Below are 72,089 nucleotides of genomic sequence, written 5' to 3' on the forward strand. Positions count from 1 at the left end.
TATAACTCGTCATATTGTGAGTACTCACTAGTGTAAAGTACACTTATTGACTCGTCATATTGTGAGTACTCACTAGTGTAAAGTACACTTATAACTCGTCATATTGTGAGTACTCACTAGTGTAAAGTACACTTATAACTTGTCATACTGTGAGTACTCACTAGTGTAAAGTACACTTATAACTTGTCATATTGTGAGTACTCACTAGTGTAAAGTACACTTATAACTTGTCATATTGTGAGTACTCACTAGTGTAAAGTACACTTATAACTCGTCATATTGTGAGTACTGACTAGTGTTCCATATCTGACTTATTGTGTAGAAATATGGGAAATAATGCCTCGTCAGCACAATGTCAGCAAATGAAATGTTAGTTGTGTCATTTGTGTTCTGCTGAGCTTGCATGTTTCAATCAATGCATCTTATTTTAGTTTTGTAACATTTCAAAGTGCTAACAATCCCTGCAACTATAAATGATGTTGTTGCCATGTGTGTGTTGTTGTCCTTACATTGTCAAAAAACAACGATCAGCATCTTTTCATATTTTTTAACAGTCAAAAGTGCTAACAATAAATTGCACCTTTGTCATTTGTGTTTTGTGGTCCTTCTGTCCATCAGTTAGCATGTTGTTAGCGTCTGAGCAGCCACACAAGACACTTTTGACTTATGGAGTGTACTGCACGTGCAATCTAGCAGTACATTTAGTGGTCAAGTGTAGGGAATATGGAGTGTACTGCACGTGCAATCTAGCAGTACATTTAGTGGTCAAGTGTAGGGAATATGGAGTGTACTGCACGTGCAATCTAGCAGTACATTTAGTGGTCAATATGGAGTGTACTGCACGTGCAATCTAGCAGTACATTTAGTGGTCAAGTGTAGGGAATATGGAGTGTACTGCACGTGCAATCTAGCAGTACATTTAGTGGTCAATATGTAGTGTACTGCACGTACAATCTAGCAGTACATTTAGTGGTCAATATGTAGTGTACTGCACGTACAATCTAGCAGTACATTTAGTGGTCAATATGGAGTGTACTGCACGTGCAATCTAGCAGTACATTTAGTGGTCAATATGTAGTGTACTGCACGTGCAATCTAGCAGTACATTTAGTGGTCAATATGTAGTGTACTGCACGTGCAATCTAGCAGTACATTTAGTGGTCAATATGTAGTGTACTGCACGTGCAATCTAGCAGTACATTTAGTGGTCAATATGTAGTGTACTAAACGTACAATCTAGCAGTACATTTAGTGGTCAATATGTAGTGTACTGCACGTGCAATCTAGCAGTACATTTAGTGGTCAATATGTAGTGTACTGCACGTGCAATCTAGCAGTACATTTAGTGGTCAATATGTAGTGTACTGCACGTACAATCTAGCAGTACATTTAGTGGTCAATATGTAGTGTACTGCACGTACAATCTAGCAGTACATTTAGTGGTCAATATGTAGTGTACTACACGTGCAATCTAGCAGTAAATTTAGTGGTCAATATGTAGTGTACTGCACGTACAATCTAGCAGTACATTTAGTGGTCAATATGTAGTGTACTGCACGTGCAATCTAGCAGTACATTTAGTGGTCAATATGTAGTGTACTGCATGTGCAATCTAGCAGTACATTTAGTGGTCAATATGTAGTGTACTGCACGTGCAATCTAGCAGTAAATTTAGTGGTCAATATGTAGTGTACTGCACGTACAATCTAGCAGTACATTTAGTGGTCAATATGTAGTGTACTGCACGTGCAATCTAGCAGTACATTTAGTGGTCAATATGTAGTGTACTGCATGTGCAATCTAGCAGTACATTTAGTGGTCAATATGTAGTGTACTGCACGTGCAATCTAGCAGTACATTTAGTGGTCAATATGTAGTGTACTGCACGTGCAATCTAGCAGTACATTTAGTGGTCAATATGTAGTGTACTGCACGTGCAATCTAGCAGTACATTTAGTGGTCAATATGTAGTGTACTGCACGTGCAATCTAGAAGTACATTTAGTGGTCAATATGTAGTGTACTGCACGTACAATCTAGCAGTACATTTAGTGGTCAATATGTAGTGTACTGCACGTGCAATCTAGCAGTACATTTAGTGGTCAATATGTAGTGTACTGCACGTGCAATCTAGCAGTACATTTAGTGGTCAATATGTAGTGTACTGCACGTGCAATCTAGCAGTACATTTAGTGGTCAATATGTAGTGTACTGCACGTGCAATCTAGCAGTACATTTAGTGGTCAATATGGAGTGTACTGCATGTACAATCTAGCAGTACATTTAGTGGTCAATATGTAGTGTACTGCACGTGCAATCTAGCAGTACATTTAGTGGTCAATATGTAGTGTACTGCACGTGCAATCTAGCAGTACATTTAGTGGTCAATATGTAGTGTACTGCACGTGCAATCTAGCAGTACATTTAGTGGTCAATATGTAGTGTACTGCACGTGCAATCTAGCAGTACATTTAGTGGTCAATATGTAGTGTACTGCATGTGCAATCTAGCAGTACATGTAGTGGTCAATATGTAGTGTACTGCACGTGCAATCTAGCAGTACATGTAGTGGTCAATATGTAGTGTACTGCACGTGCAATCTAGCAGTACATTTAGTGGTCAATATGTAGTGTACTGCATGTGCAATCTAGCAGTACATTTAGTGGTCAATATGTAGTGTACTGCACGTGCAATCTAGCAGTACATTTAGTGGTCAATATGTAGTGTACTGCACGTGCAATTTAGCAGTACATTTAGTGGTCAATATGTAGTGTACTGCACGTGCAATCTAGCAGTACATTTTGTGGTCAATATGTAGTGTACTGCACGTGCAATCTAGCAGTACATTTAGTGGTCAATATGTAGTGTACTGCACGTGCAATCTAGCAGTACATTTTGTGGTCAATATGTAGTGTACTGCACGTGCAATCTAGCAGTACATTTAGTGGTCAATATGTAGTGTACTGCACATACAATCTAGCAGTACATTTAGTGGTCAATATGTAGTGTACTGCACGTGCAATTTAGCAGTACATTTAGTGGTCAATATGTAGTGTACTGCACGTGCAATTTAGCAGTACATTTAGTGGTCAATATGTAGTGTACTACACGTGCAATCTAGCAGTACATTTAGTGGTCAATATGTAGTGTACTGCACGTGCAATTTAGCAGTACATTTAGTGGTCAATATGTAGTGTACTGCACGTGCAATCTAGCAGTACATTTAGTGGTCAATATGTAGTGTACTGCACGTGCAATCTAGCAGTACATTTAGTGGTCAATATGTAGTGTACTGCACGTGCAATTTAGCAGTACATTTAGTGGTCAATATGTAGTGTACTGCACGTGCAATTTAGCAGTACATTTAGTGGTCAATATGTAGTGTACTGCACGTGCAATCTAGCAGTACATTTAGTGGTCAATATGTAGTGTACTGCACGTGCAATTTAGCAGTACAAGTTTCAATCAATCGATCCAAAAAACAATCGTATTCGATCAAATCCGAATCTGCTTTTGACTTGCAAATAAAAATCAGAGCAACATTTTAGTTTGAAATCTTTTTCAGCTGCAACTGAAGTTTTTGTCAGCCATGTTCTTTTTGTTTGCCCATTTTCTGGCCCAATGTGAAGAAAATAGAATCTTGATGAAGTTGATTATTTGTGTTTGTAGGAGCAGCAGCTGAAAGAAAAAGAAGTTTGCTTAAGTTGGTCAATATTGAGTTTGTCCTGCAGATGAGCTGCAGCTCATTTCCCTGCAAATAGTTTTGCGCACGCATGAGAAAAGACTCCACCCCCTACTGTGGTGCTCTTGTTGGGCTCCTCCCACTTTCACTTTCACATTCATGTCTGCTTATTCTGCAGGTATTTCCCAACCTTTGACTTCTTTCTCTTTTTTTCCAGCTGTCTTCCAGGACTCTGACGTCACACGCGCTAAAGTGCAAAGGTGAGGTTTCACGCTGTAGTCCGGCTCGGCTCGTATGCAGGTCTACAGGGAGTCCAGGGCGCCGTAACCATGACAACGCTTATCCCGGCTCTGATTGGCTCTCCCGGCGAAGGAATTAAGGCGCGCCTCAGCCAATGAGCGCGCGTGTCAGTGATGGCGAGGTGCAGGCGCGTCCACACCTTCGCCAGCAGCCGCCACAGTGACGTGAAGGTGCAGCAGCTCGGGACACGCGTGGAACACCCCGACCCCCCCCTTAAAAATAACAACAATAACAACAACAAGAAAACATGATGAGAATTTGTGGATATTGCTGGCGTCTTCTTGACACGTCCGGGCCGCGCACGCGTGGACTGCGCAGCCTGCACTAAAAAAAAAAACAACACCACCTTTTTCCACTTGCTGGATTTGTGAGTAGCGAACCCGAGTGAGGACCGGCGGGACCCCCCCACCCTCCACCCTCCACCCTCCACCCTCCAGACAAGACGTGGTTCCGCGCAGGAAGGTCGGCCCCTCGGCTCCACGATGATGGTCCACTGTGCCGGCTGCGAGAGGCCCATCCTGGACCGCTTCTTGCTCAACGTGCTGGACCGGGCCTGGCACGCCAAGTGCGTCCAGTGCTGCGAGTGCAAGTGCGCGCTGGCGGACAAATGTTTCTCCAGGGACGGCAAGCTCTTCTGCAAGATGGACTTCTTCAGGTACAACAACAACAACAAATAGGCAGCAGCATTTCTTCTTTTATCTCCTTTTTTTCAGGTACAACAACAACAACAGCAAATAGGCAGCAGCATTTCTTCTTTTATCCTCTTTTCTTCAGGTACAACAACAACAACAGCAAATAGGCAGCAGCACTTCTTCTTTTATCTTCTTTTCTTCAGGTACAACAACAACAACTGCAAATAGGCAGCAGCATTTCTTCTTTTATCTCCTTTTTTCAGGTACAACAACAACAACAACAAATAGGCAGCAGCACTTCTTCTTTTATCTTCTTTTCTTCAGGTACAACAACAACAACAAATAGGCAGTAGCATTTCTTCTTTTATCTCCTTTTTTTCAGGTACAACAACAATAACAGCAAATAGGCAGCAGCATTTCTTCTTTTATCTTCTTTTCTTCAGGTACAACAACAACAACAACAAATAGGCAGCAGCATTTCTTCTTTTATCTCCTTTTTTTCAGGTACAACAACAATAACAGCAAATAGGCAGCAGCATTTCTTCTTTTATCTTCTTTTCTTCAGGTACAACAACAACAACAACAAATAGGCAGCAGCATTTCTTCTTTTATCTTCTTTTCTTCAGGTACAACAACAACAACAAATAGGCAGCAGCACTTCTTCTTTTATCTTCTTTTCTTCAGGTACAACAACAACAAATAGGGAGCAGCATTTTTTTTATCTTCTTTTCTTCAGGTACAACAACAACAACAAATAGGCAGCATCACTTATTTTTATCTTCTTTTCTTCAGGTACAACAACAACAAATAGGGAGCAGCATTTTTTTTTATCTTCTTTTCTTCAGGTACAAAAACAACAACAACAACAAATAGGCAGCAGCATTTTTTATCTTCTTTTCTTCAGGTACAACAACAACAAATAGGGAGCAGCACTTCTTTTATCTTCTTTTCTTCAGGTACAACAACAACAACAACAAATAGGCAGCATCACTTATTTTTAATCTTCTTTTCTTCATGTACAACAACAACAACAACAAATAGGCAGCAGCATTTCTTCTTTTGACGCGCACGCGGCGGCCCATCAGGCTGACCTTGTGCACGCGCGCGGACTTTCAGGAGGCCGCACGTGCGCGTCAAAGGGCCGACTGTGGAGCGCATGCACGTCGCCGCGTTATAATAATAGGGCGCGCACGCACGCGCAACAATTCAGGTGCAACTTTTTGCATTTGATTGAAATCAAGTGAAGACAATTGGCGCCAAATCCTCCCACGAACACGTCTCTTAATCCCGCTCACTGTGGATTAAGAGAAGATTTCCGCGCTAAAATGCTTCCACTGGCTTTAATCCTGTCATAGATTCACGCATGCACAATGTGCTGATTGTCACTAATGACACTCCGACTAAATCATGCATTCCTGTGTCATTGCTATTGTCTGCATTCTAATTATAAAACATGCATTATTGTTATAATCATGTCACATATCCACACATATGAAAATATTGTACATATTATTATTGTATACATTCTAATTATAAAACATGCATTATTCTTATAATCACGTCACATATCCACACATATGAAAATATTGTACATATTATTATTGTATACATTCTAATTATAAAACATGCATTATTCTTATAATCATGTCACATATCCACACATATGAAAATATTGTACATATTATTATTGTATACATTCTAATTATAAAACATGCATTATTCTTATAATCATGTCACATATCCACACATATGAAAATATTGTACATATTATTATTGTATACATTCTAATTATAAAACATGCATTATTCTTATAATCATGTCACATATCCACACATATGAAAACATTGTAAATATTATTATTGTATACATTCTAATTATAAAACATGCATTATTGTTATAATCATGTGTCATATCCACACATATGAAAATATTGTACATATTATTACTGTATACATTCTTATTATAAAACATGTAATATTGTTATAACCCAGGCATATATCCACACATATGTAAATTTGTAAATATTTTTTTTTGTATGCATTCTTATTATAAAACATGCATTATTGTTAAAATCCTGTCACATATCCACATATATTCAAATTTATAATTATTTTTTTGTATGCATTCTTATTATAAAATATGTATTATTGTTATAATCCGGGCATGTATCCACACATATGCAAATATTGTAAAGATTCCTATTGTATGCATTCTTAATATAACACATGTAATATTGTTTTAATCCTGTCACATAACCACACATATGAAAATAATGTACATGTTATTATTGTATACATTCTTATTATAAAGCATGTAATATTGTTACAACCCAAGCATATTTCCACACATATGAAAATATTGTACATATTATTATTGTATACATTCTTATTATAAAGCATGTAATATTGTTACAACCCAAGTATATTTCCACACATATGAAAATATTGTACATATTATTATTGTATACATTCTTATTATAACACATGTAATATTGTTATAATCATGTCACATAACCACACATTTGAAAATATTATACACGATAGGTTGATTGGCAACACTAAATGGTCCCTAGTGTGTGAATGTTGTCTGTCTATCTGTGTTGGCCCTGCCATGAGGTGGCGACTTGTCCAGGGTGTACCCCGCCTTCCGCCCGATTGTAGCTGAGATAGGCGCCAGCGCCCCCCGCGACCCCGAAAGGGAATAAGCGGTAGAAAATGGATGGATGGATTATTATTGTATACATTCTTATTATAAAACATGTAATATTGTTATAACCCAGGCATATATCCACACATATGAAAATATTGTAATTTTTTTTGTATGCATTCTTATTGTTAAAAATGTCATATTGTTATAATCCGGGCATATATCCACACATATGCAAATATTGTAAATATTCCTATTGTATGCATTCTTATTATAAAACATTTAATATTGTTATAATCCTGTCACATAACCACACATATGAAAATATTGTACATATTATTATTTTATGCATTCTTATTATAAAACATGTAATATTTTTATAATCTGGGCATATATCCACACTTATGCAAATAATGTAAATATTTGTATTGTATACTTTCTTATTATAAAACATGTAATGTTGTTATAATCCTGGCATATATCGACATATGCAAATATTATAAATATTTTTATTGTATGCATTTTTATTATAAAACATAATATTGTTACAATCCTGTCATATATCCACACATATGAAAATATTGTACATATTATTATTTTATGCATTCTTATTATAAAACATGTAATATTTTATAATCTGGGCATATATCCACACATATGCAAATAATGTAAATATTTGTATTGTATACTTTCTTATTATAAAACATGTAATATTGTTATAATCCTGGCATATATCGACATATGCAAATATTATACATAGTATTATTGTATGCATTCTTATTAGAAAACGTGTAATATTGTTATAATCCTGTCATATAGCCACACATGCAAATATTGTAAATATTCTTATTATAAAACATGCATCATTGTTATAATCCTGGGATATATCTAGAAATATGCAAATATTATAAATATTATTGTTGTATGCATTCTCATAATAAAACATGTAATATTCTTATAATCCGGGTTTGTATTCACACATATGCAAATATTTTAAATATTCTTATTGTATGCATTCTTATTTTAAAACTATTATTCTGTAATATTGTTATAAAACGCATTCTCTAAACATATACATTTACTTGTTGGGCAAAACGGAATACAAGTAATAATTATAATTGTAGCACCACTTTGCCAAAAAAGGTTTTATTGTATTTAAAAAATGTAATTTTTGTGCAACAACAATTAATATATTGAGCACTTTATAGCATCACCAGAATAGTTCCTAATACACTAAAACGACACATTCATCAACAAATCAGCACCATTAAAATACATCGAAATTAAAAAAATGATGTTCCCCCGATTAAGATGATTTTTGCACAATGTTAAGAAAATGTTAATAAATATTGCAAACACATTTCCAATATTACTGTTAGGTCAATGTTAATAAACAGCGCTATATTGCTATTCTATTTATTCCTCATGAATATTATGTCCGCACAATATATGGCAATGATTTCAAGAAAGAAGTCCAGATCTGCTTGGAAATTCTCTGCTTTCTACCTTGATCTGCGTCCTAAGCGGTCTACTAAATGTTCACCTTGATCTGCGTCCTAAGTGGTCTACTAAATGTTCTGCAAATTAATTTCACCTTTTTGGAACTCACTCATCTGCACGCCGACAACACGACGGCGATGCAAAAAGAAGAATAAACTGAGCGTGTGTGTGTGTGTGTGTGTGTGTGTGTGTGTGCGTGTGCGTGCGCGTGTGTGTGTGTGCGTGTGCGTGCGTGCGTGCGTGTGTGTGTGTGTGTGTGTGTGTGTGTGTGTGTGTGTGTGTGTGTGTGCGTGCGTGTGTGTGTGTGTGTGTGTGCGTGTGTGTGTGTGTGCGTGTGTGGGTGTGTGTGTGTGTGTGTGTGTGTGTGTGTGTGTGTGTGTGTGTGTGCGTGCGTGCAGGCGTTTCGGCACCAAGTGCGCGGGCTGCCTGCAGGGCATCTCCCCCAGCGACTTGGTCCGCAAGGCTCGCAACAAAGTGTTCCACCTGAACTGCTTCACCTGCATGGTTTGCCACAAGCAGCTGTCCACGGGCGAGGAGCTCTACGTCATCGACGAGAACAAGTTCGTGTGCAAGGAGGACTACCTGAGCTCCGGGACCATCAAGGAGGTCAGCCTCAACTCAGGTGAGCGCACTTGGCGAGAAAAAGATGGACGTCTTTGTTTTGAAGTGAGACGAAAAAAGGGATTTGATGAGAGAAAGAATCCAGTCGACAATTAAGATGGATTTAGAATTGTCCTCCGTCAGATCTTTTCTTATTTGGGTTGTCCTCCATTTAAAGATCTCTTTTTTTTTCAATTCCATCCATCCATTTCTACCGCTTCTTTCATTTGAATTGCTAAATAATTGCTTTGATCTGTAGGTTTGTACGGCTTGTGCGGTGACGTGTTGTTGTGTTGTGGGCAGTGTCGTCGTGCACGGACCGCAGCTTGTCTCCGGACCTGCAGGACGCGGCCCTGCTGGCGGAGGATCTGAAGGAGGCCGACAACTGCACGTCGTCCGACAAGGAGAGCAACAACATCGAGAACGAGGAGCAGAACTCCGGCACCAAGCGGCGGGGGCCGCGCACCACCATCAAGGCCAAGCAGCTGGAGACGCTGAAGGCCGCCTTCGTGGCCACGCCCAAACCCACGCGTCACATCCGGGAGCAGCTGGCCCAGGAGACCGGCCTCAACATGCGCGTCATCCAGGTGAGAGCCGACCCTGCTTCTTCTTCTCAGCAAAGCTGCGGGATTCTCTTTCATGCGAGGGGACAAGCGGTAGAAAATGGATGGATGGCACGTTTTATACTGGAAGGGGAAAATACATTTGTTCAACATTTGCTTCTCCGCAAAATAACAAATGTAAGATCCTTCAATCAAACACCTCATAATACTGTCTTTTATTATCGGTGTGCAGCAGGAGGGGGCTGGGAAATATACGCCATCAGACGCCGATCACGTGGTGAGCACCCACGCGGGAGGGATGGCCGCTTTCGAACTTTCCAACCTTTTGGGGAAAATCCATCTTGTTGTAGTTCTTCTTGGGGCCACTTTGGTCCGACTTTCACAATAATAAATCAGATGTGATATCAACGTCGCTTTTTTATGACGACACACACACCGAGCACCTCGTAAGGGACAAGCGGTAGTAAATGGATGGCCGGACACACACACTGAACACCCCGAAAGAGACAAGCGGTAGTAAACGGATGGCCGGACACACACACTGAACACCCCGAAAGAGACAAGCGGTAGTAAATGGATGGCCGGACACACACACTGAACACCCCGAAAGAGACAAGCGGTAGTAAATGGATGGCCGGACGCACACACCGAGCACCTCGTAAGGGACAAGCGGTAGTAAATGGATGGCCGGACACACACACTGAACACCCCGAAAGAGACAAGCGGTAGTAAACGGATGGCCGGACACACACACTGAACACCCCGAAAGAGACAAGCGGTAGTAAATGGATGGCCGGACGCACACACCGAGCACCTCGTAAGGGACAAGCGGTAGTAAATGGATGGCCGGACACACACACTGAACACCCCGAAAGAGACAAGCGGTAGTAAATGGATGGCCGGACGCACACACCGAGCACCTCGTAAGGGACAAGCGGTAGTAAATGGATGGCCGGACACACACACTGAACACCCCGAAAGAGACAAGCGGTAGTAAATGGATGGCCGGACACACACACCGAGCACCTCGTAAGGGACAAGCGGTAGTAAATGGATGGCCGGACACACACACCGAGCACCCACTGGCAGAAATGTAGATCTCTGATGAAGCCCCCCCTTGCCCCCCCGCCGTTCAACAAGCAACATGTCAATAAAGCCGCTCTGCACCTTTTCTTCCAGTCAAACAATTAATACTCCGTTTAATGAGATGCATATTTTGTACTGAGAGGATAATTACATGTTGAAAGATATTAATTCAGACTGCAAAAGAAGTAACATCCATTTTCAAAGCTGCTGACACAATCACAGGCCATACAAATAATAATAATAATAATAATAGTAATAATAATAATAATAATAATAATAATAATAATAATAATAATTGCCACTCATTCTTTATCAGCAATGGAGCAGGAAGGGGCTGGGAAATATACATTTTGTAAGAAGTTAATTACTATTTCACATGCTAATTAAGCACACTCTACACTTTCAATGTCTATAAAACCACTCTGTAAAAACCACACTTGAATTAAATTTGATGCATATTTTGTACTGAAATGAGAAATACATTTTTCAATATTTATTTATTTTTTAGAACGAAATAAAAAATGTTAACCAATTTTTCCAACTTCCTGACACACTTCTGACCAGGAATTAATTTGCCATTATTTTGCCTATCAGTGATGGAGCAGGAAGGGGCTAGGAAATATATGTCTGGGTAAAGTTTGGTATGAAGTCATTCATGAATTCATATTTGACACTTTAGTAAAACGCCCCCACACACACTTTTTAATGTCTGTTTTTTGGAATCAAACTTCAATTAAATTTGTTATGTACTAAAAAGAGAAATACATTTTTGAATTATATATATATATATATATATATATATATATATATATATATATATATATATATATATATATATGCATATATATATATATATACATATATATATATATACATATATATATATATATACATATGTACACATATATATACATATATGTACACATATATATATACATATATACACACATATATATATATACACACACATATATATATATATATATATACATACATATATATATATATTGCAAAATAAGAAATGTATCACTTTTGCAGAGTACCTGAGAATCCAATTCAGGACCGCAGCCTTAAAGTTTCTCTATGATCATCTCATCAGTCACAGAGCAGGAAAGGGCAGGTAAATTAAACACATTATTCAACATTTGACATGGAGTAAAGCATGGGGACCCCCACAGTCCACAGTCCACAGTCCACAGTCCACAGCCCACAGTCCACAGTCCACAGTCCACAGCCCACAGTCCACAGTCCACAGCCCACAGCCCACAGTCCACAGTCCACAGTCCACAGTCCACAGCCCACAGTCCACAGTCCACAGTCCACAGCCCACAGTCCACAGTCCACAGTCCACAGCCCACAGTCCACAGTCCACAGCCCACAGCCCACAGCCCACAGTCCACAGTCCACACTCCACAGTCCACAGTCCACAGTCCACAGTCCACAGTCCACAGCCCACAGTCCACAGTCCACAGTCCACAGCCCACAGTCCACAGTCCACAGCCCACAGTCCACAGTCCACAGCCCACAGCCCACAGCCCACAGTCCACAGTCCACACTCCACAGTCCACAGTCCACAGTCCACAGCCCACAGTCCACAGTCCACAGTCCACACTCCACAGCCCACAGCCCACAGCCCACAGTCCACAGTCCACAGCCCACAGTCCACAGTCCACAGTCCACAGCCCACAGTCCACAGTCCACAGTCCACAGCCCACAGTCCACAGTCCACAGTCCACAGCCCACAGTCCACAGCCCACAGCCCACAGTCCACAGTCCCCAGTCCACAGTCCACAGTCCACAGCCCACAGTCCACAGTCCACAGCCCACAGTCCACAGTCCACAGTCCACAGCCCACAGTCCACAGTCCACAGTCCACAGTCCACAGTCCACAGTCCACAGTCCACAGCCCACAGTCCACAGTCCACAGTCCACAGCCCACAGTCCACAGTCCACAGTCCACAGCCCACAGTCCACAGTCCACAGCCCACAGCCCACAGTCCACAGTCCACAGTCCACAGTCCACAGTCCACAGCCCACAGTCCACAGTCCACAGTCCACAGCCCACAGTCCACAGTCCACAGTCCACAGTCCACAGCCCACAGTCCACAGTCCACAGTCCACAGCCCACAGTCCACAGTCCACAGTCCACAGCCCACAGTCCACAGCCCACAGCCCACAGTCCACAGTCCCCAGTCCACAGTCCACAGTCCACAGCCCACAGTCCACAGTCCACAGCCCACAGTCCACAGTCCACAGTCCACAGCCCACAGTCCACAGCCCACAGTCCACAGTCCACAGCCCACAGCCCACAGTCCACAGTCCACAGTCCACAGCCCACAGTCCACAGCCCACAGCCCACAGTCCACAGTCCCCAGTCCACAGTCCACAGTCCACAGCCCACAGTCCACAGTCCACAGCCCACAGTCCACAGTCCACAGTCCACAGCCCACAGTCCACAGTCCACAGTCCACAGCCCACAGTCCACAGTCCACAGTCCCCGGCCACGTCAGTTGGGATTTAAGCCTCAGAAATAGAATGGACTTGTTATGATAGAAATGATCTGATCCAAATGAAAGTTCCAATGACAAAATGCAAACAAAAACACACAACACAAATATGGAGTTGTTGTTTTTTAGTAACATTTCATTTGCATGATTGTCTAATGATAAAATATATCTATCCATCCATTTTCTACCGTTTGTCCATTTTGGGATCGCAGGATATGACTCAGCTAAAAACATCTTTAATTCATTTCATGTCTCAAAGAATAAAAGAAAATGCTTATTTAAAATCCACACCACCTGAACGAGGTAAACTACTCCTTTCTTATTAATTCTCACACCAACTGCCGTGGAAACAAGAGGGCGATGCTGTATTTTCAAAATAAAAGCATTATTAGTTTAAAAATGTGCAAGAAGAAGAAAAATTGTGTTTTTTCTCTGTCTGCCTTTTTCATCTCCAATGTGTGAAGACACTTGCTTGCTTTACAAATAATTCAACTCCAGCAACGACACTTGCACGCGCACACGCACGCGCACACACACCGACGTGCGCTTCTGTTCACGCAGGCAGCAGTTTGTCGGAGTCACGCAGCCGTGAAATGAGTCCAAGGTGGTGGTCTTGTTTTAGCTGAGGGGGCTACGGGGATGTCACGTATATGCACCCCCCCCCCCCCCCCCCCCGGCCCCTCCTCCTGTGCGCTGCGAGGATGATTAGCAGCATCTCTGCCAACTGTGATGTGGCTTTTTGTGCGTCATTATCGCTGATTTCACACATTTACATACGCCCCCCCCCCCCCCCCCACACACACACACACACATGCATCCATCAGGGGGTCCACACCGCTGTCCTCGACCTCCTTGTCTGCAGGGCCGGGAGCCAAAATGGAGGCTGTGTTGGGTCCTGTTGTGTTAAATAGCGTGCGTGCGTGTGTGCGTGTGTGTATGCGTGTGTGTGTGTGTGTGTGTGTGTGTAATCCCTGAGCGAGGCTCTCTCGAGAGGGGAGCGGCAGAATTTCCATAAAAATGTAGCCTACACGTCGTCGATTGTTCTCGATAAGCAGGTGTTGCAGCTGCAGCCCGACGTCTGTCTGTGTGTGTGTGTGTGTGTGTGTGTGTGTGTGTTTTTGTTAATGTGCAGCACAGTGGGTCGGTGGCTGGCTGCTGAGAACACGCATCATTGTGCATCATTGTGCATCATTGTGCATCATTGTGCATCATTGTGCATCATTGTGTATCAATGTGTATCATTGTGCATCATTGTGCATCATTGTGCATCATTGTGCATCATTGTGTATCATTGTGCATCATCGTGTATCATTGTGCATCATTGTGCATCTTTGTACATCATTGTGCATCTTTGTACATCATTGTGCATCATTGTGTATCATTGTGTATCATTGTGTATCATTGTGTATCATTGTGTATCATTGTGCATCATTGTGCATCATTGTGCATCATTGTGCATCATTGTGTATCATTGTGCATCATCGTGTATCATTGTGCATCATTGTGCATCATTGTGCATCATTGTGCATCTTTGTACATCATTGTGCATCATTGTGTATCATTGTGTATCATTGTGCATCATTGTGTATCATTGTGTATCATTGTGCATCATTGTGCATCATTGTGTATCATTGTGCATCATTGTGTATCATTGTGTATCATTGTGTATCATTGTGCATCATCGTGTATCATTGTGCATCTTTGTGCATCTTTGTGCATCTTTGTGCATCTTTGTACATCATTGTGTATCATTGTGCATCATCGTGTATCATTGTGCATCTTTGTACATCATTGTGTATCTTTGTGCATCATTGTGTATCATTGTGCATCATTGTGTATCATTGTGCATCATCGTGTATCATTGTGCATCATTGTGCATCATTGTGTATCTTTGTGCATCATTGTGTATCATTGTGCATCATTGTGTATCATTGTGCATCATCGTGTATCATTGTGCATCATTGTGCATCATTGTGTATCTTTGTGCATCATTGTGTATCATTGTGCATCATCGTGTATCATTGTGCATCTTTGTGCATCTTTGTGCATCTTTGTGCATCTTTGTACATCATTGTGTATCATTGTGCATCATCGTGTATCATTGTGCATCTTTGTACATCATTGTGTATCTTTGTGCATCATTGTGTATCATTGTGCATCATTGTGTATCATTGTGCATCATCGTGTATCATTGTGCATCATTGTGCATCATTGTGTATCTTTGTGCATCATTGTGTATCATTGTGCATCATTGTGTATCATTGTGCATCATCGTGTATCATTGTGCATCATTGTGCATCATCGTGTATCATTGTGCATCTTTGTACATCATTGTGTATCTTTGTGCATCATTGTGTATCATTGTGCATCATTGTGTATCATTGTGCATCATCGTGTATCATTGTGCATCATTGTGCATCATTGTGTATCTTTGTGCATCATTGTGTATCATTGTGCATCATTGTGTATCATTGTGCATCATCGTGTATCATTGTGCATCATTGTGCATCATCGTGTATCATTGTGCATCTTTGTACATCATTGTGTATCTTTGTGCATCATTGTGTATCATTGTGCATCATTGTGTATCATTGTGCATCATCGTGTATCATTGTGCATCATTGTGCATCTTTGTACATCATTGTGTATCATTGTGCATCATTGTGCATCTTTGTACATCATTGTGTATCATTGTGCATCATTGTGCATCTTTGTGCATCATTGTGCATCTTTGTACATCATTGTGCATCTTTGTGCATCATTGTGTATCATTGTGCATCTTTGTGCATAATTGTGTATCATTATGTATCATTGTGCATCATTGTGCATTTTTGTGCATCATTGTGCATCTTTGTACATCATTGTGCATCTTTGTACATCATTGTGCATCATTGTGTATCATTGTGCATCATCGTGTATCATTGTGCATCATTGTGCATCTTTGTACATCATTGTGTATCATTGTGCATCATCGTGTATCATTGTGCATCATTGTGCATCTTTGTACATCATTGTGCATCTTTGTGCATCATTGTGCATATTTGTGCATAATTGTGTATCATTGTGTATCATTGTGCATCATTGTGCATCTTTGTGCATCATTGTGCATCTTTGTGCATAATTGTGTATCATTGTGTATCATTGTGCATCATTGTGCATCTTTGTGCATCATCGTGTATCACTGTGCATCATTGTGCATCTTTGTACATCATTGTGCATCATTGTGCATCTTTGTGCATCATTGTGCAACATTGTGCCTCTTTGTACTTCATTGTGCATCTTTTTGCAATATTGTGCATCTTTGTGCAACATTGTGCATCTTTGTGCGCTCTCTGTGCATCTTTGTGCATCTTTGTGCGCTCTTTGTGCATCATTGTGCATCATTGTGCGTCTATGTGCAATATTGTGCATCATTGTGTATCATTGTGCCTCTTTGTGCATCATTGTGCATCATTGTGCATCTATGTGCAATATTGTGCATCATTGTGTATCATTGTGCCTCTTTGTGCCTCTTTGTGCCTCATTGTGCATCTTTGTGCATCATTGTGTATCATTGTGCATCTATGTGCAATATTGTGCATCATTGTGTATCATTGTGCAATATTGTGTATCATTGTGCCTCTTTGTGCATCATTGTGTATCATTGTGCCTCTTTGTGCATCATTGTGCGGCGGGCGGCAAACAGCACGTGACACACAGACACAAAGCATGTATTTCCCAGCCCCTTGAATAATCCGTTCCAGCGTCAACAAGTCAAACCTTCATGAAACACGCAGGCGTGGTTTTTAAAGTCGACCATGAATTGATGAAGGTGGACCCCGACTTAAACAAGTTGAAAAACTTATTGGGGTGTTACCATTTAGTGGTCAATTGTACGGAATATGTACTGTACTGTGCAATCTACTAATAAAAGTATCAATCAATCAATCAAAAAAAACAAAACGCTGAGCTGTCATACGAGATGCCATACGAGAGTTAAAAAGAAGTAAAACGGTGCTCGGGGCATAACAATGTAATTTTTATTAATTTTTTTACATTCTTTAATTAGGTTGGTTTGTTTCTTTCTTTTTTTGACACTGAATTGATGAATTCAAGAAGGAAGTTACATTTTGTGAAATGATTTTTTCTTTGTTTACATCAAAAAAGGCTGACAATTTGATAGAAAAATATATCGATTCATCCATCCATCTTCTTCCGCTTATCCGAGGTCGGGTCGCGGGGGCAACAGCCTAAGCAGGGAAGCCCAGACTTCCCTCTCCCCAGCCACTACGTCTAGTTCTTCCCGGGGGATCCCGAGGCATTCCCAGACCAGATGGGAGACATAGTCTTCCCAACGTGTCCTGGGTCCTCCCCATGGCCTCCTACAGGTTGGACGTGCCCTAAACACCTCCCTCGGGAGGCGTTCGGGTGGCATCCTGACCAGATGCCCGAACCACCTCATCTGGCTCCTCTCCATGTGGAGGAGCAGCGGCTTTACTTTGAGTTCCTCCCGGATGGCAGAGCTTCTCACCCTATCTCTAAGGGAGAGACCCGCCTACTGGTGCAGGAAACTCATTTGGGCCGCTTGTACCCGTGATCTTGTCCTTTCGCTCATGACCCAAAGCTCATGACCATAGTTGAGGATAGGAACGTAGATCTTGTACCCGTGATCTTGTCCTTTCGGTCATGATCCAAAGCTCATGACCATAGTTGAGGATGGGAACGTAGATCTTGTACCCGTGATCTTGTCCTTTCGCTCATGACCCAAAGCTCATGACCATAGTTGAGGATAGGAACGTAGATCTTGTACCCGTGATCTTGTCCTTTCGCTCATGACCCAAAGCTCATGACCATAGTTGAGGATGGGAACGTAGATCTTGTACCCGTGATCTTGTCCTTTCGCTCATGACCCAAAGCTCATGACCATAGGTGAGGATGGGAACGTAGATCTTGTACCCGTGATCTTGTCCTTTCGCTCATGACCCAAAGCTCATGACCATAGTTGAGGATGGGAACGTAGATCTTGTACCCGTGATCTTGTCCTTTCGCTCATGACCCAAAGCTCATGACCATAGTTGAGGATAGGAACGTAGATCTTGTACCCGTGATCTTGTCCTTTCGGTCATGATCCAAAGCTCATGACCATAGTTGAGGATAGGAACGTAGATCTTGTACCCGTGATCTTGTCCTTTCGGTCATGATCCAAAGCTCATGACCATAGTTGAGGATGGGAACGTAGATCTTGTACCCGTGATCTTGTCCTTTCGGTCATGATCCAAAGCTCATGACCATAGTTGAGGATAGGAACGTAGATCTTGTACCCGTGATCTTGTCCTTTCGGTCATGACCCAAAGCTCATGACCATAGTTGAGGATAGGAACGTAGATCTTGTACCCGTGATCTTGTCCTTTCGCTCATGACCCAAAGCTCATGACCATAGTTGAGGATGGGAACGTAGATCTTGTACCCGTGATCTTGTCCTTTCGGTCATGATCCAAAGCTCATGACCATAGTTGAGGATAGGAACGTAGATCTTGTACCCGTGATCTTGTCCTTTCGGTCATGACCCAAAGCTCATGACCATAGTTGAGGATGGGAACGTAGATCTTGTACCCGTGATCTTGTCCTTTCGCTCATGACCCAAAGCTCATGACCATAGTTGAGGATGGGAACGTAGATCTTGTACCCGTGATCTTGTCCTTTCGGTCATGATCCAAAGCTCATGACCATAGTTGAGGATGGGAACGTAGATCTTGTACCCGTGATCTTGTCCTTTCGCTCATGACCCAAAGCTCATGACCATAGTTGAGGATAGGAACGTAGATCTTGTACCCGTGATCTTGTCCTTTCGGTCATGATCCAAAGCTCATGACCATAGTTGAGGATAGGAACGTAGATCTTGTACCCGTGATCTTGTCCTTTCGGTCATGATCCAAAGCTCATGACCATAGTTGAGGATGGGAACGTAGATCTTGTACCCGTGATCTTGTCCTTTCGCTCATGACCCAAAGCTCATGACCATAGTTGAGGATGGGAACGTAGATCTTGTACCCGTGATCTTGTCCTTTCGGTCATGATCCAAAGCTCATGACCATAGTTGAGGATGGGAACGTAGATCTTGTACCCGTGATCTTGTCCTTTCGCTCATGACCCAAAGCTCATGACCATAGTTGAGGATAGGAACGTAGATCTTGTACCCGTGATCTTGTCCTTTCGCTCATGACCCAAAGCTCATGACCATAGTTGAGGATGGGAACGTAGATCTTGTACCCGTGATCTTGTCCTTTCGGTCATGATCCAAAGCTCATGACCATAGTTGAGGATGGGAACGTAGATCTTGTACCCGTGATCTTGTCCTTTCGCTCATGACCCAAAGCTCATGACCATAGTTGAGGATAGGAACGTAGATCTTGTACCCGTGATCTTGTCCTTTCGGTCATGATCCAAAGCTCATGACCATAGTTGAGGATAGGAACGTAGATCTTGTACCCGTGATCTTGTCCTTTCGGTCATGATCCAAAGCTCATGACCATAGTTGAGGATGGGAACGTAGATCTTGTACCCGTGATCTTGTCCTTTCGCTCATGACCCAAAGCTCATGACCATAGTTGAGGATGGGAACGTAGATCTTGTACCCGTGATCTTGTCCTTTCGGTCATGATCCAAAGCTCATGACCATAGTTGAGGATGGGAACGTAGATCTTGTACCCGTGATCTTGTCCTTTCGCTCATGACCCAAAGCTCATGACCATAGTTGAGGATAGGAACGTAGATCTTGTACCCGTGATCTTGTCCTTTCGGTCATGATCCAAAGCTCATGACCATAGTTGAGGATGGGAACGTAGATCTTGTACCCGTGATCTTGTCCTTTCGCTCATGATCCAAAGCTCATGACCATAGTTGAGGATGGGAACGTAGATCTTGTACCCGTGATCTTGTCCTTTCGCTCATGACCCAAAGCTCATGACCATAGTTGAGGATGGGAACGTAGATCTTGTACCCGTGATCTTGTCCTTTCGGTCATGATCCAAAGCTCATGACCATAGTTGAGGATGGGAACGTAGATCTTGTACCCGTGATCTTGTCCTTTCGCTCATGACCCAAAGCTCATGACCATAGTTGAGGATGGGAACGTAGATCTTGTACCCGTGATCTTGTCCTTTCGGTCATGATCCAAAGCTCATGACCATAGTTGAGGATGGGAACGTAGATCTTGTACCCGTGATCTTGTCCTTTCGGTCATGATCCAAAGCTCATGACCATAGTTGAGGATAGGAACGTAGATCTTGTACCCGTGATCTTGTCCTTTCGGTCATGATCCAAAGCTCATGACCATAGTTGAGGATGGGAACGTAGATCGACCGGTAAATTTTACAACGCAAAATTTTAAAACATTGAATTTTTAACCACTGAATATTAAACCATTCAATTTTAAAGGACTGCATTTCTAAACACTGAATTTTAAAACACAACAATTTAAACATTACATTTTTAAAAAGTGAATTTTAAACTACTATGCATTTTTAAACACATGCATTTTACATTTGACTTTTTTCAGTCAAATTGTCAGCATAATTTGATGTCATTGACAGTTTATATCAAGGAAAAAAACACCAGTTTCATCAATTCAGTGTCAAGAAAAAGCTTTGGCAATAAACACACAAATAAACCTGCGTATTCTTCATTGTTATGCAAGTGTAAAAAGAAGCTATGCACATCACGTACCGCATTATGTTCATTTATCACAAAATGCACATGTTTTTCTGCGAGCCAACTGAACTTTAAAGCAATGCCCGTCAATTCTTCTCTGTTTTAAATAGTATCATTGTTGTAAGTACACCTCTGCATAACTTTGCTTTATTACCATGAAATAAAACAACACTTTAGTGCCTCATATTTTAGTACGGCAGCAAAAAAAAAGCCTGTTCTTGCTGGTGAGTATTTGTTGAATCGCATCACTTTCCTTTCTTCCTCCTCCCTTTCACACACTGGAAAACTGACCTTCAGGCCCCCTTTGCCATATAAGGGCAGGAGGAAGTAGCATTCAAACATGTCTGCTTATAACCAAACAAATATGGTGTCTCTTTTGCCATATAAGGGCAGGAGGAAGTAGCATTCAAACATGTCTGCTTATAACCAAACAAATATGGTGTCTCTTTTGCCATATAAGGGCAGGAGGAAGTAGCATTCAAACATGTCTGCTTATAACCAAACAAACATGGTGTCTCTTTTGCCATATAAGGGCAGGAGGAAGTAGCATTCAAACATGTCTGCTTATAACCAAACAAATATGGTGTCTCTTTTGCCATATAAGGGCAGGAGGAAGTAGCATTCAAACATGTCTGCTTATAACCAAACAAATATGGTGTCTCTTTTGCCATATAAGGGCAGGAGGAAGTAGCATTCAAACATGTCTGCTTATAACCAAACAAACATGGCGTCTCTTTTGCCATATAAGGGCAGGAGGAAGTAGCATTCAAACATGTCTGCTTATAACCAAACAAATATGGTGTCTCTTTTGCCATATAAGGGCAGGAGGAAGTAGCATTCAAACATGTCTGCTTATAACCAAACAAACATGGCGTCTCTTTGTTCTGTTTTGAAGATGCTCACAGTTCAAGGTGCTCGAAAAGGAGCACGACGCCGCCAAGCTTTTTGAATATCTCAGCAATAACGGATATCGTTTTTGGCCATATGTGGTGAGGGCGACTGGAAGTAAATAACGCAGAAAAATAAATGCAATTCATTAATAGATACACTTCATTATTTAGTTAATACAGAGATCGTAATTATAGAAATACATACAAAATATAATCGCACAAATACTACAATTGTCAAAATGAACAAGTTAATTAAGTAAAAAAATGGCATTAATCATGTACACACCTAGATGCATCATGTACACACCTGGATGAATCATGTACACACCTAGATGAATCATGTACACACCTAGATGCATCATGTACACACCTAGATGAATCATGTACACACCTAGATGCATCATGTACACACCTAGATGCATCATGTACACACCTAGATGCATCATGTACACACCTAGATGCATCATGTACACACCTAGATGAATCATGTACACACCTAGATGAATCATGTACACACCTAGATGCATCATGTACACACCTAGATGAATCATGTACACACCTAGATGCATCATGTACACACCTAGATGAATCATCTACACACCTAAATGCATCATGTACACACCTAGATGAATCATGTACACACCTAGATTAAAATCATGTACACACCTAGATGCATAATGTACACACCTAGATGAATCATGCACACACCTAGATGAATCATCTACACACCTAGATGCATCATGTACACACCTAGATGCATCATGTACACACCTAGATGAATCATGTACACACCCAGATTAAAATCATGTACACACCTAGATGAATCATGCACACACCTAGATGAATCATGTACACACCTAGATGAATCATGTACACACCTAGATTAAAATCATGTACACACCTAGATGAATCATGTACACACCTAGATTAAAATCATGTACACACCTAGATGAATCATGTACACACCTAGATTAAAATCATGTACACACCTAGATGAATCATGCACACACCTAGATGAATCATGTACACACCTAAATGCATAATGTTTACACCAAGATGCATCATGTACACACCTAGATGCATCATGTACACACCTAAATGAATCATGTACACACCTAGATGCATCATGTACACACCTAAATGAATCATGTACACACCTAGATGAATCATGTACACACCTAGATGAATCATGCACACACCTAGATGAATCATCTACACACCTAGATGCATCATGTACACACCTAGATGAATCATGTACACACCTAGATGCATCATGTACACACCTAGATGCATCATGTACACACCTAGATGAATCATGTACACACCCAGATTAAAATCATGTACACACCTAGATGAATCATGCACACACCTAGATGAATCATGTACACACCTAGATGAATCATGTACACACCTAGATTAAAATCATGTACACACCTAGATGAATCATGTACACACCTAGATTAAAATCATGTACACACCTAGATGAATCATGTACACACCTAGATGAATCATGTACACACCTAGATTAAAATCATGTACACACCTAGATGAATCATGCACACACCTAGATGAATCATGTACACACCTAAATGCATAATGTTTACACCAAGATGCATCATGTACACACCTAGATGCATCATGTACACACCTAAATGAATCATGTACACACCTAGATGCATCATGTACACACCTAAATGAATCATGTACACACCTAGATGAATCATGTACACACCTAGATGAATCATGTACACACCTAGATTAAAATCATGTACACACCTAGATGAATCATGTACACACCTAGATTAAAATCATGTACACACCTAGATGAATCATGCACACACCTAGATGAATCATGCACACACCTAGATGAATCATGTACACACCTAGATGAATCATATACACACCTAAATGCATCATGTACACACCTAAATGCATAATGTTTACACCAAGATGCATCATGTACACACCTAGATGCATCATGTACACACCTAAATGAATCATGTACACACCTAGATGCATCATGTACACACCTAAATGAATCATGTACACACCTAGATGAATCATGTACACACCTAAATGCATCATGTACACACCTAAATGCATCATGTATACACCAAGATGCATCATGTACACACCTAGATGCATCATGTACACACCTAGATGAATCAATCAATCAATGTTTACTTATATAGCACTAAATTACTAGTGTCTCAAAGGGCTGCACAAACCATATGATGAATCATGTACACACCTAGATGCATCATGTACACACTTGGATGAATCATGTACACACCTAGATGAATCATGTACACACCTAGATGCATCATGTACACACCTAGATGCATCATGTACACACCTAGATGAATCATGTACACACCTAGATGAATCATGTACACACCTAGATGCATCATGTACACACCTAGATGAATCATGTACACACCTAGATGAATCATGTACACACCTAGATGCATCATGTACACACTTGGATGAATCATCTACACACCTAGATGAATCATGTACACACCTAGATGCATCATGTACACACCTAGATGCATCATGTACACACCTAGATGAATCATGTACACACCTAGATGAATCATGTACACACCTAGTTGAATCATGTACGCATCTAGATGAATCATTTACACATCTAGATGAATCATGTACACACTTAGAAGAATGATCTTTTAGCCACACAGTCAGTATGAGATGGAGGTCTTCACAAAATGAGTGAGAATTGTGTAAAAAACTTCCTGAAAGAAGTTGAGCTCCAACTGTAAATGACATTCCTTCAACAACTGACATTCCTTCAATAAATGACATTCCTTCAATAACTGACATTCCTTCAACAACTGACATTCCTTCAATAAATGACATTCCTTCAATAAATGACATTCCTTCAATAAATGACATTCCTTCAATAACTGACATTCCTTCAATAAATGATATTCCTTCAATAAATGACATTCCTTCAATAAATGACATTCCTTCAATAATTGACATTACTTCAATAAATGACATTCCTTCAATAAAGGACATTCCTTCAATAACTGACATTCCTTCAATAAATGACATTCCTTCAATAACTGACATTCCTTCAATAAATTGCATTCCTTCAATAACTGACATTCCTTCAATAAATGACATTCCTTCAATAACTAGCATTCCTTCAATAACTGACATTCCTTCAATAAATGACATTCCTTCAATAACTGACATTACTTCAATAAATGACATTCCTTCAATAAATGACATTCCTTCAATAACTGACATTCCTTCAATAACTGACATTCCTTCAATAAATGACATTCCTTCAATAAATGACATTCCTTCAATAAATGACATTACTTCAATAAATGACATTCCTTCAATAAAGGACATTCCTTCAATAACTGACATTCCTTCAATAAATGACATTCCTTCAATAACTGACATTCCTTCAATAAATGACATTCCTTCAATAAATGACATTCCTTCAATAACTGACATTCCTTCAATAAATTGCATTCCTTCAATAACTGACATTCCTTCAATAAATGACATTCCTTCAATAACTAACATTCCTTCAATAACTGACATTCCTTCAATAAATGACATTCCTTCAATAACTGACATTCCTTCAATAACTGACATTCCTTCAATAACTGACATTCCTTCAGGTTCCAGCATGACATTCTGCCAATACAAGATTGGGGTCTTTCCTTAAGCTGAAAGTAATAATGCAAGCAATTAATCACTGATTAATCATGATTAATCCAAATTCCAAAATGTGAATAATCTGATAAAAAATGGACAGCAATGACAAATAGCTCACATCATAAATAATATATGGGCTCTACCGAGGATGTCGTAGTGGTTTGTGTTGTGGTTTGTGCAGCCCTTTGAGACACTGGTGATTTAGGGCTATATAAATAAACATTGATTGATTGATTGATTGATTGATATACTGTATGTAGGAGTATGACAAATACATCACATAATAAATGATGTACTGTATGTATATCATTGAAGAAAATAAATGAAAAAGCTGATTTTGAAAAGGAAGTGGAATAGTGGGGGAATGTTCCTTGTCGGCAGTGTACTGTGTGCAAAGCACAGTTCCTTGTTGGCGGTGTACTGTGTGCAAAAAACAGTTCCTTGTTGGCAGTGTACTGTGTGCAAAGAAACAGTTCCTTGTTGGCGGTGTACTGTGTGCAAAGAAACAGTTCCTTGTTGGCGGTGTACTGTGTGCAAAGAAACAGCTCCTTGTTGGCGGTGTACTGTGTGCAAAGAAACAGTTCCTTGTTGGCAGTGTACTGTGTGCAAAGAAACAGCTCCTTGTTGGCGGTGTACTGTGTGCAAAGAAACAGTTCCTTGTTGGCGGTGTACTGTGTGCAAAGCACAGTTCCTTGTTGGCGGTGTACTGTGTGCAAAAAACAGTTCCTTGTTGGCAGTGTACTGTGTGCAAAGAAACAGTTCCTTGTTGGCGGTGTACTGTGTGCAAAGAAACAGTTCCTTGTTGGCGGTGTACTGTGTGCAAAGAAACAGCTCCTTGTTGGCGGTGTACTGTGTGCAAAGAAACAGTTCCTTGTTGGCGGTGTACTGTGTGCAAAGAAACAGTTCCTTGTTGGCGGTGTACTGTGTCCAAAGCACAGTTCCTTGTTGGCGGTGTACTGTGTGCAAAGAAACAGTTCCTTGTTGGCGGTGTACTGTGTGCAAAGAAACAGCTCCTTGTTGGCGGTGTACTGTGTGCAAAGAAACAGTTCCTTGTTGGCAGTGTACTGTGTGCAAAGAAACAGCTCCTTGTTGGCAGTGTACTGTATGCAAAGAAACAGTTTCTTGTTGGCGGTGTACTGTGTGCAAAGCACAGTTCCTTGTTGGCGGTGTACTGTGTGCAAAAAACAGTTCCTTGTTGGCAGTGTACTGTGTGCAAAGAAACAGTTCCTTGTTGGCGGTGTACTGTGTCCAAAGCACAGTTCCTTGTTGGCGGTGTACTGTGTGCAAAGAAACAGCTCCTTGTTGGCGGTGTACTGTATGCAAAGAAACAGTTCCTTGTTGGCGGTGTACTGTGTGCAAAGAAACAGTTCCTTGTTGGCAGTGTACTGTGTCCAAAGCACAGTTCCTTGTTGGCGGTGTACTGTGTGCAAAGAAACAGTTCCTTGTTGGCGGTGTACTGTGTGCAAAGAAACAGCTCCTTGTTGGCGGTGTACTGTGTGCAAAGAAACAGTTCCTTGTTGGCGGTGTACTGTGTGCAAAGAAACAGTTCCTTGTTGGCGGTGTACTGTGTCCAAAGCACAGTTCCTTGTTGGCGGTGTACTGTGTGCAAAGAAACAGTTCCTTGTTGGCGGTGTACTGTGTGCAAAGAAACAGCTCCTTGTTGGCGGTGTACTGTGTGCAAAGAAACAGTTCCTTGTTGGCAGTGTACTGTGTGCAAAGAAACAGCTCCTTGTTGGCGGTGTACTGTATGCAAAGAAACAGTTCCTTGTTGGCGGTGTACTGTGTGCAAAGCACAGTTCCTTGTTGGCGGTGTACTGTGTGCAAAAAACAGTTCCTTGTTGGCAGTGTACTGTGTGCAAAGAAACAGTTCTTTGTTGGCGGTGTACTGTGTCCAAAGCACAGTTCCTTGTTGGCGGTGTACTGTGTGCAAAGAAACAGTTCCTTGTTGGCAGTGTACTGTGTGCAAAGAAACAGCTCCTTGTTGGCGGTGTACTGTATGCAAAGAAACAATTCCTTGTTGGCGGTGTACTGTGTGCAAAGAAACAGTTCCTTGTTGGCGGTGTACTGTATGCAAAGAAACAGTTCCTTGTTGGCGGTGTACTGTATGCAAAGAAACAGTTCCTTGTTGGCGGTGTACTGTGTGCAAAGGAACAGTTCCTTGTTGGCGGTGTACTTTGTGCAAAGGAACAGTTCCTTGTTGGCGGTGTACTGTGTGCAAAGAAACAGTTCCTTGTTGGCGGTGTACTGTGTGCAAAGAAACAGTTCCTTTTTGGCGGTGTACGGTGTGCAAAGGAACAGTTCCTTGTTGGCGGTGTACTGTGTGCAAAGAAACAGTTCCTTGTTGGCGGTGTACTGTATGCAAAGAAACAGTTCCTTGTTGGCGGTGTACTGTGTGCAAAGAAACAGTTCCTTGTTGGCAGTGTACTGTATGCAAAGAAACAGTTCCTTGTTGGCGGTGTACTGTGTGCAAAGGAACAGTTCCTTGTTGGCGGTGTACTTTGTGCAAAGAAACAGTTCCTTGTTGGCGGTGTACTGTGTGCAAAGAAACAGTTCCTTGTTGGCGGTGTACTGTGTGCAAAGAAACAGTTCCTTTTTGGCGGTGTACTGTGTGCAAAGAAACAGTTCCTTGTTGGCGGTGTACTGTATGCAAAGAAACAGTTCCTTGTTGGCGGTGTACTGTATGCAAAGAAACAGTTCCTTGTTGGCGGTGTACTGTGTGCAAAGAAACAGTTCCTTGTTGGCGGTGCGACGGGCTGGGGTGGCAATTCTCGTTTCCCCCGGCTCAAAGCCTGCACATTGGAGTTCAACCCAGTGGACGAAAGGGTAGCCTCCCTCCGTTTTTGGGTGGGAGGACAGGTCCTGACTGATGTTTTGTGCTTACGCACCAAACAACTGTTCAGAGTACCCACCCTTTTTGGGTAAACTCTAGGGAGCATTGGAGAGTGCTCCCTCGGGTGATTCCCTTGTTCTGCTGGGGGACTTCAACGCTCATGTTGGCAACGACAGTGAAACCTGGAGAGGCGTGATTGGGAAGAATGGCCGCCTGGATCTGAACCGGAGTGGTGTTTTGTTATTGGACTTTTGTGCTCGTCACAGTCTGTCCATAATAAACACCATGTTCAAACATAAGGGTGTCCATATGTGCAGTTGGCACCAGGGCACCCTAGGCCGCAGTTCCATGATCGACTTTGTAGTTGTGTCGTCATGTTTGCGGCCTCATATTTTGGACACTCTGGTGAAGAGAGGGGTGGAGCTTTCTAACGATCACCACCTGGTGGTGAATTGCCTGCGATGGTGGGGGAGGATGCCGGACAGACCTGGCAGGCCCAAGCGCATTGTGAGGGTCTGCTGGGAACGTCTGGCAGAGTCTCCTGTCAGAGAAAGTTTCAATTCCCACCTCCGGAAGAACTTTGAACATGTCACGAGGGAGGTGCTGGACATTGAGTCCGAGTGGACCATGTTCCGCACCTCTATTGCCGAGGCGGCTGATTGGAGCTGTGGCCGCAAGGTAGTTGGTGCCTGCCGTGGCGGTAATCCTAGAACCCGTTGGTGGACACCAGCGGCGAGGGATGCCGTCAAGCTGAAGAAAGAGTCCTATCGGGTTCTTTTGGCTCATAGGATTCCGGAGGCAGTGGACAGGTACCGACAGGCCAAGCGGTGTGCAGCTTCAGCGGTCGCGGAGGCAAAAACTCAGACATGGGAGGAGTTCGGGGAAGCCACGGAAAACGACTTCCGGACGACTTCGAAGCGATTCTGGACCACCATACGCCGCCTCAGGAAGGGGAAGCAGTGCACTATCAACACCGTGTATGGTGCGGATGGTGTTCTGCTGACCTCGACTGCGGATGTTTTGGATAGGTGGAAGGAATACTTCGAAGACCTCCTCAATGCCACCGACACATCTTCCTATGAGGAAGCAGTGCCTGGGGAATTCTGTGGTGGACTCTCCTATTTCTGGGGCTGAGGTTGCTGAGGTAGTTAAAAATCTCCTCGGTGGCAAGGCCCCGGGGGTGGATGAGATCCGCCCGGAGTTCGTTAAGGATCTGGATGCTGTGGCGATGTCTTGGTTGACAAGACTCTGCAGCATCGCGTGGACATCGGGGGCGGTACCTCTGGATTGGCAGACCGGGGTGGTGGTCCCTCTCTTTAAAAAGGGGGACCGGAAGGTGTGTTCCAACTATCGTGGGATCACACTCCTCAGCCTTCCCGGTAAGGTTTATTCAGGTGTACTGGAGAGGAGGCTACGCCGGACAGTCAAACCTCGGATTCAGGAGGAACAGTGTGGTTTTCGTCCTGGTCGTGGAACTGTGGACCAGCTCTATACTCTGGGCAGGGTTCTTGAGGGTGCATGGGAGTTTGTCCAACCAGTCTACATGTGCTTTGTGGACTTGGAAAAGGCATTCGACCGTGTCCCTCGGGAAGTCCTGTGGGGAGTGCTCAGAGAGTATGGGGTACCGGACTGTCTTATTGTGGCGGTCCGATCCCTGTATGATCAGTGTCAGAGCTTGGTCCGCATTGCTGGCAGTAAGTCGGACACGTTTCCAGTGAGGGTTGGACTCCGCCAAGGCTGTCCTTTGTCACCCATTCTGTTCATAACTTTTATGGAAAGAATTTCTAGGCGCAGTCAAGACGTTGAGGGGTTCTGGTTTGGTGGCTGCGGGATTAGGTCTCAGCTTCTTGCAGATGATGTGGTCCTGATGGCTTCATCTGGCCGGGATCTCCAGCTATCACTGGATCAGTTCACAGCCGAGTGTGAAGCGACAGGAATGAGAATCAGCACCTCCAAGTCCGAGTCCATGGTTCTCTCCCGGAAAGGGTGGAGTGCCATCACAGAGTTGGGGAGGAGACCCTGCCCCAAGTGGAGGAGTTCAAGTACCTAGGAGTCTTGTTCACGAGTGAGGGAAGAGTGGATCTTGCGATCGGCAGGCGGATCGGTGCGGCGTCTTCAGTAATGCGGACGTTGTACCGATCCGTTGTGGTGAAGAAGGACCTGAGCTGGAAGGGAAAGCTCTCAATTTACCGGTCAATCTACGTTCCAGTCCTCACCTATGGTCATGAGCTTTGGGTCATGACCGAAAGGATAAGATCACGGGTACAAGCGGCCGAAATGAGTTTCCTCCGCCGTGTGGTGGGTCTCTCCCTTAGAGATAGGGTGAGAAGGTCTGTCATCTGGGAGGAACTCAAAATAAAGCCTCTGCTCCTCCACATCAAGAAGAACAAGATGAGGTGGTTCGGGCATCTGGTCAGGATGCCACCCGAACGCCTCCCTAGGGAGGTGTTTAGGGCACGTCCAACCGGTAGGAGGCCACGGGGAAGACCCAGGACATGTTGGGAAGACTACGTCTCCCGGCTGGCCTGGGAACGCCTCGGGATCCCCCGAGAAGAGCTGGACCAACTGGCTGGGGAGAGGGAAGTCTGAGCTTCCCTGCTTAGGCTGCTGCCCCCGCGACCTGACCTCGGGTAAGCGGAAGAAGATGGATGGATGGATGGATAGTTCTCCATCTGTGGAAATTAAATAGACTAAATCACAGCCAAGAAGAGTAACTTGTGGGCTTCCATAAGGCTCGGTATTGGCACCCAAGTTATTTATACTCTGTTTCAATGATATTTGTTCAGTATGGAATAAATGTAAATGTATTATGTTTGCAGATGATACAAATGTATATTGTTGAGAAGAAGACTTGAAGGAAGTGTTGAGGAGAATCGAGGTTGAATTAATTCAGCTAAAAAAATGGTTTGATATTAATAAGTTGTCCAGGGTGTACCCCGCCTTCTGCCCGATTGTAGCTGAGATAGACGCCAGCGCCCCCCGCCACCCCAAAAGGGAATAGAGGGTAGGAAATGGATGGATGGAAGTTGTCATTAGATGATAAGAAAACTAAATGTATGGTGTTGAGTGGTGCAAGGACTACTAATTGTGTAACAATATTAAAATGACATCAATTAGAAATTGACAGAGTATATGAAACTACATTGTTGGGAATAATAATTGATCATAAACTATGTTGGAAAGTGCATATTGAATATATGAAGGGAAACATTTCCAAATCATTGCTATTCTTTATAAAGTAAGACACATGCTGAATGAGAAATGCCTGCTTATGTTATATTAGTCTTTTATTTTTCCATATTTAACATATTGTCTTGAAATTTGGGGAAATGTTTACAAAACAAACAGAGCCAATAATAAAACTTCAAAAAAGGCTGAATAGAATAACACACAAAGTCTGCTACTATGAACATACCAATCCATTATTTACAACTTTTAATGTGTTAACATTTTCAGACATTGTGTTTTTAAAAACAATGGAAATGATGTTTGGAGTAAAGAAGAAGAGACTTCCAGCTTGTATTCTTAGCTTCTTTACATCAAGAGGAGAAAACTCTCATTTATGGGGAATATTGATGTCTGGAATAGGTAAAGTAAGAAGGAATATAAAATACAAATGTATTTCAGTTTTAGGAGTAAATGGTGGAAGAAGCTCAGTGATGAGTTGAAGACATGAACTTCTTTGTTAAGCTTTAAGAAAACCTTAAAAAGTGAAATAATTGAAAATTATAAAATGTACTAATAGTTACTTTCATCCCATTGATATTTTTTTCTTTGATGTTCCAGGCAATCTCGTTTTCAGTGAAGGTATAGGATAGGAAAATATAAGTTTTGGCTTCAGCTTGTTTCTTTTCCCCCTCATTCTTTTTCTTTTCTTGTGTGTGTAAATGTGTGTGATTGTTGAAATGTACAACCTGTTCTCTCAGACCATCACACTAAATGCTTGATTGGTTATATCATTCAAATAAACTTATTTCATTCATTCATTTCATTCCATTCATGTAGAATAATGACAAATACATCACATAATAAATGATATACTGTATGTAGGAGTAAAAGGATGTCCTGCAATGTTTAGCAATATAAAATGAATACAAATCTTTTTTGAAATATATTTTTCAAAACATATCTTTTAAGTCAGGCTTTTCACTGATCATGTTAAACTCTTTTTACATTTATTCTGCTAGTTTGCAATGTATCTATTGCTATTCTTACTGCTGTTATTCTTAGGATTATGTGTTTTGTTCATTCATTTATGTAATATTTATATACTTTTTACACATACATACACACACACACTGTACATATATACTGTATATATATATATATATATATATATATACAAACCCCGTTTCCATATGAGTTGGGAAATGGTGTTAGATGTAAATATAAACAGAATACAATGATTTGCAAATCCTTTTCAAGCCATATTCAGTTGAATATGCTACAAAGACAACATATTTCATGTTCAAACTCATAAACTTTATTTTTTTTGTTAAATAATCATTAATTTTAGAATTTGATGCCAGCAACATGTGACAAAGAAGTTGGGAAAGGTGGCAATAAATACTGATAAAAGTTGAGGAATGCTCATCAAACACTTATTTGGAACATCCCACAGGTGTGCAGGCTAATTGGGAACAGGTGGGTGCCATGATTGGCTATAAAAGCAGCTTCCATGAAATGCTAAGTCATTCACAAAGAAGGATGGGGTGAGGGTCATCACTTTGTAAGCAAATTGTCAAACAGTTTTAGAACAACATTTCTCAACGAGCTATTGAAAAGAATTTAGGGATTTTAACATCTACGGTCCGTAAAATCATCAAAAAGTTCAGAGAATCTGGAGAAGTCACTGCACGTAAGCGATGATATTACGTACTTTTGATCCCTCAGGCGGTACTGCATCAAAAACCGTCATCCGTGTGTAAAGGATATCACCACGTGGGCTCAGGAACACTTCATAAAACCACTGTCAGTAACTACAGTTGGTCGCTACATCTGTAAGTGCAAGTTAAAACTCTACTATGCAAAGCCAAAGCCATTCATCAACAATATCCTGAAACGCCACCAGCTTGGCTGGGCCCGAGCTCATCTAAGATGGACTGATGCAAAGTGGAAAAATGTTCTGTGGTCTGACGAGTCCACATTTCAAATTATATTTGGAAACTGTGGACGTGGTGTCCTCCAGAACAAAGAGGAAAATAACCATTTGGATTGTTATAGACACAAAGTGTAAAAGCCAGCATGTGTGATGGTATGGGGGTGTATTAGTGCCCAAGGCATGGGTAACTTACACATGTGTGATGGTATGGGGGTGTATTAGTGAACAAGACATGGGTAACTTACACATGTGTGATGGTATGGGGGTGTATTAGTGAACAAGACATGGGTAACTTACACATGTGTGATGGTATGGGGGTGTATTAGTGAACAAGACATGACTAACTTACACATGTGTGATGGTATGGGGGTGTATTAGTGAACAAGACATGGGTAACTTACACATGTGTGATGGTATGGGGGTGTATTAGTGCCCAAGACATGGGTAACTTACACATGTGTGATGGTATGGGGGTGCATTAGTGCCCAAGACATGGGTAACTTACACATGTGTGATGGTATGGGGGTGTATTAGTGAACAAGACATGGGTAACTTACACATGTGTGATGGTATGGGGGTGTATTAGTGCCCAAGACATGGGTAACTTACACATGTGTGATGGTATGGGGGTGTATTAGTGAACAAGACATGGGTAACTTACACATGTGTGATGGTATGGGGGTGTATTAGTGAACAAGGCATGGGTAACTTACACATGTGTGATGGTATGGGGGTGTATTAGTGAACAAGACATGACTAACTTACACATGTGTGATGGTATGGGGGTGTATTAGTGAACAAGACATGGGTAACTTACACATGTGTGATGGTATGGGGGTGTATTAGTGCCCAAGACATGGGTAACTTACACATGTGTGATGGTATGGGGGTGTATTAGTGAACAAGACATGGGTAACTTATACATGTGTGATGGTATGGAGGTGTATTAGTGAACAAGACATGACTAACTTACACATGTGTGATGGTATGGGGGTGTATTAGTGCCCAAGACATGGGTAACTTACACATGTGTGATGGTATGGGGGTGTATTAGTGAACAAGACATGGGTAACTTACACATGTGTGATGGTATGGAGGTGTATTAGTGAACAAGACATGACTAACTTACACATGTGTGATGGTATGGGGGTGTATTAGTGCCCAAGACATGGGTAACTTACACATGTGTGATGGTATGGGGGTGTATTAGTGAACAAGACATGGGTAACTTACACATGTGTGATGGTATGGGGGTGTATTAGTGAACAAGACATGGGTAACTTACACATGTGTGATGGTATGGGGGTGTATTAGTGCCCAAGGCATGGGTAACTTACACATGTGTGATGGTATGGGGGTGTATTAGTGCCCAAGACATGGGTAACTTACACATGTGCGATGGTATGGGGGTGTATTAGTGAACAAGACATGGGTAACTTACACATGTGTGATGGTATGGGGGTGTATTAGTGAACAAGACATGGGTAACTTACACATGTGTGATGGTATGGGGGTGTATTAGTGCCCAAGACATGGGTAACTTACACATGTGTGATGGTATGGGGGTGTATTAGTGCCCAAGACATGGGTAACTTACACATGTGTGATGGTATGGGGGTGTATTAGTGCCCAAGACATGGGTAACTTACACATGTGTGATGGTATGGGGGTGTATTAGTGCCCAAGACATGGGTAACTTACACATGTGTGATGGTATGGGGGTGTGTTAGTGAACAAGACATGGGTAACTTACACATGTGTGATGGTATGGGGGTGTATTAGTGCCCAAGACATGGGTAACTTACACATGTGTGATGGTATGGGGGTGTATTAGTGAACAAGACATGGGTAACTTACACATGTGTGATGGTATGGGGGTGTATTAGTGAACAAGGCATGGGTAACTTACACATGTGTGATGGTATGGGGGTGTATTAGTGAACAAGACATGACTAACTTACACATGTGTGATGGTATGGGGGTGTATTAGTGAACAAGACATGGGTAACTTACACATGTGTGATGGTATGGGGGTGTATTAGTGAACAAGGCATGGGTAACTTACACATGTGTGATGGTATGGGGGTGTATTAGTGAACAAGACATGACTAACTTACACATGTGTGATGGTATGGGGGTGTATTAGTGAACAAGACATGGGTAACTTACACATGTGTGATGGTATGGGGGTGTATTAGTGCCCAAGACATGGGTAACTTACACATGTGTGATGGTATGGGGGTGCATTAGTGAACAAGACATGGGTAACTTACACATGTGTGATGGTATGGGGGTGTATTAGTGCCCAAGACATGGGTAACTTACACATGTGTGATGGTATGGGGGTGTATTAGTGCCCAAGACATGGGTAACTTACACATGTGTGATGGTATGGGGGTGTGTTAGTGAACAAGACATGGGTAACTTACACATGTGTGATGGTATGGGGGTGTATTAGTGCCCAAGACATGGGTAACTTACACATGTGTGATGGTATGGGGGTGTATTAGTGAACAAGACATGGGTAACTTACACATGTGTGATGGTATGGGGGTGTATTAGTGAACAAGGCATGGGTAACTTACACATGTGTGATGGTATGGGGGTGTATTAGTGAACAAGACATGACTAACTTACACATGTGTGATGGTATGGGGGTGTATTAGTGAACAAGACATGGGTAACTTACACATGTGTGATGGTATGGGGGTGTATTAGTGAACAAGGCATGGGTAACTTACACATGTGTGATGGTATGGGGGTGTATTAGTGAACAAGACATGACTAACTTACACATGTGTGATGGTATGGGGGTGTATTAGTGAACAAGACATGGGTAACTTACACATGTGTGATGGTATGGGGGTGTATTAGTGCCCAAGACATGGGTAACTTACACATGTGTGATGGTATGGGGGTGTATTAGTGAACAAGACATGGGTAACTTACACATGTGTGATGGTATGGGGGTGTATTAGTGCCCAAGACATGGGTAACTTACACATGTGTGATGGTATGGGGGTGTATTAGTGAATAAGACATGGGTAACTTACACATGTGTGATGGTATGGGGGTGTATTAGTGCCCAAGACATGGGTAACTTACACATGTGTGATGGTATGGGGGTGTATTAGTGAATAAGACATGGGTAACTTACACATGTGTGATGGTATGGGGGTGTATTAGTGAATAAGACATGGGTAACTTACACATGTGTGATGGTATGGGGGTGTATTAGTGAACAAGACATGGGTAACTTACACATCTGTGAAGGCACCATTAATGCTGAAAGGTACATAGAGCTTTTGGAGCAACATATGTTGTCATCCAAGCAGCGTTATCATTGACGCTCCTGCTTATTTCAGAAAGAAAAGTGTTACAACAGCGTGGCTTTGTAGTAAGAGAGTGCGGGTACTTTCCTGGCCTGCCTGCAGTCCAGACCTGTCTCCCATGGAAAATGTGTGGCGCATTATGAAGCGTAAAATAGGACAGCGGAGACCCCGGACATGCATATATATATATATTTACATATACACACACACACACACACACACACACACACACACACACACATACATACATACATACATACATACATACATACATACATACATACATATATATATATATATATATATATATATATATATATATATATATATATATATATACACATACACACATATACATATATATATATACATGTATCCATCCATTTTTTACCGCTTGTCCCGTTCGGGTTGCAGGAGATGGAGATATATATATATATATATATATATATATATATATATATATATATATATATATATATATATATATATATATATATATATATATATATATATATATATATACAGTATTTCCATATGTATATTCTGACTGATGGATTGTGATTGGGACAGTGTTCCTAACCCACTGCTGGGCCGCCAGAGGGCAGAAAATAATATCTGGAGCTCAAGTCATAGAGAAGTTTTGTAAGAGCAAAAAATATGACTAAAGTGCTGCAACTGTATTTTAATTTGCATTCACATTTAATACATTTTAGCACTGCTTCAATTCATATTTACTTTGTATATTTGGTTAGTATTATTTTTGTAATCAGCCTGACCTTCCAGCCATCCATTTTCAACCGCTTGTCCCTTTCGGTGTGGCGGGGGTGGCTGTAGCCTATCTCACCTGCAGCCTGGCGGAAGGCGGGCTACACCCTGGACAAGTCACCACCTACAACATTGAAACTAAGCCTTGCTAATATATGTGGTGATCAACACCAGCTGTCATGTCATTAGACAAAGTCGTTGAGGTAGAATTATTGAATGCAATTAAAAGCAAGAGTGAGATTGCTAATTAATATATTTTATTATATATTTCTTCTCTCGCTTTGATAACTCTTTTTTTTGGGCAGGTTTGGTTCCAGAACCGAAGGTCCAAAGAGCGACGAATGAAGCAGTTGAGCGCTTTGGGTGCCCGCAGACACGCCTTCTTCAGGGGCCCGAGGAGGATGAGGCCCCTGGGTGGGAGGCTGGAGGACCCGGACATCCTGGGCCCCGCGGCATACGGCTACTACGGAGGTGAGCTCAGGTTCCGGGCCAGGGCCAGGGCCAGTTGGCTCCGCTGCCCGGCCCGGCCTCATGCACTTTAGACGGGGCCTTCACCACCGAGTCCGGTCTTCTGAACGGCTCTTTGAAGTGAGTCAGGAGAGCCCATGGTTTAGGAAGACGCAGATACAATATAACTAAAACTACTACTTTTTCATTTTATTTTGTTCATTTATGTTGACTTCACTTACAGCGTATGTGGTTCATTGCTCTTATGTACACAAACATTTGGTATTTACTTTATCATTTCCTAAAATACTTATTTGAATATTATTTAAACATTCAGTTTATTCTTACTTGTTGTCTGCATTTTTTTATCCAGATTATTAACAAAACTACAAAGTTTTTTAGGTCAGGACATGGCTTTCTCAAACTGTGGCTCCATTTTCCTGCAACGCCAAATAATATCTTGATTAAAATACAGTGTTTTAATTTCCCATATTTAAACACAGTGTTACTGTTCAAATCATGTGTAGTGTTGCAGTGACTACAAACATTATATCTACTTGTGGAATAAAACCTCTAATTTGTTTTTAATGAGCACTTCGGCCGACTACGGTACTTTAGTTTAATGTTGTCATGATGGTGGTACTTAATGAATACTTAGGTCTACTACACTACTGTATTTAATGTTGTCATGATGGTGGTACTTAATGAATACTTAGGTCTACTACACTACTGTATTTAATGTTGTCATGATGGTGGTACTTAATGTTAGGGATGGCGTGGCGCAGTGGGAGAGTGGCCGTGCGCAACCCGAGGGTCACTGGTTCAAATCCCACCTAGAACCAACCTCGTCACGTCCGTTGTGTCCTGAGCAAGACACTTCACCCTTGCTCCTGATGGGTGCTGGTTGGCGCCTTGCATGGCAGCTCCCTCCATCAGTGTGTGAATGTGTGTGTGAATGGGTAAATGTGGAAGTAGTGTCAAAGCGCTTTGAGTACCTTGAAGGTAGAAAAGCGCTATACAAGTACAACCCATTTAATGAATACTTAGGTCTACTACACTACTGTATTTAATGTTGTCATTATGGTGGTACTTAATGAATACTTAGGTCTACTACACTACTGTATTTAATGTTGTCATTATGGTGGTACTTAATGAACACTTAGGTCTACTACACTACTGTATTTAATGTTGTCATGATGGTGGTACTTAATGAATACTTAGGTCTACTAAACTACTGTATGTAATGTTGTCATGATGGTGGTACTTCATGAATACTTAGGTCTACTACACTACTGTCTTTAATGTTGTCATGATGGTGGTACTTAATGAATACTTAGGTCTACTACACTACTGTATTTAATGTTGTCATGATGGTGGTACTTAATGAATACTTAGGTCTACTACACTACTGTATTTAATGTTGTCATGATGGTGGTACTTAATGAATACTAAGGTCTACTAGTATTTAATATTGTCATGACGATGGTACTTAATGAATACTTAGGTAGAAACAAAAAATAAATACAATTATTGCTGATATTTTGGGATAATGTTTCCAGTAATGTTTGTGTAAATGTAAATGATTGTAATCCCCAGTTTCTAAAACACATAGAATAAGAGTAAAAAAAATAAAGACTCCTTTAAAGAAAGGGCTCCATAAATCCCATCTTCACTAAAGTTAGCCTTTGTTGTTTTGTCCTAAAATAGCTAACATTTTGACAGCCATTTGAGATAGCATGTTTCTGTTGGGTGGAGGTGTGGCATGCGACACTCTTGCTGTGACAGCAGGGATTCAAAGGTGCTCTCCCAGGCTGAATGTCACTTCCACAAAAGCAAAAGAAAGAAACAAACAGCATTTAGCAGTTTGACTCCATCACTTGTCACGGCTGAGAGGATCAAAGTGTTTATTCCAATCAGCCGCTTTGTAAACAAACAGGACGGCGGCGTTATGCCGACACTTGGGCTTATCGGGAATATTTACACTTCTTCCCGGAGCTGAGAGGCAAACGTTTACGTCTGCAAGCAACGAGCCAACACCGGATTTGCCTGCTGCTCGCTTTCATGACCAGCAAAGACTTGAAGTCGTCACTGGTGGGCTTTTTTTAACGCTGGCAGTACGACTCCTCGATCATAATAACATTATTCTTTTAACGCTGGCAGTACGACTCCTCGATCATAATAACATTATTCTTTTAACGCTGGCAGCACGACTCCTCGATCATAATAACATTATTCTTTTAACGCTGGCAGTACGACTCCTCGATCATAATAACATTATTCTTTTAACGCTGGCAGTACGACTCCTCGATCATAATAACATTATTCTTTTAACGCTGGCAGCACGACTCCTCGATCATAATATTATTCTTTTAACGCTGGCAGCACGACTCCTCGATCATAATAACATTATTCTTTTAACGCTGGCAGCACGACTCCTCGATCATAATAACATTATTCTTTTAACGCTGGCAGCACGACTCCTCGATCATAATAACATTATTCTTTTAACGCTGGCAGCACGACTCCTCGATCATAATAACATTATTCTTTTAACGCTGGCAGCACGACTCCTCGATCATAATAACATTATTCTTTTAACGCTGGCAGTACGACTCCTCGATCATAATAACATTATTCTTTTCCCGCTGGCAGCACGACTCCTCGATCATAATAACATTATTCTTTTAACGCTGGCAGCACGACTCCTCGATCATAATAACATTATTCTTTTCCCGCTGGCAGCACGACTCCTCGATCATAATAACATTATTCTTTTAACGCTGGCAGCACGACTCCTCGATCATAATAACATTATTCTTTTAACGCTGGCAGCACGACTCCTCGATCATAATAACATTATTCTTTTAACGCTGGCAGTACGACTCCTCGATCATAATAACATTATTCTTTTAACGCTGGCAGCACGACTCCTCGATCATAATAACATTATTCTTTTCCCGCTGGCAGCACGACTCCTCGATCATAATAACATTATTCTTTTAACGCTGGCAGCACGACTCCTCGATCATAATAACATTATTCTTTTAACGCTGGCAGTACGACTCCTCGATCATAATAACATTATTCTTTTCCCGCTGGCAGCACGACTCCTCGATCATAATAACATTATTCTTTTAACGCTGGCAGCACGACTCCTCGATCATAATAACATTATTCTTTTAACGCTGGCAGCACGACTCCTCGATCATAATAACATTATTCTTTTCCCGCTGGCAGCACGACTCCTCGATCATAATAACATTATTCTTTTAACGCTGGCAGCACGACTCCTCAATCATAATAACATTATTCTTTTAACGCTGGCAGCATGACTCCTCGATCATAATAACATTATTCTTTTAACGCTGGCAGTACGACTCCTCGATCATAATAACATTATTCTTTTAACGCTGGCAGCACGACTCCTCGATCATAATAACATTATTCTTTTCCCGCTGGCAGCACGACTCCTCGATCATAATAACATTATTCTTTTAACGCTGGCAGTACGACTCCTCGATCATAATAACATTATTCTTTTAACGCTGGCAGCACGACTCCTCGATCATAATAACATTATTCTTTTAACGCTGGCAGCACGACTCCTCGATCATAATAACATTATTCTTTTAACGCTGGCAGCACGACTCCTCGATCATAATAACATTATTCTTTTAACGCTGGCAGCACGACTCCTCGATCATAATAACATTATTCTTTTAACGCTGGCAGCACGACTCCTCGATCATAATAACATTATTCTTTTAACGCTGGCAGCACGACTCCTCGATCATAATAACATTATTCTTTTAACGCTGGCAGCACGACTCCTCGATCATAATAACATTATTCTTTTCCCGCTGGCAGCACGACTCCTCGATCATAATAACATTATTCTTTTAACGCTGGCAGTACGACTCCTCGATCATAATAACATTATTCTTTTAACGCTGGCAGCACGACTCCTCGATCATAATAACATTATTCTTTTAACGCTGGCAGCACGACTCCTCGATCATAATAACATTATTCTTTTAACGCTGGCAGTACGACTCCTCGATCATAATAACATTATTCTTTTAACGCTGGCAGCACGACTCCTCGATCATAATAACATTATTCTTTTAACGCTGGCAGTACGACTCCTCGATCATAATAACATTATTCTTTTAACGCTGGCAGCACGACTCCTCGATCATAATAACATTATTCTTTTCCCGCTGGCAGCACGACTCCTCGATCATAATAACATTATTCTTTTAACGCTGGCAGCACGACTCCTCGATCATAATAACATTATTCTTTTAACGCTGGCAGTACGACTCCTCGATCATAATAACATTATTCTTTTCCCGCTGGCAGCACGACTCCTCGATCATAATAACATTATTCTTTTAACGCTGGCAGCACGACTCCTCGATCATAATAACATTATTCTTTTAACGCTGGCAGCACGACTCCTCGATCATAATAACATTATTCTTTTCCCGCTGGCAGCACGACTCCTCGATCATAATAACATTATTCTTTTAACGCTGGCAGCACGACTCCTCGATCATAATAACATTATTCTTTTCCCGCTGGCAGCACGACTCCTCGATCATAATAACATTATTCTTTTAACGCGGCAGCACGACTCCTCGATCATAATATTATTCTTTTAACGCTGGCAGCACGACTCCTCAATCATAATAACATTATTCTTTTAACGCTGGCAGCATGACTCCTCGATCATAATAACATTATTCTTTTAACGCTGGCAGTACGACTCCTCGATCATAATAACATTATTCTTTTAACGCTGGCAGCACGACTCCTCGATCATAATAACATTATTCTTTTCCCGCTGGCAGCACGACTCCTCGATCATAATAACATTATTCTTTTAACGCTGGCAGTACGACTCCTCGATCATAATAACATTATTCTTTTAACGCTGGCAGCACGACTCCTCGATCATAATAACATTATTCTTTTAACGCTGGCAGCACGACTCCTCGATCATAATAACATTATTCTTTTAACGCTGGCAGTACGACTCCTCGATCATAATAACATTATTCTTTTAACGCTGGCAGCACGACTCCTCGATCATAATAACATTATTCTTTTAACGCTGGCAGTACGACTCCTCGATCATAATAACATTATTCTTTTAACGCTGGCAGCACGACTCCTCGATCATAATAACATTATTCTTTTAACGCTGGCAGTGCGACTCCTCGATCATAATAACATTATTCTTTTAACGCTGGCAGTACGACTCCTCGATCATAATAACATTATTCTTTTAACGCTGGCAGTACGACTCCTCGATCATAATAACATTATTCTTTTAACGCTGGCAGCACGACTCCTCGATCATAATAACATTATTCTTTTAACGCTGGCAGTACGACTCCTCGATCATTATAACATTATTCTTTTCCCGCTGGCAGCACGACTCCTCGATCATAATAACATTATTCTTTTAACGCTGGCAGCACGACTCCTCGATCATAATAACATTATTCTTTTAACGCTGGCAGCACGACTCCTCGATCATAATAACATTATTCTTTTAACGCTGGCAGCACGACTCCTCGATCATAATAACATTATTCTTTTCCCGCTGGCAGTACGACTCCTCGATCATAATAACATTATTCTTTTAACGCTGGCAGCACGACTCCTCGATCATAATAACATTATTCTTTTAACGCTGGCAGTGCGACTCCTCGATCATAATAACATTATTCTTTTAACGCTGGCAGTGCGACTCCTCGATCATAATAACATTATTCTTTTAACGCTGGCAGTACGACTCCTCGATCATAATAACATTATTCTTTTAACGCTGGCAGCACAACTCCTCGATCATAACATTATTCTTTTAACGCTGGCAGTACGACTCCTCGATCATAATAACATTATTCTTTTAACGCTGGCAGCACGACTCCTCGATCATAATATTATTCTTTTAACGCTGGCAGTACGACTCCTCGATCATAATAACATTATTCTTTTAACGCTGGCAGCACGACTCCTCGATCATAATATTATTCTTTTAACGCTGGCAGCACGACTCCTCGATCATAATAACATTATTCTTTTAACGCTGGCAGCACGACTCCTCGATCATAATAACATTATTCTTTTAACGCTGGCAGTACGACTCCTCGATCATAATAACATTATTCTTTTAACGCTGGCAGCACGACTCCTCGATCATAATAACATTATTCTTTTAACGCTGGCAGTACGACTCCTCGATCATAATAACATTATTCTTTTAACGCTGGCAGTACGACTCCTCGATCATAATAACATTATTCTTTTAACGCTGGCAGCACGACTCCTCGATCATAATATTATTCTTTTAACGCTGGCAGTACGACTCCTCGATCATAATAACATTATTCTTTTAACGCTGGCAGCACGACTCCTCGATCATAATAACATTATTCTTTTAACGCTGGCAGTACGACTCCTCGATCATAATAACATTATTCTTTTAACGCTGGCAGCACGACTCCTCGATCATAATAACATTATTCTTTTAACGCTGGCAGTACGACTCCTCGATCATAATAACATTATTCTTTTAACGCTGGCAGCACGACTCCTCGATCATAATAACATTATTCTTTTAACGCTGGCAGCACGACTCCTCGATCATAATAACATTATTCTTTTAACGCTGGCAGTACGACTCCTCGATCATAATAACATTATTCTTTTAACGCTGGCAGCACGACTCCTCGATCATAATAACATTATTCTTTTAACGCTGGCAGCACGACTCCTCGATCATAATAACATTATTCTTTTAACGCTGGCAGTACGACTCCTCGATCATAATAACATTATTCTTTTAACGCTGGCAGTACGACTCCTCGATCATAATAACATTATTCTTTTAACGCTGGCAGCACGACTCCTCGATCATAATAACATTATTCTTTTAACGCTGGCAGCACGACTCCTCGATCATAATAACATTATTCTTTTAACGCTGGCAGTACGACTCCTCGATCATAATAACATTATTCTTTTAACGCTGGCAGCACGACTCCTCGATCATAATAACATTATTCTTTTAACGCTGGCAGTACGACTCCTCGATCATAATAACATTATTCTTTTAACGCTGGCAGCACGACTCCTCGATCATAATAACATTATTCTTTTAACGCTGGCAGTGCGACTCCTCGATCATAATAACATTATTCTTTTAACGCTGGCAGTACGACTCCTCGATCATAATAACATTATTCTTTTAACGCTGGCAGTACGACTCCTCGATCATAATAACATTATTCTTTTAACGCTGGCAGCACGACTCCTCGATCATAATAACATTATTCTTTTAACGCTGGCAGTACGACTCCTCGATCATAATAACATTATTCTTTTCCCGCTGGCAGCACGACTCCTCGATCATAATAACATTATTCTTTTAACGCTGGCAGCACGACTCCTCGATCATAATAACATTATTCTTTTAACGCTGGCAGCACGACTCCTCGATCATAATAACATTATTCTTTTAACGCTGGCAGCACGACTCCTCGATCATAATAACATTATTCTTTTAACGCTGGCAGCACGACTCCTCGATCATAATAACATTATTCTTTTCCCGCTGGCAGTACGACTCCTCGATCATAATAACATTATTCTTTTAACGCTGGCAGCACGACTCCTCGATCATAATAACATTATTCTTTTAACGCTGGCAGTGCGACTCCTCGATCATAATAACATTATTCTTTTAACGCTGGCAGTGCGACTCCTCGATCATAATAACATTATTCTTTTAACGCTGGCAGTACGACTCCTCGATCATAATAACATTATTCTTTTAACGCTGGCAGCACAACTCCTCGATCATAACATTATTCTTTTAACGCTGGCAGTACGACTCCTCGATCATAATAACATTATTCTTTTAACGCTGGCAGCACGACTCCTCGATCATAATATTATTCTTTTAACGCTGGCAGTACGACTCCTCGATCATAATAACATTATTCTTTTAACGCTGGCAGCACGACTCCTCGATCATAATATTATTCTTTTAACGCTGGCAGCACGACTCCTCGATCATAATAACATTATTCTTTTAACGCTGGCAGCACGACTCCTCGATCATAATAACATTATTCTTTTAACGCTGGCAGTACGACTCCTCGATCATAATAACATTATTCTTTTAACGCTGGCAGCACGACTCCTCGATCATAATAACATTATTCTTTTAACGCTGGCAGTACGACTCCTCGATCATAATAACATTATTCTTTTAACGCTGGCAGTACGACTCCTCGATCATAATAACATTATTCTTTTAACGCTGGCAGTACGACTCCTCGATCATAATAACATTATTCTTTTAACGCTGGCAGCACAACTCCTCGATCATAACATTATTCTTTTAACGCTGGCAGTACGACTCCTCGATCATAATAACATTATTCTTTTAACGCTGGCAGCACGACTCCTCGATCATAATATTATTCTTTTAACGCTGGCAGTACGACTCCTCGATCATAATAACATTATTCTTTTAACGCTGGCAGCACGACTCCTCGATCATAATATTATTCTTTTAACGCTGGCAGCACGACTCCTCGATCATAATAACATTATTCTTTTAACGCTGGCAGCACGACTCCTCGATCATAATAACATTATTCTTTTAACGCTGGCAGCACGACTCCTCGATCATAATAACATTATTCTTTTAACGCTGGCAGTACGACTCCTCGATCATAATAACATTATTCTTTTAACGCTGGCAGCACGACTCCTCGATCATAATAACATTATTCTTTTAACGCTGGCAGCACGACTCCTCGATCATAATAACATTATTCTTTTAACGCTGGCAGCACGACTCCTCGATCATAATAACATTATTCTTTTAACGCTGGCAGTACGACTCCTCGATCATAATAACATTATTCTTTTAACGCTGGCAGTACGACTCCTCGATCATAATAACATTATTCTTTTAACGCTGGCAGCACGACTCCTCGATCATAATATTATTCTTTTAACGCTGGCAGTACGACTCCTCGATCATAATAACATTATTCTTTTAACGCTGGCAGCACGACTCCTCGATCATAATAACATTATTCTTTTAACGCTGGCAGTACGACTCCTCGATCATAATAACATTATTCTTTTAACGCTGGCAGCACGACTCCTCGATCATAATAACATTATTCTTTTAACGCTGGCAGTACGACTCCTCGATCATAATAACATTATTCTTTTAACGCTGGCAGCACGACTCCTCGATCATAATAACATTATTCTTTTAACGCTGGCAGCACGACTCCTCGATCATAATAACATTATTCTTTTAACGCTGGCAGTACGACTCCTCGATCATAATAACATTATTCTTTTAACGCTGGCAGCATGACTCCTCGATCATAATAACATTATTCTTTTAACGCTGGCAGCACGACTCCTCGATCATAATAACATTATTCTTTTAACGCTGGCAGCACGACTCCTCGATCATAATAACATTATTCTTTTAACGCTGGCAGCACGACTCCTCGATCATAATAACATTATTCTTTTAACGCTGGCAGTACGACTCCTCGATCATAATAACATTATTCTTTTAACGCTGGCAGCACAACTCCTCGATCATAATAACATTATTCTTTTAACGCTGGCAGCACGACTCCTCGATCATAATAACATTATTCTTTTAACGCTGGCAGCACGACTCCTCGATCATAATAACATTATTCTTTTAACGCTGGCAGTACGACTCCTCGATCATAATAACATTATTCTTTTAACGCTGGCAGTACGACTCCTCGATCATAATAACATTATTCTTTTAACGCTGGCAGCACGACTCCTCGATCATAATAACATTATTCTTTTAACGCTGGCAGCACGACTCCTCGATCATAATAACATTATTCTTTTCCCGCTGGCAGCACGACTCCTCGATCATAATAACATTATTCTTTTCCCGCTGGCAGCACGACTCCTCGATCATAATAACATTATTCTTTTCCCGCTGGCAGCACGACTCCTCGATCATAATAACATTATTCTTTTCCCGCTGGCAGCACGACTCCTCGATCACGCAACTCACGCTCGCCGTTTAAAACAACCTTTTGTATCCCGTCAGTCTAACATACCTTTTTCTTAACACCATTTTGTGGTGGATGAGTCAACTTCAAGTCCTCAAGGAGTTTGGTAAATATCGCAGAAAGTTAAGACTTTAACAAACTCAACGTCCGTGTCTTCGTTTGATTGATTGATTGAAACTTTTATTAGTAGATTGCACAGTACAGTACATATTCCGTACAATTGAGCACTAAATGGTAACACCCCAATAAGTTTTTCAACTTCTTTAAGTCGGGGTCCACCTTCATCAATTCATGGTCGTGAACATAGATCGACATTTAAAGGTGTTATATGTAGTCATGTGGCCAGAATTGGTACTGCAGTCAGGGTCAAACTCTCTGGTCCCCTCACACTCTCCATAACTGAGGTTCTTATATAACATTCAGTATTTGATGTGGCACTTTCATGGCAAGCCAAGGCCAACAGTAAGATGACATTTGGTTCAGCATAGCCCCATGTTGCATCCAACCTGGCACACTGCATTCTCTTCCATGTCTGCACGTCACCATCTTGCAGTGCAGAGTTCTGTGAGACAACCCACGTTACACAACAATCATATAGCCAACTAGCATGTCAAAACACACGTCATGCATGATGTTGTGCCAGGCAAACACCACCCCATACATGCCTGATGCACACACACTACCACAAACACCACCCCATACATGCCTGATGCACACACACTACCACAAACACCACCCCATACGTGCCTGATGCACACACACTACCACAAACACCACCCCATACGTGCCTGATGCACACACACTACCACAAACACCACCCCATACGTGCCTGATGCACACACACTACCACAAACACCACCCATACGTGCCTGATGCACACACACTACCACAAACACCACCCATACGTGCCTGATGCACACACACTACCACAAACACCACCCCATACGTGCCTGATGCACACACACTACCACAAACACCACCCCATACGTGCCTGATGCACACACACTACCACAAACACCACCCATACGTGCCTGATGCACACACACTACCACAAACACCACCCATACGTGCCTGATGCACACACACTACCACAAACACCACCCATACGTGCCTGATGCACACACACTACCACAAACACCACCCCATACGTGCCTGATGCACACACACTACCACAAACACCACCCATACGTGCCTGATGCACACACACTACCACAAACACCACCCATACGTGCCTGATGCACACACACTACCACAAACACCACCCATACGTGCCTGATGCACACACACTACCACAAACACCACCCATACGTGCCTGATGCACACACACTACCACAAACACCACCCCATACGTGCCTGATGCACACACACTACCACAAACACCACCCCATACGTGCCTGATGCACACACACTACCACAAACACCACCCCATACGTGCCTGATGCACACACACTACCACAAACACCACCCATACATGCCTGATGCACACACACTACCACAAACACCACCCCATACGTGCCTGATGCACACACACTACCACAAACACCACCCCATACGTGCCTGATGCACACACACTACCACAAACACCACCCATACGTGCCTGATGCACACACACTACCACAAACACCACCCCATACGTGCCTGATGCACACACACTACCACAAACACCACCCCATACGTGCCTGATGCACACACACTACCACAAACACCACCCATACGTGCCTGATGCACACACACTACCACAAACACCACCCCATACGTGCCTGATGCACACACACTACCACAAACACCACCCATACGTGCCTGATGCACACACACTACCACAAACACCACCCCATACGTGCCTGATGCACACACACTACCACAAACACCACCCCATACGTGCCTGATGCACACACACTACCACAAACACCACCCCATACGTGCCTGATGCACACACACTACCACAAACACCACCCATACGTGCCTGATGCACACACACTACCACAAACACCACCCCATACGTGCCTGATGCACACACACTACCACAAACACCACCCATACGTGCCTGATGCACACACACTACCACAAACACCACCCCATACATGCCTGATGCACACACACTACCACAAACACCACCCCATACGTGCCTGATGCACACACACTACCACAAACACCACCCCATACGTGCCTGATGCACACACACTACCACAAACACCACCCCATACGTGCCTGATGCACACACACTACCACAAACACCACCCATACATGCCTGATGCACACACACTACCACAAACACCACCCCATACATGCCTGATGCACACACACTACCACAAACACCACCCCATACGTGCCTGATGCACACACACTACCACAAACACCACCCCATACGTGCCTGATGCACACACACTACCACAAACACCACCCATACATGCCTGATGCACACACACTACCACAAACTGCAATTAGCCGTGCTAATGTTGGACGCCATTTCCTCAGCGTAAGTAGGCACTGACTACTAGTAACCAGAACGATGACTAATATTAACCAGAACGATGACTAATAGTAACCAGAACGATGACTAATAGTAACCAGAACGATGACTAATAGTAACCAGAACGATGACTAATATTAACCACAACGATGACTAATAGTAACCAGAACGATGACTAATAGTAACCAGAACGATGACTAATAATAACCAGAACGATGACTAATATTAACCAGAACGATGACTATTAGTAACCAGAACGATGACTAATAGTAACCAGAACGGTGACTAATAGTAACCAGAACGGTGACTAATAGTAACCAGAACGATGACTATTAGTAACCAGAACGATGACTATTAGTAACCAGAACGATGACTATTAGTAACCAGAACGATGACTAATAGTAACCAGAACGATGACTAATAGTAACCAGAACGATGACTATTAGTAACCAGAACGATGACTATTAGTAACCAGAACGATGACTAATAGTAACCAGAACGATGACTAATAGTAACCAGAACGATGACTAATAGTAACCAGAACGATGACTATTAGTAACCAGAACGATGACTAATAGTAACCAGAACGATGACTATTAGTAACCAGAACGATGACTATTGGTAACCAGAACGATGACTAATAGTAACCAGAACGATGACTATTAGTAACCAGAACGATGACTAATAGTAACCAGAACGATGACTAATAGTAACCAGAACGATGACTAATAGTAACCAGAACGATGACTATTAGTAACCAGAACGATGACTAATAGTAACCAGAACGATGACTAATAGTAACCAGAACGATGACTATTAGTAACCAGAACGATGACTAATATTAACCAGAACGATGACTAATAGTAACCAGAACGATGACTAATAGTAACCAGAACGATGACTAATAGTAACCAGAACGATGACTAATATTAACCACAACGATGACTAATAGTAACCAGAACGATGACTAATAGTAACCAGAACGATGACTAATAGTAACCAGAACGATGACTAATAGTAACCAGAACGATGACTAATATTAACCAGAACGATGACTATTAGTAACCAGAACGATGACTAATAGTAACCAGAACGGTGACTAATAGTAACCAGAACGGTGACTAATAGTAACCAGAACGATGACTATTAGTAACCAGAACGATGACTATTAGTAACCAGAACGATGACTATTAGTAACCAGAACGATGACTAATAGTAACCAGAACGATGACTAATAGTAACCAGAACGATGACTATTAGTAACCAGAACGATGACTATTAGTAACCAGAACGATGACTAATAGTAACCAGAACGATGACTAATAGTAACCAGAACGATGACTAATAGTAACCAGAACGATGACTATTAGTAACCAGAACGATGACTAATAGTAACCAGAACGATGACTATTAGTAACCAGAACGATGACTATTGGTAACCAGAACGATGACTAATAGTAACCAGAACGATGACTAATAGTAACCAGAACGATGACTAATAGTAACCAGAACGATGACTAATAGTAACCAGAACGATGACTAATAGTAACCAGAACGATGACTATTAGTAACCAGAACGATGACTATTAGTAACCAGAACGATGACTAATAGTAACCAGAACGATGACTAATAGTAACCAGAACGATGACTAATAGTAACCAGAACGATGACTAATAGTAACCAGAACGATGACTAATAGTAACCAGAACGATGACTAATAGTAACCAGAACGATGACTAATAGTAACCAGAACGATGACTATTAGTAACCAGAACGATGACTAATAGTAACCAGAACGATGACTATTAGTAACCAGAACGATGACTATTGGTAACCAGAACGATGACTAATAGTAACCAGAACGATGACTAATAGTAACCAGAACGATGACTAATAGTAACCAGAACGATGACTAATAGTAACCAGAACGATGACTATTAGTAACCAGAACGATGACTATTAGTAACCAGAACGATGACTAATAGTAACCAGAACGATGACTAATAGTAACCAGAACGATGACTATTAGTAACCAGAACGATGACTATTAGTAACCAGAACGATGACTAATAGTAACCAGAACGATGACTAATAGTAACCAGAACGATGACTAACAGTAACCAGAACGATGACTAACAGTAACCAGAACGATGACTATTAGTAACCAGAACGATGACTAATAGTAACCAGAACGATGACTAATAGTAACCAGAACGATGACTATTAGTAACCAGAACGATGACTATTAGTAACCAGAACGATGACTAATAGTAACCAGAACGATGACTATTAGTAACCAGAACGATGACTAATAGTAACCAGAACGATGACTAATAGTAACCAGAACGATGACTAATAGTAACCAGAACGATGACTATTAGTAACCAGAACGATGACTAATAGTAACCAGAACGATGACTAATAGTAACCAGAACGATGACTAATAGTAACCAGAACGATGACTAATAGTAACCAGAACGATGACTAATAGTAACCAGAACGATGACTAATAGTAACCAGAACGAAGACTAATAGTAACCAGAACGATCGTGTATTTTGTGATAAAGCATGAAAGTTGGTACACTTTCGGCCAAAGTCATTCTCAAAAGATTTGGATCTGGAGCCACCATGAGTGTTCAAAATGGCGCCCATGGCAGCCATCTTTCAAAATGGCTGTCAGTAAGAAGTGTTGGCTTATGAATGATGGATATAATATATATATATATATATATAATTTGATGTTTCAGACTTATTTACCATACATAGTACTTGGTAAATGTCTTTTGGATCATCTAAATGTGTCATTAAATATTCAAGATGTCTGATATGTGTGATCTCGCTGTCAAACCAGTATTATTTTTTATTTCCTTTTCTTTGTGCAGAATTCCAATTTGGAACTTTACAATTGGCCAGAATCTTCCGTCCAACTCAGAAATGGTGACCACAATAGTCAGGCTTGATGACCACTGGTCACCTACAACAAGATGGCAGCCATATTTCTGAAACTAAATCTATGATTTCAAGTACACTATCATCTATTTTATTGTAATTGAAATGTTACCCAATGGCAAAAATAAATAAATACACAATAGAGTGGATGTTGAAGCCCACCCAGGGCACACTGGTGACACCACTGCTGTGAAACTCAGCATGGGGTTCAGTGCCAGCTAAGGTCTCACAATCCCTGACTAGAGATGGCATGGGCCAGCATACCAAGGAAGAGTACCAGGGGTTAGATAATGCAACTGAGCTCATTGAAAACAAGAGAACTGCAGGTGATTCATTGGATACCTCTTGGACTGCCTTCCATGCTAGCCGCCAGGCACCAGGAGTTCGTGCCACTCGTTCCACTGTTCTTCTTCAGGAAAGTGCTCCTACTGTGGCTATGATCAAGCATTCACTTGATGTCATAAGTAAATCGGTGGAACACTTGAAACCTGGCCAGAGTTCAGTCCTCACATTTGACCAACCATTATATGCCCTGGCAAAACAAATCCAGTTTAAATGGCCAGAGAAGTATGGGGAAGATAAACTGGTGGTAATGTTTGGTGGACTACATATTAAGATGGCAGCTCTGAAGATGTTGGGGAACTGGCTGCAAGGAAGCGGTCGGGTTGAAGCTCTAGTGCATGCTGACATCTCATGTCCAGGCACAGCTGACTCCTTCCTCAAAGCAGACCATGTATCACCCACCATTTACCATCAATTGATGTTGAAAAACTTATTGGGTTGTTACCATTTAGTGGTCAACTGTACGGAATATGTACTGTACTGTGCAATCTACTAATAAAAGTATCAATCAATCAATCAAAACCAGGAGAGCCCATCAAATTACAGCAGCAGCTCTGAATGTTCTGCAACACCGAGCTTATGACAACTATTGTGAAACTCAAACAGTTCAAGTTCCTCTAGCTTTTGAAGTTTGGTGCAGCCAGAGAGCAGAAAACATCCCACAATTTCAATTCTGGTCTATTGTTCTTGAGCTAGAGCTACTTGTCCTAGTATTTGTGCGATCCTTGCGAGAGGCATCTTTCTCCATGTACCTTGATGCATTAACAGAACTGGTTTTATGCAATGGATCACACACATTATGCAAGATGGATTCCAGTTGATCTGAGAGACATGGCTGAACTACCAAGGACACACCCTAACATAGCTCAGGCATTCAAGGCAGGCAAATTCACTGTCCAGAAGACCAAACATGTGTTCTCCTCTATGGCCATTGACCAGGCCCATGAGCAGATGAATGCTTGCATTAAAGGAGATGGTGGTGCTGTGGGCCTTACTGACAACCCATCTGCACTATGGCGAGGGATGCTAGCAGGACATACTTTGGGAATGGTGCCATTACCGAGGGCAGTAGGTCAGCAAGAGTTGTCGTTGTGGCCGTATTAATGTTGCGGCTGCTATGGCAATTATTATTATTAGTTTGACCAACATGAGTCTGAACCTCGAACTTTATAAAGGTAATGATCAGACATTACTTTAGTATATGGAAGTATCATAACTTTGGAAACGGTTATACCCCTGACAAGCACTAGGTCTATCGTATTACCGTTGCAATGCGTGGGTTCTTTTATTATTTGTATAAGACCACAGTTATCAATTATAGTCTGGAGCGCCACGCACGGTGGGTCCGATGGGGTATTCATATGGATATTAAAATCCCCCATTATAATTATATTATCGGCGTGTGTCCTTAGATCAGCAACAAACTCTGAGAATTCATTGATAAAGTCAGAAAAGGGCCCTGGGGGGCGATAGATAACAGCAAGATGTAGCGGCAGCGGTGTGACAGACCTCATAGAAAGCACCTCAAACGATTTGTATTTATTATTTATGTTAGGAGTAAGGTTAAAGCATCTATGGTGTTTTTTGTTTTTTTACAGTGCCTTACTGTAAATAAGAAAAACTGTGCTACTGCTGTTTTTACAGTAAAATTCTGACGACCTGGCTGGCAGTTTTTTTTACTGTAAAATGTAAAAAAAAAGAATTTACATACCTGAAGGGAGTGCATACATGGATCTGGAGGACACACACACACACTAATGACAGTACCCTTGCCCCCCCATCCCCAGAGTACATTGAGACTACCACACACACACACACACACACACACACACACACACACACACTAATAACAGTACCCTGGCCCCTTTACCCCCCAGAGTACAATGAGACTACCACACACACACACAATAATGGCAGTACCCTTGTCCCCCCCCCGAGTACAACGAAACTACCACACACACACACACACACACACACACACACACACACACACACACACACACACACACACACACACAATAACTGAGATCCTTGTGCCCCCCCCAGAGTACCAAGGAGACTACTACGGACCGGCCAGCAACTACGACTTCTTTCCCCACGGCCCCCCCTCCTCGCAGGCCCAATCCCCGGCCGAGTCGCCCTACATCCTGGGGGCCGGCCCCATGGAGGCCTCAGACGACCAAAGGTTCACGGACATGATCTCCCAAGCCGAGACCCCCAGCCCCGAACCGGGCTCCCTGCAGTCCGGGCCGGGCGAGGCGTACGGGGGCGGGCCCAGCCCCCCTTTCAACTCCAGCTACAGCGCCCCCATGTCCCACCAAGGCTCCGAGATTGGGGAAGCGGCGGCTTGGTAGACCGAGGACCACCACGCCATGTCCCACCAAGGCTACGAGATGGGGGAAGCGGCAGCCTGGTAGACCGAGGACCACCACGCCATGTCCCACCAAGGCTCCGAGATTGGGGAAGCGGCGGCTTGGTAGACCGAGGACCACCACGCCATGTCCCACCAAGGCTACGAGATGGGGGAAGCAGCAGCCTGGTAGACCGAGGACCACCACGCCATGTCCCACCAAGGCTACGAGATGGGGGAAGCGGCGGCCTGGTAGACCGAGGACCACCACGCCATGTCCCACCAAGGCTACGAGATGGGGGAAGCGGCAGCCTGGTAGACCGAGGACCACCACGCCATGTCCCACCAAGGCTACGAGATGGGGGAAGCGGCGGCCTGGTAGACCGAGGACCACCATGCCATGTCCCACCACATGGAGGAGGTGGCGGCCTGGTAGACCGAGGACCACCATGCCATGTCCCACCACATGGGGGAAGCGGCGGCCTGGTAGACCGAGGACCACCATGCCATGTCCCACCACATGGAGGAGGTGGCGGCCTGGTAGACCGAGGACCACCACACAAGACAGAACTGGAATTATTTCACTCCAAAAAAAAAAAGATGAATTGTTTCCATTTAGCACATTTCAACTCAAATTTGACACCAAAGGGACTTTTTCTTTATTTGAAAAAAAAAAGAAAGGCTGGGGGCCAAATTTCACTTTTTGTGTTTGCTCTCTGCTTCTTCCGCCTCAAAGCGGAAGGAATACTCTAGAATATTGTGATTGCAAGGGGGCATGTGTACCTTGATTGGCACACTTCATGTGGGGGGGGGGGGGGGGGGGGGTGTAGTTGTGACCTTCCCTTTTGTCAGGGGCCCTTTTTCAAAAGACATCTTTTCATGGAAATCATTTCCAAAGCCATAATGGAGAATCTCCTTGAACAGCTGAGGTCTGCCGCCTCTTAAAGGGGCCGAACAAAAGGAGGGGGCCACGCAACATCTGTGGAGGGACCCCCCCCCACACACACACACACACACTCTTCCTGGGACTGAGGGCACCCAGGACACCGTCGCCACCTGGCGGCTGAAAGTGTCATTGCCACACAACAATGTCCTGGACTCTAAACTATTCTGTGTGCGTGTGTGCGTGCGTGCGTGCGTGCGTGCGTGTGTGTGTGTGTACGTGTGTGTGTGTGTGCGTGAGTGAGTGAGTGTGTGTGTACGTGTGTGTGTGTGTGTGTGTGTGTGTACGTGCGCGTGAGTGAGTGAGTGTGTGTGTACGTGTGTGTGTGTGTGTGTGTGTGTGTGTGTGTGTATATGTGCGTGCGACTGGCTTGTCCACTTTGTTTGTAAATAGTCTGCTAATAAAAGTGTCTCTTCCAACTTGATGGAGCATTTTGGATGATTTGGAAAGCTTTTGTGGCGCGAAAGTCAAGCCAGACGTGAGACTTACCTTTCACCTGACTTACCTTTCACCTGACTTACCTTTCACCTGACTTACCTTTCACCTGGCTTACCTTTCACCTGACTTACCTTTCACCTGACTTACCTTTCACCTGACTTACCTTTCACTTGACTTACCTTTCACCTGACTTACCTTTCACCTGACTTACCTTTCACCTGGCTTACCTTTCACCTGACTTACCTTTCACCTGGCTTACCTTTCACCTGACTTACCTTTCACCTGACTTACCTTTCACCTGACTTACCTTTCACTTGACTTACCTTTCACCTGACTTACCTTTCACCTGACTTACCTTTCACCTGGCTTACCTTTCACCTGACTTACCTTTCACCTGGCTTACCTTTCACCTGACTTACCTTTCACCTGACTTACCTTTCACCTGACTTACCTTGCACCTGACTTACCTTTCACCTGACTTACCTTTCACCTGGCTTACCTTTCACCTGACCTACCTTTCACCTGACTTACCTTTCACCTGACTTACCTTTCACCTGGCTTACCTTTCACCTGACTTACCTTTCACCTGACTTACCTTTCCCCTGACTTACCTTGCACCTGACTTACCTTTCACCTGACTTACCTTTCACCTGACTTACCTTTCCCCTGACTTACCTTTCACCTGACTTACCTTTCACCTGACTTACCTTTCACCTGACCTACCCTCACAGCAAACTATTTAGACAATTTAGACGTGAGACTTACATTTCTCCTCACAGCAAACTATTTAGTCAATAAATACATTTAAGGAATAATAGTCTACTTTATTAAAAAGATTTACAGGCACCTTTGACTCAGATGTTTTTTATTTGAGGTTTTCACACCAAAATGTGTGATATTTAATTTCAATAAAACATGACACATGATTTGATGGAATTATTTATTAAATAAATACATTTGATTGTAATATTTTAGTGTTTTTTTGCACCGACATTGGTGACATTTAATTCCAATACAATAGTAGATATGATTTCATGGAATGATCTATTAAATGAATATTTACATAAATTGTGATATTTCTTGTGTTGTTTTAGGTTTCGACACCAAAATGTGTGACGTATAATTTCCATAAAACATTACGAATATGATTTAATGAAAGTATTAATGAAAAAAATGCATTTAAATTGGACGATATAGTGTAATATGTTTTAGGTTTCCACAATACAATACAATATCACATTTAATTTAATGGAAATATTTATTGAAACTAAATACATTTAAATTCATATTTTTTGTATGTTTTTAGGTGTACACACCAAAACAAATGGTGATGTTTAATTTCAATATAAGTTTGTATATGATTCAAGGGAATTATTTATTAAATAATGACATTTACATTTTAATATTTTAATGTATCTTTTTAGGTTTTTACACCAACATATGTGTTGTTTGATTTCAATATTATATTAAAAGATATTTGATGAAAGGATTTATTAAATGAATACATTTAAATTATAATATTTAAGTATACTGATACTGTTTTGGTGCCTCTTTTTTAGGATTCAAACAAAATATATAATAATTTGAATACAGTAGTATTACATATAATTTGTTTAAATTTACTGAATGTATACATTTAAATTTCATTACTTTAGTATATTAAAATCGTTTGATTCATCTTTTTTGAACTTTGAAAAATGTCTCCCAACAAAATATGTAATAATTTCAGTACAAGATGAATACATATTTTTGGATGAAACTATAAATTGCATAAACACATTTACAGTATATTTTAGTATATTAAAAGCCGTTTTGATGCATCTTTGTAGCTTGTCTAAATGATGTCATATTCTCAGTGCAACATTCTTGCATAATTGATTGAAATGGTTGACTAAATACATACATTTCAAATATAATATTTTAGTTTATCCAAACTGTTTTGATGCCTCTTTTTTAAGTTGTAAAGCAAGTATTAAAACAAAAATGTTCAATAGAAATATTTCACATTGACTTTCAAAGTATTTAGTCAAAAAATACATTGAATGAATAACATTCTAGTTTATTAAAACCAATTTCAGGCACCTTTTATGCATTTTAAATGAATATCAATATTACATAGACTTAATATTTAAATGACTTATTCTTTTTTTAATCATTCAGTATATAATATTTTAACCATATCTAAAACACTGAGGCATTTTTATTTTTTGTTCATCTTTGACACCAACATGAATTACTTTTCAAAAAAATGTTATTACATATCATTTTTAGCAAATAACTTCATAAATAAATGAATGTATTGATAATGTCCTAATGCATAAAAAACATTTTGAGGCACATTTTATTTTTTGTTTTTGTGTGTAAGTTTTTCAATCCAATTTAATCCAATTCCTACCGCTTGTCCCTTTCAGGGTGGCATGGGTGCTAGAGCCTCTCTCAGCTGTTGAACTGAATTATTTGTAGAATAAATACATTTAATATAGGATATCTTATTTCATTAAAACCATTTTGAGAACATTTTGAAAGGTTTTTACAGCAACAATGTTATAATTATTATACACAACTGAATACAAATGATGGATTGAATGCATAATATTTTTGATTCAAAGCAAATCCAGGCACGTTTTGAAGTCTTCACCAAAATATGAAATGCAATTAGTACAGTTTCATACACAATACAATTGGTACAGTTTCATACACAATACAATTGGTACAGTTTCATACACAATACAATTAGTACAGTTTCATACACAATACAATTAGTACAGTTTCATACACAATACAATTAGTACAGTTTCATACAAAATACAAATAGTACAGTTTCATACACAGTACAAATAGTACAGTTTCATACACAATACAATTAGTACAGTTTCATACACAATACAATTGGTACAGTTTCATACACAATACAATTAGTACAGTTTCATACACAATACAATTAGTACAGTTTCATACAAAATACAATTAGTACAGTTTCATACACAATACAATTAGTACAGTTTCATACAAAATACAATTAGTACAGTTTCATACACAATACAATTAGTACAGTTTCATACACAATACAATTAGTACAGTTTCATACAAAATACAATTAGTACAGTTTCATACACAATACAATTAGTACAGTTTCATACACAATACAATTAGTACAGTTTCATACAAAATACAATTAGTACAGTTTCATACACAATACAATTAGTACAGTTTCATACAAAATACAATTAGTACAGTTTCATACACAATACAATTAGTACAGTTTCATACAAAATACAATTAGTACAGTTTCATACAAAATACAATTAGTACAGTTTCATACACAATACAATTAGTACAGTTTCATACACAATACAATTAGTACAGTTTCATACACAATACAATTGGTAGTTTCATACACAATACAATTAGTACAGTTTCACACACAATACAATTAGTACAGTTTCATACACAATACAATTAGTACAGTTTCATACACAATACAATTAGTACAGTTTCATACACAATACAATTAGTACAGTTTCATACACAATACAATTAGTACAGTTTCATACACAATACAATTAGTACAGTTTCATACACAATACAATTAGTACAGTTTCATACACAATACAATTGGTAGAGTTTCATACACAATACAATTAGTACAGTTTCATACACAATACAATTAGTACAGTTTCATACACAATACAATTAGTACAGTTTCATACACAATACAATTAGTACAGTTTCATACACAATACAATTAGTACAGTTTCATACACAATACAATTAGTACAGTTTCATACACAATACAATTAGTACAGTTTCATACACAATACAATTGGTAGAGTTTCATACACAATACAATTAGTACAGTTTCATACAAAATACAATTAGTACAGTTTCATACACAATACAATTAGTACAGTTTCATACACAATACAATTAGTACAGTTTCATACAAAATACAATTAGTACAGTTTCATACACAATACAATTAGTACAGTTTCATACAAAATACAATTAGTACAGTTTCATACACAATACAATTAGTACAGTTTCATACAAAATACATTTCATTTATTCAAACCACTTTGAAATCCCGTTCATTTATTATTGGGTTTCTTTTTGCCCCACAATGGGGACGGCGTGGCAAAGTTGGTGGAGTGGCTGTGCTAGCAACCTGAGGGTTCCTGGTTCAATCCCCACCTTCCACCAACCACGTCACGTCCGTTGTGTCCTTGAGCAAGACACTTCACCCTTGCTCCTGATGGGTGCTGGTTAGCTCCCGCCATCAGTGTGTGAATGTGGAAATAGTGTCAAAGCGCTGTGGGCTCCTTAAAAAGGGCCAGAAAAGTGCTGTACAAGTACAAACATTTACAAAATGCAAGAGAATCATGTTTGATTCAAACCAAAAAATGAGCGTTCAAGTATTGAATTCACATAATGAGAGATATTGATCAGATTTTGCATCTATTCAGTTCTGCTTAAGGGCCCCAATATTAGAATATAAGACAAGTTGTGACCCTTGCCCCCCCTCCCCTTCTTCATGCTGCCCCTCCCCCTTGCCGTGGTCCAGGTGGGTGGACGCCGACGCATTTTCCACCTGACCGCTTTTAATGTGACGACTAATGTGAGAGGAGATGGAAAGATGTGTGTGTGCGCGCATGTGTGTGTGTCTGAACACACACTCACACACACACACACACACACACACACACACACACACACACACACACACACACACACACACACACACACGCCAGCAGCACGGTGGAAGTCATCTCCAGGAGGCCATTCCCAACTTTATAGAGGTCCTTGACCCCCAAAATTGGGGTTTTGGTTCTTTCCAGAAAGTTCAAATGAAATTGTGTTGCTGACACAATCGATGATGAAACACAAAACAAGCTTCCAAGTTGTTGAAAATCCAAAACACTATGCTGCTTTTTACTTTCCAAACAGGGTTCATTGAGTCTGTTCCAATGTGACAAAGTCTGGCCTTTATGAAGTGGACATCTGGGAATGTAGATGCAGATGTTCAGCTCACGTGCGACACAATGTGTCAAATGTTCAGCTCACGTGCGACACAATGTGTCAAATGTTCAGCTCACGTGCGACACAATGTGTCAAATGTTCAGCTCACGTGCGACACAATGTGTCAAATGTTCAGCTCACGTGCGACACAATGTGTCAAATGTTCAGCTCACGTGCGACACAATGTGTCAAATGTTCAGCTCACGTGCGACACAATGTGTCAAATGTTCAGCTCACGTGCGACACAATGTGTCAAATGTTCAGCTCACGTGCGACACAACGTGTCAAATGTTCAGCTCACGTGCGACACAATGTGTCAAATGTTCAGCTCACGTGCGACACAATGTGTCAAATGTTCAGCTCACGTGCGACACAATGTGTCAAATGTTCAGCTCACGTGCGACACAATGTGTCAAATGTTCAGCTCACGTGCGACACAATGTGTCAAATGTTCAGCTCACGTGCGACACAATGTGTCAAATGTTCAGCTCACGTGCGACACAGTGTCAAATGTTCAGCTCACGTGCGACACAATGTGTCAAATGTTCAGCTCGCGTGCGACACAATGTGTCAAATGTTCAGCTCACGTGCGACACAATGTGTCAAATGTTCAGCTCACGTGCGACACAATGTGTCAAATGTTCAGCTCACGTGCGACACAGTGTCAAATGTTCAGCTCACGTGCGACACAATGTGTCAAATGTTCAGCTCACGTGCGACACAATGTGTCAAATGTTCAGCTCACGTGCGACACAATGTGTCAAATGTTCAGCTCACGCGCGACACAATGTGTCAAATGTTCAGCTCACGTGCGACACAATGTGTCAAATGTTCAGCTCACGTGCGACACAATGTGTCAAATGTTCAGCTCACGTGCGACACAACGTGTCAAATGTTCAGCTCACGTGCGACACAATGTGTCAAATGTTCAGCTCACGTGCGACACAATGTGTCAAATGTTCAGCTCACGTGCGACACAATGTGTCAAATGTTCAGCTCACGTGTGACACAATGTGTCAAATGTTCAGCTCACGTGCGACACAATGTGTCAAATGTTCAGCTCACGTGCGACACAACGTGTCAAATGTTCAGCTCACGTGCGACACAATGTGTCAAATGTTCAGCTCACGTGCGACACAATGTGTCAAATGTTCAGCTCACGTGCGACACAACGTGTCAAATGTTCAGCTCACGTGCGACACAATGTGTCAAATGTTCAGCTCACGTGCGACACAACGTGTCAAATGTTCAGCTCACGTGCGACACAATGTGTCAAATGTTCAGCTCACGTGCGACACAACGTGTCAAATGTTCAGCTCACGTGCGACACAATGTGTCAAATGTTCAGCTCACGTGCGACACAATGTGTCAAATGTTCAGCTCACGTGCGACACAACGTGTCAAATGTTCAGCTCACGTGCGACACAATGTGTCAAATGTTCAGCTCACGTGCGACACAATGTGTCAAATGTTCAGCTCACGTGCGACACAACGTGTCAAATGTTCAGCTCACGTGCGACACAATGTGTCAAATGTTCAGCTCACGTGCGACACAATGTGTCAAATGTTCAGCTCACGTGCGACACAACGTGTCAAATGTTCAGCTCACGTGCGACACAATGTGTCAAATGTTCAGCTCACGTGCGACACAATGTGTCAAATGTTCAGCTCACGTGCGACACAACGTGTCAAATGTTCAGCTCACGTGCGACACAATGTGTCAAATGTTCAGCTCACGTGCGACACAATGTGTCAAATGTTCAGCTCACGTGCGACACAATGTGTCAAATGTTCAGCTCACGTGCGACACAATGTGTCAAATGTTCAGCTCACGTGCGACACAATGTGTCAAATGTTCAGCTCACGTGCGACACAATGTGTCAAATGTTCAGCTCACGTGCGACACAACGTGTCAAATGTTCAGCTCACGTGCGACACAATGTGTCAAATGTTCAGCTCACGTGCGACACAATGTGTCAAATGTTCAGCTCACGTGCGACACAACGTGTCAAATGTTCAGCTCACGTGCGACACAATGTGTCAAATGTTCAGCTCACGTGCGACACAACGTGTCAAATGTTCAGCTCACGTGCGACACAACGTGTCAAATGTTCAGCTCACGTGCGACACAATGTGTCAAATGTTCAGCTCACGTGCGACACAACGTGTCAAATGTTCAGCTCACGTGCGACACAATGTGTCAAATGTTCAGCTCACGTGCGACACAATGTGTCAAATGTTCAGCTCACGTGCGACACAACGTGTCAAATGTTCAGCTCACGTGCGACACAATGTGTCAAATGTTCAGCTCACGTGCGACACAACGTGTCAAATGTTCAGCTAACGTGCGACACAACGTGTCAAATGTTCAGCTCACGTGCGACACAACGTGTCAAATGTTCAGCTCACGTGCGACACAATGTGTCAAATGTTCAGCTCACGTGCGACACAACGTGTCAAATGTTCAGCTCACGTGCGACACAATGTGTCAAATGTTCAGCTCACGTGCGACACAACGTGTCAAATGTTCAGCTCACGTGCGACACAATGTGTCAAATGTTCAGCTCACGTGCGACACAATGTGTCAAATGTTCAGCTCACGTGCGACACAATGTGTCAAATGTTCAGCTCACGTGCGACACAATGTGTCAAATGTTCAGCTCACGTGCGACACAAAGTGTCAAATGTTCAGCTCACGTGCGACACAACGTGTCAAATGTTCAGCTCACGTGCGACACAACGTGTCAAATGTTCAGCTCACGTGCGACACAACGTGTCAAATGTTCAGCTCACGTGCGACACAATGTGTCAAATGTTCAGCTCACGTGCGACACAATGTGTCAAATGTTCAGCTCACGTGCGACACAATGTGTCAAATGTTCAGCTCACGTGCGACACAATGTGTCAAATGTTCAGCTCACGTGCGACACAATGTTTCAAATGTTCAGCTCACGTGCGACACAATGTGTCAAATGTTCAGCTCACGTGCGACACAATGTGTCAAATGTTCAGCTCACGTGCGACACAATGTGTCAAATGTTCAGCTCACGTGCGACACAATGTGTCAAATGTTCAGCTCACGTGCGACACAATGTGTCAAATGTTCAGCTCACGTGCGACACAATGTGTCAAATGTTCAGCTCACGTGCGACACAACGTGTCAAATGTTCAGCTCACGTGCGACACAATGTGTCAAATGTTCAGCTCACGTGCGACACAATGTGTCAAATGTTCAGCTCACGTGCGACACAATGTGTCAAATGTTCAGCTCACGTGCGACACAATGTGTCAAATGTTCAGCTCACGTGCGACACAATGTGTCAAATGTTCAGCTCACGTGCGACACAATGTGTCAAATGTTCAGCTCACGTGCGACACAGTGTCAAATGTTCAGCTCACGTGCGACACAATGTGTCAAATGTTCAGCTCGCGTGCGACACAATGTGTCAAATGTTCAGCTCACGTGCGACACAATGTGTCAAATGTTCAGCTCACGTGCGACACAATGTGTCAAATGTTCAGCTCACGTGCGACACAGTGTCAAATGTTCAGCTCACGTGCGACACAATGTGTCAAATGTTCAGCTCACGTGCGACACAATGTGTCAAATGTTCAGCTCACGTGCGACACAATGTGTCAAATGTTCAGCTCACGCGCGACACAATGTGTCAAATGTTCAGCTCACGTGCGACACAATGTGTCAAATGTTCAGCTCACGTGCGACACAATGTGTCAAATGTTCAGCTCACGTGCGACACAATGTGTCAAATGTTCAGCTCACGCGCGACACAATGTGTCAAATGTTCAGCTCACGTGCGACACAATGTGTCAAATGTTCAGCTCACGTGCGACACAATGTGTCAAATGTTCAGCTCACGTGCGACACAATGTTTCAAGACATGATTGTAGAAAAGGAAATAGTCTGTTCCAGGGTCAAAGTGTGGCTATTTGTGGAACTATTAGTGTGTTGTTGTATTCAAATGCACAGTGGGACACAATCCATTCTTTTCAAGTGTAAAAATAAATTAAGAACTGTAAAATAATAATCAGGGCTTCACGGTGGCAGAGGGGTTAGTGCGTCTGCCTCACAATACGAAGTTCCTGCAGTCCTGGGTTCAAATCCAGGCTCGGGATCTTTCTGTGTGGAGTTTGCATGTTCTCCCCGTGAATGCGTGGGTTCCCTCCGGGTACTCCGGCTTCCTCCCACCTCCAAAGACATGCACCTGGGGATAGGTTGATTGGCAACACTAAATTGGCCCTAGTGTGTGAATGTGAGTGTGAATGTTGTCTGTCTATCTGTGTTGGCCCTGCGATGAGGTGGCGACTTGTCCAGGGTGTACCCCGCCTTCCGCCCGATTGTAGCTGAGATAGGCGCCAGCGCCCCCCGCAACCCCAAAAGGGAATAAGCGGTAGAAAATGGATGGATGGATGGAAAATAATAATCATTATAACAATATTAATACGGTGTAAAACGGAATCAACCACTATAAATTATTTGTAATCATGCTGAATATAAAAATAAGGTAAACACAAATAATATTAATAATACTACTGATAATAGTAATTCAGTGTAAAAAGAAGCATAGCACTGTAAAATAGGAAAAAATAAAATTGATATTAATTCAATATAAAAAGTTAAGCAGTACAAAATGATAAAAACATTAGTAGTAATAATTCAGCATAAAAAGAAGTTAAGCACTATAGAATGATTAACATAGTAATATTAGTAATAATACTTTGCCGTAAAAATAACTTGAGGACTGTAGACTAATAATAATTTCAATCATACTAATTAAGTGTAAAACAAATAAGTAAAGCACTGTAAAATAATATTCATGATAACAATAATAATTCAGTGTCAAAATGAATTAAGTACTGCAAAATAGTCATAATATTAATTCAGCATACAAAGAAGTTAAGCACTGTAAAATAATAAACATAAGAATATTAATAACTTTACGTGTAAAAAGAACTTAAGCACTATAACATGATACTACTACTACTAATAATAATAATAATAATAATCTTAGTCATAATAATCATACTTCAACATAAAAAAGAAGTTCAGCACTGTAAAATATTAATATTAATTCAGTGTAAAAAGAAGTCAAACACTGCAAGATGATAACAATAACAATAATATTAATACTAATAGTGTAAAAAGAAGTTATGCACTGTAATATAATGTTTATGAAAACAATAATAATAATTCAGTGAAGTATAAATTAAGCGCTGTAAAAATAGAAATAATAATTCATTGTAAAAAGAAGTTAAGCACCATCAAAAATACAAATAAGAATATTAATAATAATTCAGTGTAAAAAGAAGTCAAACACTGTAAGATGATAATGACAATATTAATAATACTAATTCAGTGTACACATAAATTAAGCACTGTAAAATAGTAATTTTAATAATAATAATGATAATAGATGATAATAATTCAGTGTAAAAAGAAATAAAATAAAAAAATGTAATAATGATAATAATGATTCGGGTTAAAAGGAAATATAAAACTGTAAAATAATAACAGTAATAATAATGATTCAGTGTAAAAAGAAGTTAAGCACTGTAAAATAATAATATTAATATTATTAGTAGTAATAATAATAATAGTATTTCAGTGTAAAAAGTTAAGCACTGTAAAATAATGATACTAATATTATTAGTAATAATAATATTTCGATGTAAAAAGAAGTTAAGCACTGCAAAATAATTATACTAATATTATTAATAATATTATTATTAATAATATTTCAGTGTAAAAAGGAGTTAAGTGCTGTAGAATAATAATAATAATAATAATAATAATAATAATAATAGTAATAATGATAATATTTCAGTGTAAAAAGTAGTTAAGCATAAAATAATAACAGTAATAATAATTTCTCCATTGTATGTATCGCTTTCTTTCAAAATGTAAGACGCCTTACAAAAAATGATTTACAAAAAAATGGAAAAACAAACAATTCTGATTGTGAGTCAGAGGCACAGATGTCTGCTTTTTACTTTTGGATATTTGAAATGATTGTGATTCTTATTCCACTCAAGTCAAAGTCGACAAAGGAGAGGGAACAGGAAGTAGTGCTCAAGTCAAAGTAGACAAAAGAGAGGGAACAGGAAGTGGTGCTCAAGTCAAAGTAGACAAAAGAGAGGGAACAGGAAGTGGTGCTCAAGTCAAAGTAGACAAAAGAGAGGGAACAGGAAGTAGTGCTCAAGTCAAAGTAGACAAAAGAGAGGGAACAGGAAGTAGTGCTCAAGTCAAAGTAGACAAAAGAGAGGGAACAGGAAGTGGTGCTCAAGTCAAAGTAGACAAAAGAGAGGGAACAGGAAGTAGTGCTCAAGTCAAAGTACACAAAAGAGAGGGAACAGGAAGTAGTGCTCAAGTCAAAGTAGACAAAAGAGAGGGAACAGGAAGTAGTGCTCAAGTCAAAGTAGACAAAAGAGAGGGAACAGGAAGTGGTGCTCAAGTCAAAGTAGACAAAAGAGAGGGAACAGGAAGTGGTGCTCAAGTCAAAGTAGACAAAAGAGAGGGAACAGGAAGTAGTGCTCAAGTCAAAGTACACAAAAGAGAGGGAACAGGAAGTAGTGCTCAAGTCAAAGTAGACAAAAGAGAGGGAACAGGAAGTAGTGCTCAAGTCAAAGTAGACAAAAGAGAGGGAACAGGAAGTAGTGCTCAAGTCAAAGTAGACAAAAGAGAGGGAACAGGAAGTGGTGCTCAAGTCAAAGTAGACAAAAGAGAGGGAACAGGAAGTAGTGCTCAAGTCAAAGTAGACAAAAGGAGAGGGAACAGGAAGTAGTGCTCAAGTCAAAGTAGACAAAGAGAGGGAACAGGAAGTAGTGCTCAAGTCAAAGTAGACAAAGAGAGGAACAGGAAGTGGTGCTCAAGTCAAAGTAGACAAAAGAGAGGGAACAGGAAGTAGTGCTCAAGTCAAAGTAGACAAAAGAGAGGGAACAGGAAGTAGTGCTCAAGTCAAAGTAGACAAAGAGAGGGAACAGGAAGTAGTGCTCAAGTCAAAGTAGACAAAAGAGAGGGAACAGGAAGTAGTGCTCAAGTCAAAGTAGACAAAAGAGAGGGAACAGGAAGTGGTGCTCAAGTCAAAGTAGACAAAAGAGAGGGAACAGGAAGTAGTGCTCAAGTCAAAGTACACAAAAGAGAGGGAACAGGAAGTAGTGCTCAAGTCAAAGTAGACAAAAGAGAGGAACAGGAAGTAGTGCTCAAGTCAAAGTAGACAAAGAGAGGGAACAGGAAGTAGTGCTCAAGTCAAAGTAGACAAAAGAGAGGGAACAGGAAGTGGTGCTCAAGTCAAAGTAGACAAAAGAGAGGGAACAGGAAGTAGTGCTCAAGTCAAAGTACACAAAAGAGAGGGAACAGGAAGTAGTGCTCAAGTCAAAGTAGACAAAAGAGAGGGAACAGGAAGTAGTGCTCAAGTCAAAGTAGACAAAAGAGAGGGAACAGGAAGTAGGTGCTCAAGTCAAAGTAGACAAAAGAGAGGGAACAGGAAGTGGTGCTCAAGTCAAAGTAGACAAAAGAGAGGGAACAGGAAGTAGTGCTCAAGTCAAAGTACACAAAAGAGAGGGAACAGGAAGTAGTGCTCAAGTCAAAGTAGACAAAAGAGAGGGAACAGGAAGTAGTGCTCAAGTCAAAGTAGACAAAAGAGAGGGAACAGGAAGTGGTGCTCAAGTCAAAGTAGACAAAAGAGAGGGAACAGGAAGTAGTGCTCAAGTCAAAGTAGACAAAAGAGAGGGAACAGGAAGTAGTGCTCAAGTCAAAGTAGACAAAAGAGAGGGAACAGGAAGTAGTGCTCAAGTCAAAGTACACAAAAGAGAGGGAACAGGAAGTAGTGCTCAAGTCAAAGTAGACAAAAGAGAGGGAACAGGAAGGTAGTGCTCAAGTCAAAGTAGACAAAAGAGAGGGAACAGGAAGTAGTGCTCAAGTCAAAGTAGACAAAAGAGAGGGAACAGGAAGTAATGCTCAAGTCAAAGTAGACAAAAGAGAGGGAACAGGAAGTAGTGCTCAAGTACAAAAGAGAGGGAACAGGAAGTAGTGCTCAAGTCAAAGTACACAAAAGAGAAGGAAAAGGAAGTAGTGCTCAAGTCAAAGTAGACAAACGAGAGGGAACAGGAAGTAGTGCTCAAGTCAAAGTCGACAAAGGAGAGGGAACAGGAAGTAGTGCTCAAGTCAAAGTAGACAAAAGAGAGGGAACAGGAAGTAGTGCTCAAGTCAAAGTACACAAAAGAGAGGGAACAGGAAGTAATGCTCAAGTCAAAGTAGACAAAAGAGAGGGAAAAGGAAGTAGTGCTCAAGTCAAAGTACACAAAAGAGAGGGAACAGGAAGTAGTGCTCAAGTCAAAGTAGAAAAAAGAGAGGGAACAGGAAGTAGTGCTCAAGTCAAAGTAGACAAAAGAGAGGGAACAGGAAGTAGTGCTCAAGTCTAAGTAGACAAAAGAGAGGGAACAGGAAGTAGTGCTCAAGTCAAAGTAGACAAAAGAGAGGGAACAGGAAGTAGTGCTCAAGTCTAAGTAGACAAAAGAGACGGAACAGGAAGTAGTGATGTCGTGTATGAATTGTACTGAGCAGCCAGATCTTTTCCTGCTTCTATGGTTATCATCACAACTCTGCCATCTTTTCCTGCTTCTATGGTTATCATCACAATTTTACCATCTTTTCCTGCTTCTATGGTTATCATCACAACTCTGCCATCTTTTCCTGCTTCTATGGTTATCATCACAACTCTGCCATCTTTTCCTGCTTCTATGGTTATCATCACAACTCTGCCATCTTTTCCTGATTCTATGGTTATCATCACAACTCTGCCATCTTTTCCTGATTCTATGGTTATCATCACAACTCTGCCATCTTTTCCTGCTTCTATGGTTATCATCACAACTCTGCCATCTTTTCCTGATTCTATGGTTATCATCACAACTCTGCCATCTTTTCCTGCTTCTATGGTTATCATCACAACTCTGCCATCTTTTCCTGCTTCTATGGTTATCATCACAACTCTGCCATCTTTTCCTGCTTCTATGGTTATCATCACAACTCTGCCATCTTTTCCTGCTTCTATGGTTATCATCACAACTCTGCCATCTTTTCCTGATTCTATGGTTATCATCACAACTCTACCATCTTTTCCTGCTTCTATGGTTATCATCACAACTCTGCCATCTTTTCCTGATTCTATGGTTATCATCACAATTCT

The 72,089-nt window shown here is 41.3% G+C and overlaps 1 protein-coding gene across 1 annotated transcript; it reads left to right on the forward strand.

The window, feature by feature from the left end:
- The first annotated feature begins 4,145 nt into the window (after nt 1–4,145).
- Nucleotides 4,146–56,628, forward strand: lhx5 (LIM homeobox 5). Its single transcript, XM_061907361.1, has 5 exons — nt 4,146–4,636; nt 9,158–9,381; nt 9,663–9,946; nt 38,124–38,289; nt 56,183–56,628. The coding sequence occupies exons 1-5, from the start codon at nt 4,464–4,466 to the stop codon at nt 56,488–56,490; spliced, it is 1,155 nt and encodes a 384-aa protein (XP_061763345.1). The 5' UTR covers nt 4,146–4,463; the 3' UTR covers nt 56,491–56,628.
- Nucleotides 56,629–72,089: the final 15,461 nt, after the last annotated feature.

The sequence above is a fragment of the Nerophis ophidion genome, linkage group LG08, assembly GCF_033978795.1.
Source record: "Nerophis ophidion isolate RoL-2023_Sa linkage group LG08, RoL_Noph_v1.0, whole genome shotgun sequence".
NCBI lineage: Eukaryota > Metazoa > Chordata > Actinopteri > Syngnathiformes > Syngnathidae > Nerophis > Nerophis ophidion.

Coding starts and splice junctions, on each gene's coding strand:
- lhx5 (XM_061907361.1), top strand. CDS start 4,464: ATGATGGTCCACTGTGCCGGCTGCGAGAGGCCCATCCTGGACCGCTTC. Junction 9,382..9,662: donor GGAGGTCAGCCTCAACTCAG/GTGAGCGCACTT, acceptor TGTTGTGGGCAG/TGTCGTCGTGCACGGACCGC. Junction 9,947..38,123: donor TCAACATGCGCGTCATCCAG/GTGAGAGCCGAC, acceptor TTTTTTGGGCAG/GTTTGGTTCCAGAACCGAAG.